Source organism: Arvicanthis niloticus, chromosome X (genome assembly GCF_011762505.2).
Source record: "Arvicanthis niloticus isolate mArvNil1 chromosome X, mArvNil1.pat.X, whole genome shotgun sequence".
NCBI lineage: Eukaryota > Metazoa > Chordata > Mammalia > Rodentia > Muridae > Arvicanthis > Arvicanthis niloticus.
The window spans coordinates 89,104,164-89,176,252 of record NC_047679.1 but is presented as its reverse complement, the minus strand read 5'-3'; the positions used below and the strand labels follow the sequence as shown (position 1 = coordinate 89,176,252).

General features: G+C 42.7%; 1 protein-coding gene across 1 annotated transcript; it reads right to left on the bottom strand.

Annotated features, from left to right (window-relative positions):
* Positions 1 to 21,257: 21,257 nt before the first annotated feature.
* Positions 21,258 to 33,437, bottom strand: Rtl9 (retrotransposon Gag like 9). Its single transcript, XM_034486320.2, has 3 exons — positions 33,159 to 33,437; positions 22,873 to 26,933; positions 21,258 to 22,352 (listed from the first exon to the last, which is right to left on the bottom strand). Exons 2-3 carry the CDS (start codon positions 26,857 to 26,859, stop codon positions 22,236 to 22,238), a joined length of 4,104 nt encoding a protein of 1,367 aa, XP_034342211.1. The 5' UTR covers positions 26,860 to 26,933; positions 33,159 to 33,437; the 3' UTR covers positions 21,258 to 22,235.
* Positions 33,438 to 72,089: the final 38,652 nt, after the last annotated feature.

Genomic DNA, 72,089 nt, shown 5'->3' with positions numbered 1-72,089 from the left:
ATTCCAATGTTACTGGTGCCTGAGACAGAAGAATATTAATAGAGGAATAGAATAGAGTAGCTAAACTCAAAAATGCATCTATGATCAGACACTTTAAAAATTAGAGACTGGTTAGAGAGATGGCTCAGCAGTTAAGAGCACTGGCTGCTCCCTCAGAGGTCCTGAGTTTAATTTCCAGCACCACATGGTTGCTCATAACCATCTCTAATGGTATCTGATACCCTATTCTGGTCTGCAAAAAGATAGTTTACTCAGATATGCTCATATATACATAAAACAAACTAACAAGCAAGCAGATAAATAAATAAATAAATAAATAAATAAATAAATAAATAAATAAATAAACCAAGAATAAATAAAAGGGTTAGAGACATTTAAAAGCATCAATGCCTATGCATGGGAATAATAGAAAGGACACACATAGGACTTTGGCAAGAAAAAAAATGTCAGAAATGAACAGAAAAATGCTTCATTTTTGCTGGGCTGGCATTAAGATTCATAACATTCTCTACTAATCAAAGACAGTTTAACTTGATGGAGAACAAGTCTACAATGATTGTTAAGATATATAGTTTCTCAGATGCACATTTTAAAAAATCAAATAGAAATAGAAAAATGTGACAAAACTAGAAGAAGAAAATACCATGGCAGAAACTAGCTTTAATCATCTATTTAGCATAGTCTAGGACCATCCAAGAAGAGAACTTCAATAGAGAAATTGCCTAGATCAGGTTGGACTGTGGACACATTTCTAAACATTCTCCTGTATAAGAGTGAGTGGCACCATTTCCTAAGTAGGAAAACTTGCTAAGCATGAAATGGAGTGGGCCAGCAAGCAGTTTTCCCTCATGGTTTCAGTTTCAATTTCCTTCTTGAATCTTGTCAGCCTTTGTGGGCCCAGACTTTATGCTGATTCCCTTTAAAAGCAGGATCTATGCACAGCCTGTATGTTCTCAAACTACAGGTCAACCACTCTGGAGGAAATCAACAGGTATAAATCAGTAGACACATGTGCTTAATTTCCAACCTTATGGACCTAAGTACCAGCTCAGTGTTCCCAAATACTATGGCCACTACCTATGTACCAAGTTAGACAGCAATCCAGAATCTCTGGACAAGCTGACTGGTAAATGTATCTTCACAAATAGAAAGATAGGCTATAGAAAAAAAAAGAATAGATTCTTATGTCTTCAAATGTGCATATGCAAACGCATGGCCCAAAGGACCAAGAACAACAGGCAAATATGACATTGTCAAAGAAAGCACCAGTATGTGATCTTGAATCAAGTAGATTCAAGTAAATGATACAGTAAATGATACAGCATAAAGGAATAGATTTTTCAGGACTCAAATACACACTTAACACAAAGACTCACTTAACGTTGAATGAGGTACATAAATTGAAAGTTAAAAAGACACTGCAAGCAAAGGGAAGCCATAAAAGCAAGAATAGTTATATTTATATAAAGTATACTTTAATAAAGTATTTTAATGAAATGAGTGGGTTGGCATAAAAACCAAAAACTGAAGGAGGGGCAGTCTGGAGACCATTTCACCTGGGTATCCATCCCATGTGCAGTCACCAAAGGTAGACACTGATGTGGATGTCAGGAAGTGCATGCTGACAGGAGCCTGATATAGTTGTCTCCTTAGAGGTCTGCCAGAGTCTAACATACACAGAGGCAGATGCTCACAGCTAACCATTGATCTGATCAAGGGGTTCCCAATGGAGGAGTTAGAGAGAAGACTGAAGGAGCTGAAAGGGTTTGTGGCCCCATGAGGAGAGCAAAAATACCAACCAACCAGAGCTCCCAGGGTCTAAACCACCAGCCTGGGAGCACATAGGGAGGGACCCATGACTCCATCAGTATATGTAGGGGAGGATGGCCTTGTTGGGCACAGGTGGGAGAGGAGATCCTTGGTCCCATGAAGGCTGGACACGGAGTGGGGGGGGGGGAATTCGAGAGTGGGTAGGTGGGAGTGGGGAGGTAGGTAGGGGCACATCCTCATAGAAGCAGGAGGAGAGGAGATGAGATAGGGGGTTCCTGGGTGGTGGAGGGAATGGGGTAAAGGGATAAAATCTGAAATATAAATATAATATCCAATAAAAAAATTTAAAAACCTAATTCAAACCTCCATAAGGCAGAAACGGGAAAATTTCAAGTTTGAGGCAGCTTGAGATTACATAGAAATTTCCAGTCCTACCCAAAAATGCAAACAAACAAACAAAAAATAGAACTCATAATAAAAGGTGAAGAAAGTCATTGTATAAGATAAAAGTATCATGTTTCTAAGAAGATTATATATATATGTATATATATATATATATATATATATATATATATATATATATATATTGCATAGAAGCACCAAACTATATACAAAAAGCATTATGTCTGAAATAGAAGTAGACTGTTACAAAGTAATAGTAGGGGCAAAAGTGATATTTGACAATAATCATCATTGAACTGAAAATCATTAAGGAAAATTTATACTTGAACTACATTTTGGAACAAGTGGAATATATATAAATATATATATACATATATATATATATTATACATTTTTATATATGGAGAGAGACAGAGACAGAGAAAGACAGAGAGACAGAGACAGAGAGAACATTCCATCCAATATTAGCAGAATACACATTTCTCTCAAGTGCAATGAAACCATCTCCAGGAGAGATCACATGCTAAGCCACAAAACAAGACTTAAAAAATGTAATAAGATTAACATCAGATGAATGACCACAATGGTATGAAACTAGAAATCAATAACAGGGAATTTCAGAAAATTCAAAAATTCATGGAAATTAAGTAAAAATTTCCCAAATTCCCAATGCGTCAAAGAAGAACTTTAAAGGAGAAATTTAAAATATCCTGTGAAAATGGAAATGGATACACAAAATACCAGCACATAGAAGATACAACAATAGCCTTCCTAGGAAGAAAAGTGTCAGCAAGAAATGTTTACTTCAAAAAGAAGAAAGGTCACCTCAAGGAACTACAAAAAGAGCAAACAACTAAATCCAAAAATAATAAGGGGAAGGAACTAATGAAGATCAGATCAGAATAATTGAAATAGAAACTAAAAAACAACAGGAAAGATCAACAAAACCAAAAATTTACTTTTGAAAAGATAAACAAAATTAACAGAACTTTAGCCAAACTACAAAAGAAACAAAAAAAGCTCAAATTAAATCAGAAATGATTTAATGGCAAAGGAAACATTAAAACTGATACAATGGAAGCAGGAGGGGTCCTGGGAGACTGTTGTAAAAAACTATGTTTAAACAAATTGGATAGCCTAAATAACCGATACATTCCTAGACACGTACAACTTACTCTTGTTAATCATGAACATGTGGGAAACCTAAACAAACCAATGACAAGGACATTAAATCCATCATAATAAATCTCCCATCAAGAAAAGCCCAAGACTATATGGTATTAATGTTGAATTATATCAAATATTAAAAAGAATCAATTCTTCTCATACTACCCACAAAAAATCCAAAGGGCAAAACTTCCAAATTCATTAGCAACATGATCATGAGATCAAAATCAGACAAAGTCACTACAAAATTAAAATGAAATTTAAAACCAGTGTGCCTGATGAACATAGACAACATTCTAATCACTATACTAGGCAATCAATTCATCAGCCCATAAAAGCACAATCTACTGTAGTTACATGGGATTGAGTCCTAAAATATAAAATCTTGCTAATTTAAGAAACAAAAATTATAAACACATGGAACAGCATCTTGTATTTGTTTTAGATGAATTAATATCACAAAATGACTTTATCTTTAAATCTTAGGGAAAGATTGTTAAACACACAAGTCTATAAATACAATAAAATGTGAATAGAACAATGGACAAAAGTCACAGCAATAATATTAGTTATTGATAAAAGTTTATGTACTTTCATGATTTTTAAAAAACAGCCCCACAAATTACATACAGAAGAAATTGCCTCAACATAAAATGCCACTTAGAATAAACTCAACAGCTATGGTCATGTTCAAACTTAAAACTTGAAATCTTGGATGAGAAGAGTCAGGGCAACAAAGGCCAACTTGTACTGTAAACAGAGAGGGGAAAAGCATAGAGAAACAAAATACAATAAAATAAAATAAAAACAGTTGACTGACAGATAAGACAACTGAAAGGCATGGGAAACAGGAAAGACTATGTAGAGCAAGGCAGGAAACAGCACTCAGCCCCAACCCCAGCATCATGAGAGGAAGGGGAGATAGAACCATATCCAAAACCCAAAGTAGGAACTCCCAGTAGTAGCAGATTGGCAGTCCTGGCGCCAAGATAGTTCTTAACAGCCTTAAATGCCATCTGCAATTGTATAGAACAATGACTCCACTCTCGTAAAAAGGTAAGCATTGTTGCTCTTTGTATTCCAGGATACTGTCACTAGGTAGTGCCTTAACAGGGGGCTTACTATTTGACATTGAACTATTCTGGGGACCTGGGAAACAGAAACCAAGAAATGTCCAGAAATCCATCAATCTCCTTGCCAGAGTAGAAATCTGAGTTAATTGGGAATCAATATTACCTTCCTCATCAGATGGACAATCTAATGTCCTGTTTTCTACATGCTGGAGGGAACTAGTGTTACTTTCTCAATTCATTATACACACACATATCATGGCCAATTTACAGTACATTCCACCAGAGTCAATAGGAGGAATTAGATTCAGAGTATAATTTATTTCTTCTTAAGACACAATGTCACAAACATTCTGTCTTTCAGGAAGCAACCTTCTGATTTACTTTTTTTTTCCCTGAGAACTCTGAACTCCATCTGGTGAGATGCCAGAAACACAGGTATAACCCACATTGCTAGTCATTGGTGACAGGTTTATTTGATAGATCATTTCCACTGACTCTCTTATATGGTAGTCTTGATAGGGCACTTTTTTTTTTATTATATATATTTTTTTATTAGATCTTTCATTTACACTTCAGATGCCATCCCCTTTCCCCATTCCCCCCCTTAGAAAACCCCTATCCCATGCCCCCTTTTCCTTTTTGCATTTATACATTTTTTTTAAAAAATGTTAATCATAGGCTTTATAAGTTTGGTATTGTTCAATCAGAGGTGTAACCCACTACCCAACCTAGATATATCTACTATCTTTGACTGGATAGGACACTTTTAAAGATTCACTTTGTCACATTTGCTCATGTTCCACTAGCTTTTAAGTGCCCTACTGAAATCAAACAAATTGCTTTTTATATTGAAATAAGTACTCAGTCATTCAGAAGAACCAATGTCAGCCAAAACAGAGGCTAGGTGTAATGCGGTGACCATGCTTCACCTTTCATTTGGATTCTTTAAGGGACTGTGTTAAGCTCTTCTCTCCTGACCTCATGTCACAGAAGCTCTTGAGAGTGCATCTCTTTTGAACTTTCATAATGCTTATGCAAGGCAAGCTGACAAATAGATAAAAAGTAAAGAGGATTTTAACAGTTAAGATGAAGAGAAGTGAAATACAATCGTAAATACAATTATAAAGACCAACTACTTCCACTCTTTTACATGGGAATTACACACACACACACACAAACATGCACACATGCGCACCACACACACACATACACACACAAACATGCACACACACGCATGTTTGTGTGTGTGTGTGTGTGTATTCCAAGGGATATTCAGTACAGTACTCCTTCACTCCTTTTCAAGACTCCTTACCTTTTTCTTGCTTCTTAAATTCACTTACAGACCTTGCCCCATGGCCTTCTCCTTCACATGTAATGATATTATAATATCAGGCCAAGTCCTTCTTATGCTACATCACTCTTGTTCTCCACCTTTTGTTTCTCCTTTCTCATAAAGACACTACACTTATACTGGGCCCATCCACATAATCCATCCTAACTTCCATCTCAGGACCAGTTGATTAACAACCTTAATTTCATCTGTAACATGACTTCACTCTTCTAGTTAACCTAACACACCTCCAGATCCAGGAGTAGGACCAAAACATCATACAGCAGCCATGTATCTGCTGAGCATGCTTCAGTCCCTCTAAGTCATCCAGACTGACTCTGCATGCCAGAGAGAATACAAAGGAAAAGGAATCTAGAACATAAGGAAAACCACGCATCTTACTCCATTTCCATTACTGTGACAATACTACAGAGTGAGTAATTTATGAAAAAGTGTTACTCCAAAGTATGGAGTACAGTTGGGAGATGGAAGCAGAGGGAAATTGGAGGCAGCCTTCTAAGGTTACATGAGATCTTATCAACAGAAAAGGAAAGAAACCAACAAAGATAATTGGAAAGATAAATGGAAGGAAGAAAAGAAAGATGAAGGAAAGAAAGAATAGAAAAGAGAGCTATAAAAGAAAGTATGTTTATGTTTATTTCATACTTCTGGAAGTCCGTGTGTATAATGTTAGCATGTAGCGAAATCCTTCTTGCTGTATCATAGCATAGTAGAGAAGATCTGGTAGTAAACGCAGAGCAAACCTGCTACCTCCACTCCTGTCCTTTACTTATAAAGCTGCTAATGCCATCCTGGGATCCTCAGCCTCATGACTTTCAAACTACTTCCCAAATACTACAAATACATTTAGCATGTGCACTCAAACATTAAATGTCCAACACAAACTTTTCAGGATACATCAAAACCATAGTAACACACTTAAATCAACTTTGTTTATTTTCAGAGCTCAAGAAAATAAATGCCACAAACTCATGTTTAAGTGGTCATTTAGAATCTGGTATACTCAGAATCTGGTATACTCTAGTCATTTGATAAGTGTTGAATGAGTGAATGAATGAATGGCTAATATAATATGTTTCTTCTTCAATTTGTTTTGATTTGATACATAAGACATTAAAATATACACATTAGTGAGTGGCCTGTAATAGCTTATACCTTTAGACAACATGTAATATTTAAAACAGGTTAAATAAATCTTTCCCTTGAGAGTATAAGTGTCTTTTTCTTTTTAACTGAATCTTCTTTATTTTGCATATTTTAAGTTCAAAACAAAATAAAACAAACAAAAATCCCACAATATACAACACTCAACCCTGCTATTCTGTGGGAGGGGATCTTCCTGCCTTAAGGCAGAAGGACAGGATAGAAGAGATTCTTGTAGACATGAGCAGAGAGCCAGGTGGGTCAGGGCCAGTCGAGGCTTCTGGGGGAGCCACAGGGATACTATACAGAGGGCAGGGCTTCTAGAGTCTTAAATCTGCTTCTTCCATGAGAGAGGCATCCTCATCACCCTCCAGTGGGAGGGGTGGGAATTTCATCCGGAACTGCAGCACTGGGCTCTTCCACAGTGACCTCATCTTCATCAATGTCTAGGCCTAGTTTAATCATTCAGTAGATGCAGTTGGAGTGGGTTCAGAATCCTCAAGTGAGAAACCAAAAGAGAGCAGAGCAGTTTCAAACAGCAGCACCACCAGGTCCTTGACAGCTTTGTCGTTTTTGTCTGTCTCGGCCTTCTGCAGCAGTGTCTCCACAATGGGGTGGTCAGGGTTATCTCTAAGTGGGTTTTGTGTATCATGTAGCCCATTGTAGAGTTGTCTCACAGTGCCTGGGCATTTATGATCCGTTCCATGTTGGCTGTCCAGCCATAGGTGCTTGTCAAAATGCAGCAGGGGGAAGACACAAGCCTATTGGAGATTGTCACTTCTTCAACCTTCTTGTCCAAGATCTTCTTCGTGGGCTGAGGGTTTTAGTTTCTAAGTTTGATTTTTCTCAAATTTTTTTTCAATGCATTTTGACTTCCCATACTCTAAAAAAAAATAATCACTCTTATCAATGAAGACCTTCACTATGAAGCCATGTGAGTAAAGGAAAAAAAAAGAGACTGGAATGCCCAGAAGAGAAGATCCCTCAGTAGAAGGAGGCTAAAGGAAAGTATCAACAACCCCAAGAATAGTGCCTTCAGGGCCTCATCAGAGACTTGCTTTCATGCATGCATGATCTTCTCTTGTCAGATGTTAAGACATTGCTTAGTATCCTATGTTGTCTTAAAGCTTTTTTAATATATCAGTCAGCCAAATAGTCTATAGAAAAATCCTCCTACATTGATAGCACTTATATATGAAGATTAAACTAAGCCCATCTAAATGCTTATACCTGAGAACTATAGCTCCAAACCCATGCAATTCCAATTTCACCTGGACTGATTTTCCCTACACCTTGGCATCAAACCCATGGCCTAGTGCATGCTAGACAAGACATCTATTTGATCCATCTCCATAGCCCATAAGCTCATATCTGTCTTTCCAGCTTAAACAATTTAGCTCTTCTACATGATTCATGTGTTCATAAGCACTATCTCATGATACGTTAGTCATTTTAACCACGGTCTAGAAAACTTCATGCAAATTCAAAAAATTTGTGTGCATGCATGTGTGTGTGTGTGTGTGTGTGTGTGTGTGTGTGTGTGTGTGTGTGTGTGTGTGTGTTTGGTGTTTGGGGGGAGGCATGTGTACAGGTGTCCATGGGGGTCACAGGGGGCAAGGAGTCTCATAGAACTGCAGGTATGGGAGGTTGTGAGCTATCCAACATGAGTACTGAGAACCAAACGTGGGTTCTCTAGAAGAGCAGTGCATACTATTAATCATTAGACCACCTCTCCAGCAGTGTTCCACCATTTCATGCTAACTCACTCGCCAATGATAGGGGTTTCAGCTCCTGTCTCCATTCTTTACCGTGTGAGCATTTCAGAAGCTGAAGTTTAGATCAGTGTCTCCAAAATCTTACTGGAATTCTGAAGAAAATGGTTGATGTAAGATGACGTCTGACTCTATTGTTTTATGGACATTTGTAGGACATCCTCCCACTATTATTGAGGAGAGGAAACACCTTTACTGGGGTTTAGGGTCATAGCTAGTAAAACATGGGTTACTACTTGTTGTGCTGAAATTTCACAATGAAATCCATGCCCAGTGCCTCACAAAAACAAGCTTTCATTGTGTACCACTGTAATGTCTGGCCACTGTCATATCTGCCGGGCACATCTGTTTCCACTGGGTTGTGCTTGGAGCCTTCAATATGCCAAAGCTATACCTGGGGATCTCCAGTGAAGAGATTCTGAACTAGTCATGTTTCACATTGGTGTAACCGAATTCTTCAATGGGCAACTTAAAGAAGGAAAGGCTTATTTGGGCTCCCATTGGGCTCCCAACAAGAGGATACAGTCCATCATGGTGGAGAAGGCTTAATAGAAGAGGTGGCTCCCAACTATTGCAGGAGGAGCATGAAACTGCTTCCTCATATCTCCACAAAGCAAGTAGCAAAGATTAAATAGGATGTCAGGGCTTGCTAGCAAACCTCCAGGCCCACTCTCCAACTTACCCACTTGCTCCAGCTAGGTTCTTCCCACTTACAATGTTCTGTAAACTCCCCTAACAACACCACCAGGTGGGGCACACATGTTCACATACATGAGCTTGGGCAAGGGCTATTTCACACTCAAATCATAACAGAAGGAAATGAAGTTCTCATTTTTTTCACTCAGTCAAATGGGGTGCCAACTTAAGGACACAGCCAAATGACATACTGCAGTGTTTTCCAAACTGGTCCTCTTTTTCTACTCTGAGACTGTGTAATTGAATCTCCTCAGTCCCCTCTAGGCAGAATTCATTTCCAAGTATGTCTTTTAGTCCATCATGTAAGCGGATGTTCATGCCAGGATATAGCTAAATTCTAGTTATGGACACATTTACACTCAGAATGAAACCTCTTCACTCTAAGTTGACTATTAGGTCTTTTTCACATACTAAGAATGAACAATCCTTTTTTTTCTGTAGCAAAAATAACAACATTCTTCAGTAATACAAATACAATTGAGATCCCAGCCCTGCTAACACATAGAGCTCCACTCTTGATAAAGCCCATATCTATTTCTTACTGCCATCAACAGGAATTTCTCAGAGACTCAAAAGGGCCTAGCAAGAGCATGTCACCTGGAGAAAATGTAATGGCACATGCCTGTAATTCTAGCACTTGGGCAACTGAGGCAGTAAGATCCTCATTTTAAGGGTAGCCTGAGGTAGACAGCTCAAAGACAGCTTTGTCTGTCCTAACACTGTTTCAAAACAAAACAGAAGATCTATCTCAATCATTTTAAGGTAGACAGGGAGTTTTCCAAATAGAGATTCTGGGAAGAAGGGATTTACTTATTGAAAAAGAAGAATAATTTTGTCAAAAAACATGGATTTATAACACGTGTGTGGGTGTGTAAATATACATATAATTTAAATTTTGCAAACTTTTGCTGTGTTGTGGACTTTAGAACAAAGTATTCAAGATTATCATATTATAGGAATTAACAACAGTATTGACTTAGAAATATTAAAGTTCCTTTCCCATTTGACCAAGGGGGCTAATGGACTGTGTTAAATATGTAAGATTATATCTACATAGGTATGATAAATAACAAAGTAATCTATAAATAAGAAACCCCTCTTTTCACTCTAAAGAACATTGGTTCTAGAACTCCAAAGCATTTCTAAGGAAAGAAGTTGGTAGTAACCAAGCTACTGGCTTTAGTGTTTAAAACAGTTGGTTAGTAATTTTGCAATTGGAGCCAGTGAGATGACAGAGTAAAGAAGCAACTCTTTTGGGTTGTCCCATGACTACATAAGCACAATGATACAGGGCCCATCACAGACATAGAAACAGGTGAATGTTTCTGTTTTATTTTTAAAAGAAAATTGAACCGTTATCTAGTTGTTTCCACAAGTGGGGCATCATCTATGTGTTTGATGAAGCTTTATTTGTCTCTTTATCTCCACGGCTGTTTGAATATAGGTGAAAATCAAGTACAAATGTATTTCTTAAAGAACAGGAGCAATTAGTGGATTCTAAGTGAGGAGTAGAAAATATCAGAAAAAGAACAATTGGGCAGAAAAGATAACGATCAAAACTGCAAAAGACAACTATGGATATTGTTAATATCCTTCTGAATGCCTGAATCTGAACCACTTTTGTGAAAACTATTATCTGGGTTAAGAGGACATGGCTTTCTTGGTTCTTTTACAGTGCAACACCTAGCTAGAGTTAATTACATTGATAAATTAAGTTTGTGGAGTCTGCTTTTTATTTGTCTGTCTTCTAAGAGAATGATTTTCATGTAAAAAGGAAGATGGTATAATAATTAAAAGTAAAAACTGTAGATTTAAACTGTTCACCTGATTTGAAGCACCTTCTCCACTACACAGAGACACAGAGTGTACTACATTTTGTGTGTGACCTCACAAAATTTCTGAGCTCATAGAAGAGAGAAGAAATTTCCACTTTTCCTTTCTTTTAAAAGCACATTTAATGTGTTTTATCATATCCACCACAACTCTGTTCGTTCTACTCATTCCAAACCCTCAACTTCATAATCTTCATGTAAATGTCATGTTCTTTTCTAATAACACACATTGTCCAGTTAGTTCTGTTGATCTGCACATGTGTTTATTAAGGCCATCCACTGAACCATAGACAACCTTGTGAGCCCCTGCACCATCCATTATGAAAAAGTGACAGGCTTGATCTTGTGCAGGTCTTCTGTAAACAATCACTGCTGCTGTGGGTTCATAAGTCTCATGGTTCTGTCATACCCAAAGACTATTTCAAAACAGTTCACCTAACCTCTAGCTCTGATGGGTTTTTTGCCCTGTCTGTCTTCCACAATGTAACCCGAGCAGTGGTTTAAAGTCAAGTATTCCAATATCATTCATTCTCTTCATTTTGACCATGTATGTGTCTCTGTGTGTGTGTTTTCTATGTGTATGTGTGCGTGAGTGTGTGAATGTGTTTGTTAATTGCCATCCACTGGGGCAAAAAATAAGAGCTTCTCTGATGAGGTCTAAGAGCTACCCTGGTTCATGTTTATGATAGTAAATATTTAGTAAATATTTAGTAGATATATCCATTTAAGCAAATTAATAGTAGTAGATTCTCCCCCTAGGGACTATTAATTAGCTCCTCAACCATGACTTCTTGCCAGGTTTACAGTATGAGACATGAGTTCATGTGGGGTGGGCTTTAAATCCAACCAGAAAGCGGTTGCTTACCCTCAGAACACCCGTTCCTCTATTGCATCAATGAACCTTACTCAGCTATGAATACTGTGAGCTACAATAACTAACAGCTTGGAAAAATACACTCTCTGGTGCAATTGTGGCATAATCATTAAGAGACAACTTCCTCTTTTCTTAAAATATAATAGTTATAAAGAAGCAGTTGCCCAGTCAGGGACTACAACTTACTGGCTCCTTTGGTTTCTACCGATAAAATGGAATCGTTGGCCGTATAATATAGCCATGGTACAAAATGGAATCAGCCAGAATTTATGAAATACCTCCATAGAGGAAAGTTACCTGCTAATCAAGAACACCACACTTGACCACCATAGGAATGAGGGAAAAGAAAACCTATTTTATTAAGTCACTGACTTTCACAGACTTGGTCAATGCAGTGCCTATAGTATCCTCAATGCATTTTCAGACTCCTCATCTTCCTTCTTAAGATGAAACTTATGTGCATTTGTGTATGTGTGTGTGTCACTGGATCTATTATCTAAGACAGTTGTGTCAGGACCACTTCTCCTCTCTGCCTGCCCCCTCTTCCTTCTGTCCTATTTCTCCTATCTTCTTCTCTTTCCTCTCCTCTCTCTTCTCCCTTCTTCTCCTCCTTCTCTTCTTCCTCTCTCTCCCTCTCGTCTTCTCTTCCTACCCTCTCCCCTTCCCCACCTCTCTCTGCTTGTCATTACCCAGCTTAAGCATAGAGCTCACTCTCTAAACTTGACTCAATTCATTTAAAGGAAATGGCCATTTTTAAGCACTCTTCAGTCTCTACAATAATATTTTACGTGTTAAAGAATCTATACAACAGACTCTTTTTTAACATTAATATCACCATGACTCTGATAAATAGTGTTTGTTCCCAGAAAAGCAATGGGATTTAGCATTGATCAGATGCATGAATTTTGGCATGACTGGGGTGTTATTCTGACCTTTTTACAAATGGCTTTTTTAAAGAGGCGAACTAGTCACTAGGCTGTATTTTATACTTATTTAAAATTTTTTTTTACCAGTGGCAGTCTCCACCCTAGCTGAGATGACAGCCACTGAATTTACAGAATAATAGATACATTAAGGATGAAGAGAAGTGGAACTTGCTGAATAATTGACTGTGGGAGCCTAGGGGTGAAAAGAAGACATTTAGAATAATTACAGATCGAAGGATGTCTACTGCCTTATTCATCCAGCAGCTCCCTCCATTCTTCTGGGAATTTTCTCTCTGCCCACCTCAATATTCTGTCCCAGCAGGAGATACTATGTGCTCATACTCCCCTCCCCCTCAAACTATCTAGGAATGTTCTGTAAATGGGCATTTCACTAAGCTTTACTGATAAGGTCCCTTTCTCTCCCTTTATGTGCTTTGTCGTGAGAGAAACTAATCAATCTTTCCCAAGCATCTATGAGTTATAAAGCTGTTGACCAGCACAGTCAACAGAAGCACACTGAGCCAAGTATGTAATTTCAAAGTTTCTAAAGGCCACATTCAGAAAGAAACATGTGAAATCAATTTTAACAATATACTTTGCTTAGCACAATGCACCTCATAATTTATTTTTTCACCGTGTAATCAATATTTTCTTAATTAATGAAATGGCTTACATCTCATTGTTCTTCCACTTAGCCTTCAAAGTCCACTGCCTGTTTTGTTTTTCTACTTCACAACAAGTATATCACAATTTGTACTGGCCACATTTAAAGTGTTCAATGCCTACGTGTAACTGGTGATTACCATACTGGACATTGCAGGTCCCGGAACCAGATTGCCTATCAACTATGCAGAAAGATAGAGAGAGGAGGAGTGGGAGGACAAAAATTCCTAGTGGTATTCAAGTTCCTTGTTCTAGGATATTTTGATAAAGAGATGCATGCCACCTTTGTGTCAGCAATAACCTAGATATTCTATGAGATGTCCCACTTTTCTTTCAATGGTAACCCACTTTTCTACAGTATCTTTCCCAATAATTATCAGTAGCAAGTCAAATCATTCAATTAATAGTAAATGATTGCAGTAAAGTCATTTATATAGTTCTACTTGAAGGATGGCAATTTTGTCAACTTCTATAACAATTCCTCTGTTCTTAGCAGGTGTTAATAATTCCAGAGGTGAATAACATTGCAGGTGGGAAATACATGGCTAGAACAAACCTATCAAGCTTTAGAACTGAATAACACAGTCCACCACAGAGTTGTTTGCTCATGACTGTGTATATGGGTGCCACTATTGTACACCCTGTTAGCCTGGAAAGACATCGAATTTTAAAATTTAAAGTACAGCTTCTACTGAACACATATCACACCATTGTAAATTTGAAAAATCATGAACCAAGCCATCCTGAGCCTGAAAACTTATAAATCTTTTTGACGAACCCTACCTGTCAGAATCATTTTCTGAAGAATCATTTTCAATAACACTCTAATCAGCCACTACCAGTGATTAAAGTATGTGTTTAAATGGTAGTGTGTGTCTCCATTTGCCAACAGTTGCAATCATTCTTTTCTTTGACCTACACTGAAACCTGTCTTTATGAACACATCCCTTGTGAGGCAGCCCTGCCTTGCTTTGTCATAGCTTGTATGCATATTCAAGCTTAAAGAGGAGCATGTTTTCAGTGCGACTGGAGAACCTGTAATAGCTGAAGAACATCAAACCAGAGCTACATGGGTTGTACCAACTTCATAGCCATATATATTTTGTCTCAGGCCAAGGTGGTGCATGCCACAATGACATACAGAATTTTAGTCACTTTGAAATGTGGTAAACAATCACAAGATTTAACAGAGACCTTCTGAATTATTCTTTCTTGTCTTCTTTATTTCTTTCTTCCTTTCTTTTTCTTTCTTTTCTTTCTTCCTTTCCCTGTTTCTTTCTTTCTACTCTTTAATTAATTGATTAATAATTTATTTACTCTACACCCTGACTGAAGCTTTCCACTCTCTCTTCCCAGTCCTTTTCTCCCACATTATCCCCCCTGCCCCAATCTGCCCCACCTTCTTTTTGTCTTCAAAAAATGGGAGGCCTCCCTTGGATGTCAACTAGTCCTGGTGTATCATGTTGCAGTAAGACTAGGCATATCTTCTCTTAATGAGGCTAGAGGAGGCAGCCCAGTAAGGGGTGGGGGGCTCCCAAAGGCAGGCAACAGAGTCAGGGACAGCCTCTGCACCTACCGTTATTCTTTATAACAGACCCATTTCTTAAATACTTGCTTTTTTAGTTGCCATAAACGTAAGTCACTAAAGAAAGTGTCTAGAAATAATAAGAGTCCTGGTTGTCTGTCTGTAGACAGAAATAAAACTTCTGGCTATTTTCCTGGTGGTGTTGGTGGGATTTTCAAAGAGGAAAAGATAGTTGTGCGACTGTATCTGAGGGAGAGTAGATGCAAAGATGCAGTTTTTCTTTATTCCTTCTCAAATTGTTAATCAACAATGAAATGTCCAGGGATCCAGAAACCCTTTCTCTTCCTGGCTGCTCTGCAGTTCTTCAGAAATTACTTTCCCTTTGCAAGAATGTCATTTGTGGAAGAGGAAGAAACTACAGTTTTCAATTAAAGCATTCTGAGCTGACCGCACCCCAGGCAGCTTTATTAGAATAATGGCTGATACAATGCTGCCCTCTAGCAATGACTCTGACTGAACCAGGGCCCCAGTAGTACTCTTTCTAGGCCGCTTGGACCCCTCCAGATACCCAAAGCAAGTTCAAACAGAAAAAGGTGTGTCACCTGGATTGACTCCCTAATGAGAATCTAATAATGATAAATATAAGTTAACTGAGGCTCAGAATGGCCAAGTAATTTTCTCCAAGTCACACAGCTTGACACTGGTATACTAAGAAATAGAACCCAGACTCTCGTTCTGTTTTATTCACATCCCACTTATTCTATGTCCCCTGCTCCCATGTTCTCTCTCTCTCTCTCTCTCTCTCTCATCAACTTTCTGTGACCAGGATATGGAAAGTCTGAGTAATGTCAGGAAAGGGAGGAGTCAATGAATTATTACCACAGCAATAAATCAATTGTTTAGCTTATTTTAGGTTTTAACGAGAGAAAGAAGAATACACAAGAGAATGACCACAAATTTTAACGAGAGAAAGAACAATACACAAGAGAATGACCCTGGAAATTTTCATGTGGAACAGGATTTCTGGGTGTATAGCAAACCCCTCCATACAAGCTTGCACTCACCTTTGTAAGCAACCATGACTGCTATATGAATAAGAAATGTTAGAAAGTTGTGGCCTGTCTGAGCCAGTGGGGAGAATCGCCTTCCTTAAACTTTTCTCTTGACTCTGAAAGGACAATAGAACAGTTGAGGCTAGGGTGAAGAGCGAGATTGTATTAACTGATAGATTCATAAAAATATATAGTATATGCATACAGTATGCGATTATTCCACTAAGAAAAGGAAGGGAGTACTGATAGCCACTGCAACACAGATGAAACCAGAAAACATTACACTCAATGAAAGAAGCCAGTCACAAACTGTGTAATTTTTGAATTTTACTAATGTACAATATCCAGAATAGGTAAACATGTCGAGACAGAAAATGGGTGAGTGGTTTCCAGAAAAGAAAGAGACTAGCACATGAGGGAGCATCTACCAAACGGGTGGTGTATGGTATCTTAATTACATCCCAATGAAGCTGTTGTTGAAAAAGTTTATTCTGGTAAACAATTGGAGAGTGAGTCTTTCCATTCTACATTAACTTGCCTGTCAGTGACGAGAAAATGAGATTTTTCACAAAAGTTGTCACAAACTAGTATTTTTTTTCTCAACTATTCCTAGCTCCTCCAGGTCCAGCCTAGTTGTACAAACAGCATCTTCAATATGAATAGTGAATAGTCTATAGTATTTGTTAGAGAATTTCTGTTTTCCGAATTTTGATGGCAAGGCATTAAACCTGAAACTATACAAAGAAGATTAACATGTGTGATTGAAGACTATACAGCAATGCACACAGCAGTCTGTGTTTTCAAAGTTTTGTTGTATTTGGTGTATGTGGGTGTATGCTAGCACACATGCACAGACCATGGTACATATGTGGGGGTCAGGGAACAATTTATGAGAGTTTATTCATTCTTTCTACCATGGTTTCTAGGACTCAAACTTGGGTCACCAAGCTTACACAGTGAGTAAGCACTTTACTTCCTTTACATGTTTCCTTAAAGGGTAAAACACTTTTGTCTCATTCTGACTCTTGATGGCTAGTAGAGCCATGTGTGTAGAAATAGAAGGTCACAGTTTTCTCCTTGTTGTTTTGTAATAAGTGTCTCTTGGTGAGTCGGTCAAACTCTCACCTCACTGTACCATACTGGCTCCAGAAGGAATTGAGAACTTATTGAAATAGGGTTAAGGCACTGCTTCTGTGAGTTGCCCCTACAGATTTTCTTTTCTTAATTCAGGCTCCACTGTGTTTTCCCTCAGTTAGTTCAGCATTACTTCGAATTTTTATCAGAAAAAAAATCCTAGGTGCCGGGCAGTGGTGGCGCACGCCTTTAATCCCAGCACTTGGGAGGCAGAGGCAGGCGGATTTCTGAGTTCGAGGCCAGCCTGGTCTACAGAGTGAGTTCCAGGACAGCCAGGGCTATACAGAGAAACCCTGTCTCGAAAAACAAATAATAATAATAATAATAATAATAATAATAATAATAATAATATAAAAATAAATAAATAAATCCTAGGTTATAGACTATCTCTATCTCCTTGATGAAATGGAATCTGGGGATGTTTCGGTGTGTATTCTCCTCTAATGTGAGAACCAGAATAACTATCTATAGTTGGAGGATGGTATTGGAAGGCAGATATGCAGGGTGTCTAAATAATAATTCATAGCATTTTTTCCTTATTTGTGTACCCCCTTTTCTGAGGGAAAGGTGAAAATGCTAAGAAAAGTCAGCTCTTGGCATAACAATCAAAATCTCTTCTACCTGCAAAGTTCTGGGCCCAAGACTTACTTCTGGTCAATGAGAAGGTGCCTGGAGGAATATTTTACCTTCCTTCATAGCTCATAGCTCAGACCTGTAGCTCCTTATTCTGAGGCTACACCAGATTGCACACAAACTCTTGGGGCTAATGGCATTCCATAATGATTGATTCTGTTCCCTTGAATGTTGAAGACTTTCCCCAAATAGAGAGAACAAATTCATATCTAGATCCATGTTAGGGGAAAAGGGGACACAGGCATACTTTTATTCAGATTTCTATTATTATAATCTTCCAATATTGGCTGATGTTCAACACCACACTTGTTCAGTGAGTCCTCAGAGGGACCATCAAGCTAAAAATAACAAAGCTGTATGTATAGTAGTTCATTTGCAAAGGGATCTGGGGACAGATTTCACAAATTCAAATCCAGCCCCTTTGGGGCTTTCTTTGCTCAGTAGCTTTGGACCAAGGAGGTTTGGCCTTGCTGCAGGAAGTATGTCATGGGAGGGATCAGCTTTAAAGTTTCAAAAGTCCCAGTGTCTCTGCCTGCTACCTGAAGATCAAGATGGAGAACTCTCAGCTTCTTCTCCAGCACCATATCTACCTGTGTGCTGTGGGTTAAACATCTGAAACTATAAGCCAGCTCCAACTAAATGTTTTTTATAAGGATTGCTGAGGTCATGATGTCTCTTCACAGCAATAGAAAGTGACTAAGACAGGCCAGTTAAGTATAATTTTTCTGTGCCTCATGTTCCTAACCTATAAAATAGGATCAGTGTAGCCGCCTGATTCTCAAAGTTGATAGTGGTTTCTTCACAAACACAAAGGCAAAACTGTCTAAAAAGGTTGTGTTTGTGTTTGACTTTTCTTTGTCATCTGAAAGCACTTGGCATAAATAACTCAAAAGGAACAAAGATTTATTTTGGCTCATGGTTTCAGAGGATTCAGTCCATTGATCCTATGGTGGTTTGAATGTGCTTGGTTTAGGGAGTAGTAATATTTAGGTGCTGTGGCCTTGTTAGAGGAACTGTGTCACTGTGGGGGTGGGCTTTGAGACCTTCCTCCTAGCTTCCTGGAAGTCAGTCTTCTCCTAGCTGCCTTCAGAACAAGATGTAGGACTCTCAGCTCCTTCATCACCATGCTTGCCTGGACAGTGCCATGCTACCCACCATAATGATAATGGACTAAACCTCTGATTTAGCCCTAGTTAAATGTTGTCCTTTATAAGAGTTGCCATGGCCATGGTGTCTCTTCACAGCAATAAAACCCAAACTAAGACAGATCACTAGATAGAAAATAACATAAACATTATGACAGAAGGGTGTGGTAGAGCCAATTTGTTCAACTCATGATACCCAAGAAGCAGAGACAGACCAGAAGCATCCAAAGCAAGATAGAATTTCTACTGGCCTACTTCCTCCTATATAGCCCTACCTCTAAAGTTTCCAGTCCCTCCTGAAATGGTGCTACCAGCTGCTGACCAAGTTTTCAACATAGCTCATTTTTAAGGGTCATTTCAGATCCAAATGATAACTGGAGGCCAACACTGTTTAATCTTCTCATTGTTGTGTCCCAGAATCCAGGTCCCCAGCTCCAGGCCTTTGTGTTCCCTTCTGCAGGTGAAGTGGGGTCAAGTGGCTACTCTACATGCTCATATAGCCAGCTGATCTCCACAAGGCAGTCAACTTATCAGTCAAAGAACAACAAGCAATATAATTCTACTGGTATCTTCCCCCAAAGACCTTCAGAAATTTCTCAAGGAACAGAAGTTCTGTGACACACAGGTGAGGGCAGGGGTTGATAAGGTCTGAGTTCTCCTTCATTATGGGACCTTAGTTTTACCCATGAATTAGTGAGGAGTGGAAAAACATGAACCACCTTTTTTTCAGCTGACAAAATGGTTCCAAGTACTTGGGTATATGATAGCCTAGCTCTCACGAAACATTTCTAAATATAGCTGTTAGGGTGGGTGGACAAGGGACTAAGCTCTGACGGAGTGTGATTGGCCTTCATCAGTTCCATTTATCTCTAGAGAGAAGAAAAAAGCAAAAGGAAGATGAGTGGCTGGGGAAAGAACTGAAGAATTGCCTTTGCTGTCCATTATCGTGGCCATAAGAAAATGAGTTTCATTTTGAAGACATTTTTCCATCCTGTATGCATTTTACAGGCATGGGCTGTGACTTCTATATCATACATTTCTTTTCAGTAGATTTTTGCTTGCTTTTCTGAGATAAAAGCAACCCTGGGATGAACATGAATAGCTGCACCCACTTGGGTCTGGCCTGAGCCAGATGTGAGCCAGATGTGGGCAAAGAAAGGAGGGTGAAAGCTGTGTCCCCTGTGGCTGGTTGTTTCCCTGCCTGGAGTTTGAATTGCCCAACTTACTATGCCCTTTTTGGCCTTGAGGCAACAGCAATAGTAATTGAGACAGCCCTAGAGCCAGATTGTCACGTACAGTATTGGGGGCGGGGGAGGGGGGGTCTGCCAAAATGTATGACAGTTTTTGCTTTTCCTGAGAGTAAGTTCCCCTCTTCCTGGAATTAGATCCATTGTTTAGGGTAATGGAGCAGCAGATTTAACGAGTCTTTGTTTTCTGTCCTTGGTGTTTCCTCCACCACAATAGATCATTCAGGCAACCAGTCTCCTAGATTGGGGGACGCAGCTGCCTCTGACCCCTTCTTCAATTTTGCCTCCAAACTGCAACCAATCTAGCATTATAAAATGTTTCAAGTTTTATCATTCTTTCTATTTCTAAAATATCTTTGGAATAATGCACTGATTGCCATTGAACAAATAAATTGATACTATTTATATCAATTTTCCCATTTCCCTGTTTCTTGTCTTCAAGCTATTATATCTGTCTCTTTTAAAATGTGGTCTTGCTTGTTGTTTCTCTCCTACCTTAATTTGGGTGGAATTTTAATATGAGAAAAGGTCTTACCTGCCATCCAAACAGTGGTCAACACTGGGAAGAACTCAAGAGTTTAAAAGACAGCAAGAAGGCAAGAACATGTATCCCAAGCCTGAGTCTGATACCCAGCATCTACATGGTAGAAAAGGAGAACTAGCTTCCAAAGATTATCTTCTTGCCTCTACATACACACTGTGCATGCCAATTTCCCTTCCACACACAAACACACAAAATAAATAAAGGTTAAAATATTAAAGAACTCAATAAATTGAATTCTAATGGCTACACTCAATTCATTTTTCACAAATAACCTTTATTTTTAAGATTACAAATGTAATACATGCTTACTGTGGTGAACCTGGAAAGTACAGAGAACAATAAAAATAAAATAAAAAAAAAATACCCACAACCCACCACCTGAAGGCAAACACTGTTCATATTATGTTCTAACTACCTACACCTGTTTATACACCAAGACCCTTATGAGAGTGTTGGCCATGAAGCACAACAGCCAAGGGGAGCAAAGGGTAACAACTGAGGGGATCACCCAGAGGTCATAGCTAGAGATTCCACACTGAAGAACAAGGGCCATAAGCAACAGATCAAGAGATCAGAAGCTAACAACACAAGAACAAGTTAGGTTACTGTAACACTGTAGTGAGATGGTGTTTGTCAAAGGTTTAACCCAGTAACTGTCACATGGCACATTACCAACAATCACATGGCAAGTACCAACACCACATGGTTAGCCATTACTATCACTACTATTAATATCATGGGTCAAAAAGAATGGTTTAGGGTGGAGACTATAAAGAGGGCACAGGCCCTGGAGACCCATTTAGATACTATGAATTGGGGGCATACAAGGGCAAGTCTACTGGTTTGAAAGGATGGTATAGGAGTGGGTATCTCTCTCTCTTTATAGGCTCCCCTGCCAGGTGGAATAGTACCAGGGTTTCCTCAAGTTTGCCTGATGACACATGGCAAGACACTCTAAGGCGTTGTGAGGTAGGACATGATTTCTCCTGCCTAGACTTCTCCCTGGAACAAGAATCGGAACTGGCCTTAATGATCATGATGGGAGTTCAGAATCTCATACACCATACATTCATATAGTCCACACTGATTGTCAGGGCAGGTCACAGGCATGTAGGTGAAAGAAAATGTCAAGGCAACCAAAAGGGAGGTAAAGTGGGATGTGCCTGGAGGGGAAGGCTGGAGGGTGAAGGCAACAAGTTTTGATGATGTAGTTGAATGGAATGGGTCCAGGAACCAGTCCTCAAGTTAGCAGCCAAGTCAGAAATCACATAAGACTCCAAGGAGTACTACTTGTTAGTAGGGGCCTTCGGAAGGCCTGCACTCTGTCGAAGGTGGTCATGAAGACTTTCCTGTGGGTCTCCATGTTCTTTCAAGTAGTAACAGCGTTTGGGAACATGCTGGTGCTGTAAGAAATGGGGGAAAGGCATAAATAAGAAGTACACTTCCTATGACCAAAGGCATGTATCTGATTAAGTTCAGTAAGCAACGAAGTCAAAGAACTGGGTAATTTATCAACTGTGTAAAGAGTGTAGCCAAGTGCTAATTAATGAAGCCTCCTAGTGCCTCACGTCTACAACACATGTGGCTATAAGTAGAACTCAGTCTATAAAAGAAGACTCTCTCTTAGAACTGGATTTACAATAAACAGAGAGTTGGGATTGGGTCTACTGTTTCTGTATGACCTGAAGCTCCTTCAGTGCCCTGAACCAGACATTGTTTCTAAAAATGGCTAATAAAAGCAAAATAACTTCATACCCATACTTACTGGTAGAATCCTACATTGGACACTTATGGTCTAGGAACTCAGTACCTTCTTCTTGCCTCTTCCTTAACTCTACTTGAAAAACTATGGGTGTTAATCCCTCATCACTACTTCCTCACTTTTCTACTCAGAAACCATGAGCATATGTCCCCCCTGGTTACCTCCTCAGTCTGCTGCTGAGAGCCCAGTTCATTCTCCATGGCCTCTTCATTGTTCCGCTTACAGGCTGTTGGCACAACTTGGCTTGAGTTGCCTGAGGAATCCCTCTCTTCAGCCAGCTGGCACTCAGTGTACAGAGACCTATCTATCAGCTCCTTTAGGCTGCCGGCCACCTTCAGGAAGATACGGCCCATTTTGGTGGTAACAGCTTCTGAGAGTCCTTCCAGAAACCTGGTCCGTAGAATGGCATCAGACCAAGACAAATGTCGGGCCAGCAGCAGGAAGTCAGTGGCATACTGCCTTACTGACTTTTTGCCCTGCTTGGGATGGCAAAGAACAGCACTTAGGATGTCTATCTCAGACAGGGAGTCATATAAGCCCTGTGATCTTCTCAAGAAAGCTTTATTTTCACTGGAGATGGGATTTCCTACCTCCATCTGCAAGATGGACCACCTCTCTGCTGCCCCTAGATGAAGAGACACCAGAAATGCCATTTTCTCAGAATCATCTAAAAACTCCTTCATTTGTTTCTCCTCATCAATCTCCTCTGCATCTTCCTCCACCGAGGATGAGCCCCGGGCTGCTTCTTGCTCTTCTAAGAGGTAACAGAGTGCTGGGGTCAACATACCAAAGGACGGCACTTCCTTTGGTGGTGGGGTCTTCATTTCAGGGGCTGTGCTGGTCATGTGTGGTATGCTCTTTGATCCAGGGCCTGTGACTCTGGTGTGAGAGGTAGATGCCTCTCCCGAGTCTGTGGCTTTGACATTCAGAGTGGGTGTCATTCCAAAGGCTGTTTGTGGTGGGGACATTATTCCAGGTGCCGGGGCCCTCATTAATGGTGAGGACATATCTCCAGAGGTTGGAGCTGCCATCTGTGGCACAGACATTCCTCCTGAGGCTGTAGCCCTCAATAGTGGCGTGGACACCATTCCTGAACCCGAGACTCTCATAAGTGGTGTAGACACTGCTCCAGAGGCTGGGGCTCTCAGTGGGGGATTAGCTATTCCCCCAGAAGCTGTATTTATTGGCTGTGGTAAGGATGTAGCTCTAGAGCTCATGACTTTGGTTTGTAGAGTTGACATTGTCCCAGAAGGCATGGTTTTCATTAGTGGCATAGACATCTCTCCAGAAGTCATGGGGGACATCAAAGGCATGGGCATGGTTCCAGAGGCTGAAGCCCTCGTCAGTGGCTTGGACATCTCTCCCGAGGTCATAGCTGCCAATTGTGCAGGGCCTAGAACTCCCTCTAACTCTGCAGTCACAGCTCCATCAGAGGGTCTCCTAAGTGGTGTAGACACAGTCGAAGAGGCTGGTGATCTGACTGGTGATGGAGAGATCCCTGCAGTGGCTGAACCTCGCACTGGGAGTGGGCACATGTCTCCACAAGCTGTGGCCATCATTTGTGGTCTGGACTTTGCTCTAGAGGCTGGTGTTCTCGTCAGTGGTATAGACATCACTCCTGGATCTGTAGGTCTCAGGAGAGTTGTTGACTCTGATGCAGGGACAGAAGCCTTCAAAGGTGACATGGTCATTATTCCTGAGGCTGTGGTCGTCATGTGTGACGCAGATATTGTCCCATAAACTGGGGTTCTCGGAGGTGGATCTATCTCTCCAGAAGCTGTAGGTCTTATTAGTAGCAGAGGCCGCTCTCCAGAGGATGGGGCTTTTGTGAGCAACATAGACATCTCTGATGTGTCCGAGGCTCTCAATAGGGGTGTGGACATTGTTCCAGCACCCTGGGATCTCATTTGCATCCCTCCCAAGGTAACAGGTCTCATGAGTGGTGTGGACACCCCTCCAGAGTCTTGAATGTTCCTTGGCTGACTAGGCATCTTCTCAGAGACTGTGGCTCTCATTAGGGATATGGATGTTGCTCCAGGACCTGAGAGTCTTGTTTGAGGCATGAACATGCCTCCAGACGTGGTGGCTGTCATCTGTGATGTAGACGTTGCTCCAGAAGCTGTGGCTCTTGTCAGCAGTGTAGACATGCCTCCTGAGGCTGGATCTGTCATCTGTGGCACGGAGAGACCCCCAGAAGCTGTGTCTCTCATTAGTGATGTAGGCGTTCCTCCAAAAGCTGCAGTTGTCATTTGCTGCATGAACATTCCAGAAGCTTTGGATGTCATTAGTGGCTTGGACAATGCTCCAGAGCCTGGAGCTCTCATCTGTGGCACGGATATCACTCCTGAGGCTGTGTCTCTCATTAACGGTGTGGATGTTGATCCAGAGGTTTTGGCTGTCATTAGTGGGATAGACATTGTTCCAGAGGCTGTGGCTCTCATTTGTGGTGTAGATGTCAACCCTGAGGCTGTGGTTCTTATTTGGGTTGTAGACATTGGTCCAGAGATAGGAGCTCGAGTTTTCTGTGTGGATACTGACCCAGAGGTTGGGACTGTTGATTGTGACACAGGCATTATTTCAGAGGCTGTAGCTATAACTGGCTGCGTAGATAGCATCCCAGAAGCTGAACATCTCATTTGCTGTGCAGAAACGGCTCCGTTTGATGTGGCCTTCATAAAACCTATGGGCATTGTTCCAGGTGTTTGGGGCATTATTAAATGTGTAGACATCATACCAGAGGCTGTGCTTGACACTTGTTCTGTGAACATTGCTCCAGGGCTTGTGGCAGCCATCAGTGGAGTGGACATTGATCCAGAGACCGGAACTGTCTTTTGTGATGTAGACATATTTCCAGAGGCAGGGACTCTCATTAGCTGTATTGGTGTTGCTGCTGTATCAGAAGCTCTCACGGGTAGTGTGGACATCAATCCAGTGGCTGCAACTCTTATTGGTGGAGGAGACATGACCTCAGAGTTGATATTTTGTGTTGTATCTGGGGACATCACTCCGGAACCAGATGCTGACATCAGTTGACTGGGCATCATTGTAGAGGTGAGGGCTGTCATTAACAGTGGGGACATTGACTCAGCATCTGGGACTGGCTTTGGTAATGTGGCTGTTTCTTCAGCATCTGGGATTGACAGGAGTGGTGTAGGCATTGCTCCAGAGCCAGAAACTGGCATTGGCAGTGAAGACATGACTTCAGAGTCAGAGCCTGACATGAGCACAGTGGGTATCCCTTCAGAGTCTTGAGAATTTGTTGGCTGGGTTGATGTTTCTCCAGAAGCTAGGGCTGACATTATCAGAGAAGATAGCACTTCAGAGTCTGTGCCTGACATTAGCAGTGATGATATCTCTCCAGAAGCTAGAGCAGTCATCAGCACTTTGGACATTGCTTCTGTATCCTCATCTGTAATTTGCAATGGGGACATTGCTTCTGAGGCTGGAGCTGTCATTGGTGGTGTGGATGTCACTCCAGGATTCATATCTGGAATCAGGAGTGGGGATATCTCACCAGGATCTGATCCTAGCATTAATGATGCCTCAGAGGATGAAGTGCTCATTATAGGTGCAGATATCACTCCAGAGGATGGAATTGGCATCGCCAATGGTGATATCTCTGCAGAATCTGGGGCTGCCATTAGTGATGTTGACATTGTCCCAAAGTCAGGAATTGACATCATCCCTGGGGACATTAACCCATAGTCTGAAGTAGACAACAGTGGGGACAGTGTTCCCGAATCTGAGGCTGGCATTAGCAGTGGAGACAGTGTCCCAGAGTCTGAGACTGGCATTAGAAGTGGGGACAGTGTTCCCGAATCTGAGGCTGGCATTAGCAGTGGGGAAAGTGTCCCAGAGTCTGAGGCTGACATCAGTGGTGGGGACAATGTCCCAGAGTGTGATGCTCCCATGAGAGGTGTGGACAGACTGTCAAAGGCTGGCGATGTCATCATCTGTGTTGATGTCCCTTCAGGATCTGAGGCTGAAGTTGAGACAATAGGCAACTGCAACTGTGAATGCAGGATTTGAACATCCTCCCTGGTCTCTGTCACTGGTCTAGAGAAAGTTGCCCCCCTATTTTGAGGGTCACCATTTTCCTCCTTCATCATATTGTTGAATCGTAATGAATGTATTGACATATCTGCCATGGCTACAGGGCAGGGTTGAAGACTCTAATACGTTGACATCAGAGGCACTGATGAAATCCACAAATCAATGAAATCTGTAAACAAGAGAAAAGTTTAAAGGTCGAAAGCCAATTTCAGAAATATATTCCAATGATTCACAGAGTTCTGTTTTTATGAGTTGTCAAGTTGTTTTATATATATATATATATATATATATATATATATATATATATATATATATATCTTTGAATGTGGGTGTAGCAGGTTGAAGAAACTTTATTGCAACAAATATCCCCAAAACTGAAGCAACTATCTCTCCAACCTCTGTCCTTTTTTAAATCAACCTGTACCCAGTTACACAGCACAGCTTCCATGTTTATAAATGCCAATAGCGAGGTCCAGAGCCAGGGAAGGCCTGTATCACATGAGTCAGCAGCACCACCTTCTGGCCAACTACAAGAAGTTCAGGTTCTTTGCCTACGTTCTTCTAAATCAAGTCAACCTAGGTACTGGTAGGCAGGGATCATGATAATTATTAGTTCCTAATGGTTATTGAATCCTATCAATGGTTTAACCCAGATTTTACTAGTGCTCGTTAATGTCAAAAAGTAGCACATTTATCTGATCAATGACTAAGAATAGCATTCCACAACACAAAGCCTTGCTTAATAGTATCATCATTATCATTGTTAATAATAACAGCCACCACTATAATCCTATTTATTGCATACATAGTAGGTGTGTGGATGGCAGATAACTTTAACTGTACAGAATTTAAACAGCTTGTGATGTGCATGATACTGCAAGCCTGGCTCTATTTGGACCTTAAGTAGTAATAGTGTGCCCATTGTTCCGCTTTTCTAAGATTAACAAGAGCTACAGCTAAAAGAAAAACACTGTGGTGGTAGTACTGTATCTTTAGCCTCATCTCCTTTTCCTTGAGGTTGCTTGGTCTTTTCATATCCCTGATGTTGCATGGAGTTGTTTGTCTGACATCCTAGCCTAGTGATCACCGGCAGCTTATTCTACAGTATGCAGAAATTTCAAGTTCCCCTGTTGACCTGAGATGGGGTTGGTCACTTCCATAGCCTCATCTCTCTGACCTGTTACCATGAGCAGCCACTAAAGGGATGCTCTGGCACACACGTTGGAGACCCATGTAGACACATCACGTAAGATGAACGCGTCCCTGTAGCCTGATCGTGGCCCTAAAAAAGAAGACTGGCTACTTTGGGGCAATGTCAAAGAAAGCATCAACTTTGTGGATTTGTGCTCCATAACAGTTGGAACACTAAGAGCAGAAATACCGACAGCAAGCATTACTTGAGCATGCACTCGCTGGTGGTTCTGCTAGGCACTTTACCTGCCTTGTAACATCTCATCTGCACAGAGATTCTTGGCAATCCACTAGGAGAGTGAAGACTCACAGAAACTTGATCATTTGTGTGTGGTTTGAGAGATTCTCAGAACGGAACCACCCAATCCTTCAGCCCACTACTCCTCACTAATAGGCTGTAATGATTCGCTTCTTCCCATGCTCAATCCCACTGACTAGGAAACTCTAAGGTAAGGCATCATAAAAGAAATAACAGAGTCCTGCTAACACTTCAGTTACCCTAATCATAATTTATGCCATGAGAAAGATGAGCTGCCCCCCCCCGAAAAAAAAATCAATCCTGCAATTCCACCTTTCACCATCAATTAATCCCTGTGTGTAACACAATTTTCCATGAGTCACAAGTCAGAAAGATCTTACCTTACCAGTGACAGAAAAGAGTCATAGTGTCCTTTCCACTGTAGCTCTTTTGGTCTGACCAATTGACTTATACCCTGTGCCAGTTCATTACAGCAGGGCCCAATACTAGCAGCTGTTCTCTGCAATCTCCCTTAGCTATCCCCTGCCACACACACACACCCTCTTGCCCGCCAGCCAGCCTGCTGGCCCGCCCACCCGCCCCAATGCTCTTGACTTGCTAGTGCATGCTCTGGTTCTCAGGTCCCAGATTCCTGCCTCTATATAGGCTCTGACATTTGCCTCTGGCCGCCTTTCCCTTGTCAGCCCTCCAGAAGCTCTACTTTAGCTCTTGGTCTCTGCAGTCCCACCCTTTTGCCCCTTGCCTCCAATAATACCACCAGCTTCACACCACCATGCCCACCTCTGGCTACCCCAAGGAGATGAGACTGTCACAACTAAAGAGATGAACCAGACAGTGTCCTCGCTCTGGAAATGAAACATGCGTGCTCTCTGCAACCAGCCAGGCACAGCTACCCTGGATCCTAGACAAGGCAGCTGGCCAGACCAAGAAGTACTGGCTCAGTGTTAGAGGTAAGGACTGGGACTGAGGATCCAGAGAAGTAACACCCGTGAAACTCAAGGAGGTTCCTGGGTAAAGCAGGGTGGGAAGAGACTGGGTGGTGGGGGCTGGGAAGTAAATACCATAATGGCTACCCATAGTCATGAGCACTTTCAAAATCCGCTATGCCCCAGTGACAAAGACAGAGAGAAATCAGGTGGCCAGTGTCCATTCTGCAAAGCTAGGGTTCGACATGAAGCTAAATAGGTTTCAAACAGATGGTAAGAATGTCAGACTGGAGCGTACCCAGTAAGAATCCCTCTCTTGTAAACAAAGATGAAGCCTGTATTCTAGAAGGAGGGCATGAGGTCATAGTAGAAGTTCTCTCTTTTCCTCTTCTTCTCTCCCTCTCTCCCCCTCTCTTCCTCTTTCTCTCTCCCTCTCACACTCTCCCTCTGTCTCTGTCTCTGTCTCTGCTTCTCACCCCCTCTTTTATTTTTTCAATACTGAGGATGCAACCCAGGGCCATGTACATGTTACCCAAGCCCTATACTACTGGGGCACAGATCCAGGCCCACTCCAGACTTTTAGATTGGTACCACTTAAGTGTCCATTGACTCTGGGGTCAGAATTGGTCATTACACTCTAGATACTCAAAGCCTTCAGATAAAGTTCAAGGAGCTTGAGGTTTATGGACTAAGAATTCGTTGTCAGAGTCATTTAAAAAGTATCAACCAACAGCAACCCATAGTAAGCAGCAGAGAGTAAATGAGGCTGCGGACTAAGTACTGGATACACACCACGTTATTCAGGCTTCCCAGCAACATGTGGAAGGCGGACACTGATGCCATTCTCGTTTTACAAATAAGGAAACAAGCTTGAAAAAGTTCCTGTGACCAAGGTCACCGAACTAGTTTTAACAGGAAAACATGAGTTTGAGCCCTGATCAATTTGCTTCTGAAATCATTTTCTGTTCACAAGCCATGATTGGAAATCCTGAAAATGCTCTCCTGGCTGATGGATCGCCACCTCACCAAGCAAGGCGCTTTCTTGCCTCAAGTGGTTAAATTTTAGTAGCAGCCATGGTGACAGTAGTGGCAGTCATAGTAATACCTTGCCTTGAATACTCTTCTCATATGTCAAAAACTGTGCTAAGGGCTGCAGAAGTCTTATGTCATTTGCTCTATAGAATTACACTTGGCACTCGATCTAGGCTTGTATCTCTCAGTTTGCTGATAACAAGTTGAGTTTCCACGGGTGTTATGGTTTAATTGTGAAATGTTCCTCCACATGTTTGTGTGTTTGAATACCTGGTCACTGGCTAGTGAGACTTAGAAGATTATGAACATTTAGGACATGGGCCCTAGCTGGCGGATAGAGGACACTGGTGGTGGGCTTTGGGGTTAAGCTCTGCTCTCTTTCTAGCCTTGCTCTTTATTTCCTGATTCATCCAGAGGGACTGCCCACTCTGCATGTTGTGGACTAGTGATGCCCAGCCACCATGCTTTCCACATGCTGATATCTGGAACTGTGAGAACTCCTCTTAAGTTGCTTCTATCAGAAATTTTGTCAGGAACCAAACGAGTAAGCAGACCAAAAAGAAAAAATGTGCACAGTTCTGCCAGACTAGGTTTCACTGCTCAAAAACAAAGTTTCTAATCAGTCTTCCCTGGATGAGAAAAAACAGAAAAACAGTCATAGAAAACCCATTCTGGGGTTCACAAGAAGGCTCAGTAGCTTAGACAAACACATATGACACAAGGCTAATGGCTTGAGCTTAATCCCCAGAACCCAAGGTAGAGCAAGAGAATCAACTTCAAAATTTGTCCTCAGACCTCCATATGTGCTCCATGGAAATATACATTCCTGTATTTACACTACACATAATAATAATAATAATAATAATAATAATAATAACAGATTTGAAAGGAAAACCCATTATTTTAATAATGATTTCATTAAAACCACTGTTAATATTACTACTGTGCCTAATGATTAAAGTTAACAATTACTGAGTCAGGTACTGTACTAAACATTTTACTTATATGATTTTATCTAATAAAGCATCTTTATGAGGCAGGTGTTATTATCAGCTTCATTATCCAGATGAGAGCCTAAAAGCACAGAGATGCTAACTGGCATTCCAAATGTCACCCAGCTACACAGTGCAGCTGTCTTTGAGAACAAAAAGTTGGAAATAACTCAATACCTGATGTTAGAACACAATTGCTTAATGACTAAATGAGCCAGGGTAAAATTTAGCAGCGCCTAACATATCTATTAAGAATTAAAATCTAATGTGAGCTTAATTACAAGATCCTTTTACAATAAAATAAATGTGCCTGTTTCTGCACTGTTTGTGGTTGTACACATTTGCAATCCCAGAACTCAGAAGGCTGGGAGGGGGTGGTTGAAAATTGGAGGCTACCTCTAAAAATGAGGGTGTCTCAAAAGAAGAAAACCACAATTGTTTTAAATGTACATACTTTAATAATAATTTATAAAATTATAATTATATTTCCCCCTCCCAAAAGTTATTCTAGAAGAGCATATCTAAATATAAACAGTGACCAGACTCGAATGGCAGAATTACAGTCTTTTTATTTTCATTTATTTTCATACCTACAGTTTCTCATTTGTCTAAAACTGTTCCAGTATATTTATTTGCAAAGCAAAGAAATAAAAGTTAGTTTCCATTTTTAAACATAACTGATTCCCTATGGCTCTATGTCTAGCCCTTCCCAGTCCTCTGCATGTACCCCCTAGGGATCCCCCCAAATTCCCTCACAAGCAACCTTTCTCCCCCAACAAGCTTAACAGTTGCACCACTTGGGCCTTCCCCTTCCAAAGTGAACTCTAAAATCGTATCTTGGGTGGCTTGCTATTATTCAGTTTTTCGTGGTTTATATTTTTTTTTAATTACTTCTTTTATCTGTGTTTAATATGCAAGTAATCTAGGAATTTTTTCCTAAGATTAAAAATTTGAAATCTCAGTCCAGATAAAAGTCCTGAGACTACTCCACCCAAGCTTCCCCACAAGTCCCACAGCTCTGTCTGCTCAGAGTTGGGTGTGTCTCTTTCCAAACTTACTCTACTTGCAATGGCATTCAGAGTTTATATCATGCAATTGCTAGCAAAAAAAAAAAAAAAAAAAAAAAAAAAAAAAGCCCAGAGTATGAAAAAAGTTACAGCTAAAAAACCATTCTGGCCACTCCAGGGTTTCATGTTCTGCTCCACTGTGACAATTTTCATCAGTTCGCCTCCAAGAATCCTAATGAGAGAAGGCTCTTGCAGGCTCAGCCCACTGGGGCATAGACTTCTGCTTTATTAAAAAAAAGTTTCTAGGAGCACAGAAAAGGAGGTCCTCCTAAGGCAGGAAAAGTCCAGAAATTGCTGCTTAACATCTCTCAGATCCCTCACGTCCCACCCAGTCTGCACTGATCAATACAGCTAGATGTCAAGGTCTTGCCGCCTTGCAAGAGGTAATTAAGTTTGGGGGAATGCATGGCTAGCTGCTTGGGAAAATAAGAATAAACAAGAGACTGTTCAATATGTCAACAAATAGCTTCCCAGCTGTTGAAAATAAGCCTGCCTGTAGATTCCCAACAATATCTCCCCCAGCTCTAGTGAACTCATACCCAGTTACCTGAAAACAGAGAAGCTTAAAGATTAACCTCTAGTTTGGGGTACTCTCCCTTCCCCCATCATTCAGGTGAGAAGCGCGCGCGCACGCACGCACGCACGCACTCGCACAGACACACACACACACACACACACACACACACACACAATTTCATTCTCCATCAGCTTTGACACTTGAAATGCCCACCCGGTTCTTTGTAAATGAAGTGGTAGAGAATATCTAGCATCTACTAAGTTCTTGCTATAGCAGGCACCGTGCTAAACATTTTACATACATTACACTGTTTGATTGCATAAAATATGAATAAAGTGGAGGAGTTTGCTCCCATTTTAGAAATCAGCTACAGAACAGAAGTCGAGAGAAATTAAAATGCAGTAACTTACCTTGCCTTTTACTGCTGAGAGGGAGAGAAGCTGGGCTTGTCACTCGAGTCTGTCTGAGTCAGCCAGTGCTCTTAGCTCACAGGAGAGTCACACACTGTCTTCGAGTCTCTGAAGGGCTGTCATATGGAAGAGAGGGTAGGTGTGTTCTGGGTAGCTCCAAAGAAAAGGATTTGACTGTTAGTTGGGAATTATGCTTTCATCGGATGTGCTGCAAATTCCCCCAAACAACATGTACACGCATGTCCAACTCTATAGGGAAAAGAACATTATAAGAAGAGAAAAAAAACAAAACGGAACTGCCTTACATTAGGTGCCGTCCTGAAGGATCTGTGGAATCAGAGAGAACGGGGGGGGCGGGGGGGGATACGAGAGGACTGCAAATGGGCAGTGTCCCAATTTTCTTAAATAAGGAAACTACATACCGGTGTTCTGTAAACTCCAGAGCTGTAAGCTTGATGTCAATCCTTAGAGAGATTCTGCTGCAGATTATGAAGCAGGTAATTTATAAGCACTTACAATGTAAGTGGCATCAGGAGGTACCTAGAGGTACTCACAGGACTCTACAAATGAGACCAGGCTCCCAGACTATAGTGATTGCAAAGCCCCAAAATTGGGGGACTGACATTGGGTTACTCTATTTTCTTTTCTCCAAGGAAAGGCATTAAGAAACAAAACAACCCCAAATTATCATTTTCCTAAAGAGAAAGGGCTTTCTTTAAGACACCAGAAGAAAAGGAAATAATCTCAGAATAAAAGACAGTCCTTTCAACGCAATACATTTGTCTCCTTTTTACAAATCATTTACTACAGAGTCCTCAGGCTTTCTCCTAGCAGGGGGATGGGGGGGGGGAGAGACAGGACACACTGCTGTAATATTCCTGGGGGATGGGAACTTGTCCAAGGACCTGCTTTAGGGATTCAGTCAGTTAAAACATCGACATATATAAGATCCAATACCTGTAAGACAGGAAGTCTTTCTGGCCAGGAGAGAAGAATTATGACCTTAGCCTATGTAAGAACATAAGCATAGATAAAGAACATATCCACAGGAACAAGTCACAAAAGGAAAAGTTGCCAAGTAGGAAGGAAAGCCCTGCTGAGGCCGAACTTGGCCAAGACATTTGACCTATGCTACCCCTTGGACCACACTTGTACCAGTAAGTGCCTGATGCCATTAAGCATTTACACCACAAATTAGTTTCTGACCTGATGATCTCCAAGCAACCTTCAACCTATTACTTGTCTTCCTGGGGTCGACTTTCTAAAAGCAGAAAAATACAAAACAGGCAAAACACCAGTTTCCAGAGCCAGGGGCTAGTTCTAGAAGGGTTTCTCGAGCTGGACTCTTCTGTTTCACGCTTTTACATATGCTGTAAATAAAGGCACTGATGGGAATTCTTACACAGCTTTTCTAGAGTTGAGAAGCCGAGCAGAAAGGTTTACATTTGAAGTCCCATGGTTTACAATATGTCTGTCTGCATTTGGTCATTTTCTCTCATGTCCTTTGCTGCCAGTTTACTAAGTTCCAGCAGTTTGTGCTTCTCACGTAAAAATCCTTACAGACCATATGCTCACTATGAGCCCCCCTCTCTGAAGAGCAGATCTCTTACTCTACACAATGGCTGAGCAACCAGCCCATACCTGCCCTCAGCTTTCAAATGATCCATGTCACTGGATGGTCCCCTTGATGAGCAGAGAGGAGAGACTGGTGTCTCCTATTTGCAGAACCAGCCTCTTTTCTAAAGGCTCTTAAATTGCAATTGGACTACGTCTATTGACATTGACCTTGTTTCTGAAGGTGACCACCACACAGTAAACACTTGCTTGCTACATCCTCTAAAACTGCATCTCTCAAGACAAATGAATAGTGGAGAGCCTGCGCATCAGTCTCCCCATAGGAGGACTAGAAAATGCACTTTCACTCAATGGGGAGAGGGGCTCCATTTTCAAAAGTCAGACTTAGGAAATAAGAAGTGAGAACAAGAAATGTGCAGTTTAAGCCATGATCCTCAAATCCCTTGAGCTAAAGGACCATTGCTCTGACTGGGGGCGGTGTGTGTGTGTGTGTGTGTGTGTGTGTGTGTGTGTATGTGTGTGTGTGTGTTTAAAACATGAAGTCTTTTTATGTAGCCCAGGCTGGCCTCAAACTCATGATGATCCTACTGCCTCTACATGCTGGGATTACAAGTGTGAGGCACCATGGCCAAATAGGCCATGTTTTCTGATTGTACCATCATACAAGCCTGAGCTGGAACCCCAGTACTTCTACTCACTTTTTAATTATTCCAAATAATCCCAGACCTATCTCATACCTCTTTAAGAGCTTTAAAGAAAACAACATGTATAGAGTATCTGGCACATGAGTTGAAGCTCAGTAACCTCCCTTCGTTGTGTCTTCACAAACTCTGCAGCCTGCCTTCTCTCAGCTCGGCTTCTGCTCTGTTGCCAAACTGCTCACTCTTTTTGAGGTCTGGTATTCAAACTCCCCAAGAGAGAGGCTCTCATTGGTCCAAGTTTGGTTACCACTGTGCTTGTTGGGTGAAGTTGTCATCGCGGGTTCCATCATAGGCTGCTTGCCAGCCTATAAAATGCGTGCTTATGGATCAGGTGCCCATTCCCCGCTCAATCAGCTCGAGGGTGGGGTTGGGAGGGAGCAGAATCACGTGGTACCAAACATAGCCACCTATTCATAAGAAACTCATGCTTTCCTCAGCTAGGGTCTGTGGATAGAAACTCCTTAGAAGGGGCCCGTGGGTGTGGCAGGAATTCTGAGGCTTAGCCCATCCAGTACACCTAGGCTTCTCATTTATCCAGCCTGCCAAAGTAATGAGGCATTCAAGTTAACTGAAGTCTCTTTTTAATTCCAACTTTTCATCTCCACCAGGCCAGAAACAGCAGTTAAAAAAAAAAAAAAAAAAAAACTAGAAAAAAAACTAGACCACAGCTAAGAAGGGGAAAAACTTAACCCTAAAAAGAGACCTGTTTCTAGAACACGTTTTTCAGTTTCCAAAGCACTTTCCCATCCGTTTCCTCTTTGCAGAGTTTACAGACTGGCAGCCACAGGCTAGATCCAGACTGCAGACAGATTTTATTTGACCCACACAATGTTTTTTAACATTTTTTTAATTAGTTGCCAACACTTAAAAGTCAGGAGATTTCCCATAAAACCCTGGATTTCTGGCTTCTCTGGGGAAAACAGAAACGATTTAGATCCTCATTCCATCCGGACAAGTGTCAGCTGGGACTGAGAAGGCTGTTGCTCCTGGATGGGGCATGAGCTCACTGTATCCTCCCAGCCACCTTCCCTTTCTCATGGTGACCTACTTGGCCCCTGGAAGGCTTTTTTTTTCCATGTTACATAACTTGGGAGAGTTTATTCTGTCATTCTAGCACATGGGTCCCAGAGACAGGACTGGAGCTGTCAGGCTTTGGAGCAGGCATCTTTATCCACTGAGCCACACCACTGCCCCCCCCCCCGTGGGTTTCTGAAGCCCCATTTGAATCCCTTGGATTAAGTGGATAAAATAATAAAGACCACACATTCTGAATCCTAACCCAGTTGAAATCTCCACTTTGTTTTTTATCTTGCTTTGGGACTCTGGGCAAATTTCCCAATTCCTCAGACTTTTTTTTCTCATCTGTAAAATGGGAGTGATAATAATATAATTCAACTCAAAGACACATTGGGCCAACTAAATGAGTAAATACATACTTAGAACACTGGTTGACTAGCTGGAACATTAGGAGCATTAACTACCTATCTAGTATGTATATATCATACATAGAAATCCCCAGCCCTTATTCAGAGTCCGGCTAAGTTGCCCAGGCTAACCTAGAACTTGAGATCCTCCTATCTTAGCCTCCAGAGTTCTTATAGGCAGGCCTGTTCCATCAGGTCCAGGTTTCTACTCATTTTTACCCTGGCCTACAATTTCCTTATGTGCCTCTCTGACACCTGAAAAGTTTCTAAAAGCTAACATTTTTGTGACAAGCTCATTTGGTAGCAAAATTGGTCCTGGACTGACTGATACTAAGCTATTTATCCCATTTTGAAATATTGATGTGTGTTCACAAGGTACTCTCCCACATTCCATTAGCGGGTGTGTTGGTTGGTATATATTTTATGCACCAAATTGCTTTACAAAAGCCCCCCAAACTTGGAACTACAAAATGTTTATTATGACTAGTTTGTATACCTACTCAGCAGATGGGAAAACCAAGCTAGCTCCAGAATAGCAAGAACCCTTCCCAAAGCCACGTGACTTAAAAGCAGAAGCAATTTGGAGCACTAAACATGAAGCCTGTCCTGTCTAGCTCTCTAGTATGTCCTGATGTTTCAATAGGCATATTGCTATAGGTAGTAACTATCACACAGGGATCTCCTGAAGAACTAAAAACTCTCATTTATTGAAAATGGCAAACTCTACCCTTAGTAACATTCCTTCACCTCTCTATGTTCATTTTTGCTATATACTATTGAGATAAAGTTAAAATGTGGATTATTGTCTTCTTTTTAACAGAAGAGAAAACTGAGGCCCAGAGAAGAGAAGCAATTTACTCAAATTCACACACTAAAAAAAAAAAAAAAAAAGAGGCATAACTGAAACACAAAATCCAATTCTGTGCTTTTCCTTCTTAAACCCCAGGGCCAGTCCAATAATGACATACAGTGACCTTTTAACACACTGACCCTCACACTCTGCAGACAGTCCTAAAGTTTGCAACATACCTGATGAAAGGAGAATTTCCCAAGATCTCAGCAAATATAAAAATGAGACAGCATGTCTGGGTGGACCTCATCCTTGCCTGTTCCATAAGCAGCAATGTGCAGACACCATCCAGTCAGAAGCCAGGGAGGGGAGATTTCTCAAATCCCAAGAAAAATCACAGAGACCCTACTGTTTGCTCTTCTCTGTTGATTTTTTAAGAAGCTGACATTTACTTATGCCAAAGGCCAAAAGAAATGAAAAATCTACTGGAAAGGGAATTTCATCAGTCATGAAGCAATATGTTAAAGAAACCTTTGCACATTATCAGTTCCCTTGTTTGAAATTCAGAAAGCAGAGCACAGCTATTTCATATTTTAGTGCATCAGAGACTGGGACATGAAAACAGCATGCCCAGGACCTCTTTGTAGCCCCCCTGCCATAGCACAGGGGAGGTTTGTGACTACAACTCCAACTTGACAAGTTGGAAACAAGAAGGCAGGCCATAACCTGGGTGACCTCGTGTCCCTCAAAAGCTCATGGCTGGAGTTCCTGCTACCAACAAATCCTTACTTTGATCACACACCCACAGCGACCCAGATCTTTGAATTCAGCAATTCTTTCTCAGGTTTCAGCGAGGCATTGGAAGCCTGAGCTATTTTGGGACACTTTCTCTGCTGTGGATGCCACTTTCGGAATACGCCAGGAACATGCTAAGGACCTAGAGCTCTCTATCCTGGACCTGTTTGGGGGTTTGCTCTCTCTCTCTCTCTCTCTCTCTCTCTCTCTCTCTCTCTCTCTCTCTCTCTCTCTCCTTTCCCCTCCCCCTGGGGGCTGATCATTTGGAGGACAATCACGACTGCCAACCTAATCCCAGAGGCCTGACTACTTTGCCCAGCCACAGGCTCCAAGAAGCAATGTGCCTGCCAGCACCCTCACGGTAAGGGATATGAAGGCACCAAGCAGCCCGACACGATGGTCTAAGTTTGGATGCAGGCTGAGAAGACAAGATGAGGAGGGGTGTGGGGGTAGGGGAGATGAGGGGTTTTATTCCCCCAAACATCTTATTCCTACGATCGATCGATCATCACTTCCCAATCTGATGCAACTGACTCGGCAGGCATTCAGGAGCCTGTGAGCTCCATTTTCTTCTTCTAAAATCTTCTGCACCTGTAAGTACCGGGGCTCACTGATGTTCACGTTGACTTCTGGGGAGGGGGAAAGGAGGAAAGAGTGTAGAGATGGTCATCATTATCTGATTCAGGTGTGGGAAAGTCCGAGGATTTGGAAGACTGTCTGCCAGGCACCCCCCCACACCCCTTCCCCTGCCCACGGAACTGCTTCTTAGCTTGAAAACTAAAAATGCCTCTGTTCTTTCTAAGCCTCTCTCTGGCATAACAGAAACCCCATCTATGCTTAGGGGTACTTTGTTCATCAGTACTGTTCACACCTGATTTTTTTTCTCATGTTGGATTTAATGGCAAGAGTGTACCCTTGGCATTTGAATTTCTTAAATGCATCCACATCTACTATTGTGGGCACAGCCCCTGCTGGCTTCTCCATCTTTTACGCAGTAATTTGCTGAAACTGTGAAAGATGTTGTAAGCGGGAGGGTATAAATGAGAATCTAGAAACTCCTCCATGGTAAAAGGGAAGAGCAATGTGGTTGATTCTCAACGCAGTTAGAAATGCTGCCACAATGGGGAGGCTTCCTGCTAGGCAGCGAGATGGTCCCTTTCAGTGCCTTCATATTTTAATGGAAAGAGAGGCCAAAATAGCTGCTAGCTCCCCAGGAAAGGAGCATTTCTGATGCTTTTACCACTTTACTGAGAGACTGGACATTGTTTCCAGGCAGCTTAACAGTCCCCAAAGCAGCTCCAATGGCTGCCCAAAGGGAAGAGAGAGGGGGTGGGAGGGAGAGACAGAGAGCGAGAAACAGAGAGATAGTCAGCCCTTCTATGTCTTCTTTGGGGGCCTGCAGGAGTTTCCAGAAAATAGCCCAAGATGCTAAAGCCAGGTCCTGCAGACACCCCTTCTCTCAACAGCAAGACCAAATCATCCACAAGGTACAGAATTTGTTGGGAAGTGAGCATGAAATCTTTCTTTGCTGGGAAGCTATTTGAAGTGCCTACCTATGTCCTAATGTCCATCTGAGCTTTTGTAATAATAAGAACAGGTGACTTCCATCTAGATGCAACCCTGTCCTTAAGCAAAGAAAAAGCATAAGACGTTGCTTGAATCAGGCTGGCTACTTCAGTGTCTGTGACCAGCAAAGTCAAAAGTTTCTTGAGTTCTACAGTCAATGCTGGGTATGAAGTGGAGTTAGCGATGTTGCCATCTGGACTGGAGAAATGCTGAAGAGACATGTACTTCATGTGTAGTAGAACAAAGTTTACTTTCAGTGTGCAGAAAGAAGCTAGTCTCCAAGGGAACTTGTTTTCACCTTGGAGGCTGCCTGTTGGTATGGTCTTTGGGATCTTGTGAAGTCTCTTTGTGAGGAGCTCTGAGACCTCTGGTGCTTGGGTCCTAGAAGTTCACTGTCAGGAAGGCTTTGTTGCAGAGCCTTGAGTGTTAGTGGTAGCCTGAATCTTATGTCTACCTTGTGGCATTCCAAGAGCATTAAGAATGTTCCCCCTGGCCTTCTAAATCCTCCCCATCCACTCCCAGGGACTTGGAAAGTCTTAAGTACATAATTCCTTTAACCCAGGGCTTTGGCATCAGTTAAAATGCCAACCTCCTGGGAGGGTCAGCCTGTTAAAGCTCATTTGGGTAAATCCCATTCTGACAGTAGATTTTGACAGAGGGTAGAAGAGCAAAACGGTGCAAAGCTAAGATCACTGTAGATGAAAATGACCCCCGGATCTGAAACCAGGGGGCAGAAGCCAGATTACAGTCAGAAGCACCAAGAAGCCCTCTTAGCACAAAGAGGGAGCTCTAGTCTTGCAAAAAAAAAGGGGGGGTATAAGACAGCCTATTGAAGCAGAGGCTCAAGTTTGGTGAATAGGAATCTATTTAATGAAATTGAGGTTCAGAAAGAATCTCATCTACAGGAATGGATTAATAGATGGGAGGATTTCTTGCAAGTTTATTTGCAGGGTGAATTACCCAAGCCACTGAACATGGGCCGCCAAACTTGTGAAGGTGCCTCGGGGTAAGAAATGAAACGGAACTAGTACTATGCCACCCCTACACTCAAGAGGTCAAAAGAGAGGCGCGCACACACACACACACACACACACACACACACACACACACTCACCATTTCTCTCCTCTGCAACCAGCATTAAGCATACTCTCAAGATGCTTCATGGTAGATGTGATGGCACATATGCTTGACAACAACCGTAAGTTACAAAGAGAGGTTACCTCAGCGCAGCCACAGGTCAAGGCTCCTTTCTAGGCCATGGCAAACCGAATAGGATCACCTGAGTCCAAACCTTAGCCCTTCCACTTCCTAGCTGGGTGGCCCTGGGCAAGTCATGGACCCAATTTTAGTCTCATCTGCAAAGTGGACACAGTAACCACAGGATATGTCAGAGTGTCATAAAAGCTAAATACAACAATGCCTGTGGAGCCCTGAACAGTTCCTAGTACGAAGGATGTGTTTAACAAAAGTCAGCAATGATGAACATTCCCTGCTTTAGGCTCTCTGCGTCATCATCTGAGAATGTCTCACAAGCGGCAGGCAAGGTGGTCCTCCTCAGTTCGCTTCTAACAGCACTACGGGTTGCTGGCTCATCGTTTTCCTTCATTTAAAATGGTTCTTTTCCTCCTTTCCTGCCAAGATCCCTAGAGTAAAGCAAGCCTTTCCTCCCACTGCTTCTGCATCCCTCCATCTCCCAGCTAACTAAACAGATGGAGTTGCTGAGAGAGGTTCCTGAAGTCTTTCTCTTGGCTAACCAAATGAGCTTTGTTGCCCATTCCCTAACATGAAATCAATTCTGGCCCACTGGGTCCAGTGGAGTGCAGCTCTCTATGGCCCAAGAAGGGGAAAGGAGCCCCACGTTAAAAATGGAGTCTGATTCTTTTCACTCACTGCACTGTCACATCAAGACAATACAACAGCTGCTTTCTCGCTAGGATTTCCCAAGCCTGTGGCTGCTAGACCACTGTTATTCCCTTCTCCCAACACCCTTCGCCCTCCCTCAGCTCAGAGGAGTCTCTTTTTCTGCACTCCAGGGTACAGCAGCTTCCATGGGCTTTCCTCAGCTTCCTCTCCCTGCCGCTCCCTAAGCCTTCCTGGGGATACAGAGCTCACTCTTGTAAGGGGTGTGGTGGTAAAAAGGAGCTCTGCTTTCTGTGCAGGCATGCCCTTGGTGTGCCCTCTGCTTTCTAGCCCCCCCCCCCCGTGTCTCTGCTCCACAAGGAAGGAGGAGGAACCCTCCCTAGGCCTGGTTAGATCGATACCCCCTCTCTCTTTGCAGTGCTAGGGGCTGAACCAAGAGTTATGAAGCAGGCAAGGCAAGTGCTGGAGCACCAAGCTATACTGTAGTCCCAGTCCATATCTCTCAAATCAGACGACAGACCTACATCTTCTCAAAATCTAAATGGGGGTGTTTCTTGAACTAATTCAGTCTGGGAGTTGGCTAAGATACATACTTTTTTAAAAAAAAACTATCTCCATAGAAATATAGTCTCTGGGTTTGGGCTTCAGCCCTGGAATCTGCACGTTTCAAAAGTTCTCCTTCAGATAATGAGAACAAAATCTCTGCCAAAAAAAAAGAAGAATTTTTAAAATTAAAAGCATAAATAGCAAAGAAAGAAAGAAAACCCTATAAAATTATGTACACACACATGCACACACTCCCTCACCCTTGCTGAAGCTGCCTCTCTGAGAGTAAAGTAATTCATTTTCTCCACCCTTGGCCCTCTACTTGTTTTTAAAATAAACTTTTCAAAAGGAAAAAGAAACACACACACACACACCCCTCTCCTTGGGCACCTTAAGAAGCCAGTGTGCTCTGTCTTGTGGAATAGGGGTGAGTGTAGAGGTGAGGAGGAGAGTCTCAGGTCTCTGGTTCCTATCAGGGACCCCAGCTTTGTACCCTGAGTCTCCAGAAGCATGTGTCAATGCTTCCCGAGTGCAGGCCTTGTCCAAGCAGCAGCTCCCAGGCTGCTTCCCCTAACCCTTAAGCAGTTTCAGATTTGGGGATTGAAGGCCTAAATCAGTGATGCCACCAGTCTGAGATGCAAAATGGATAGAGTCTTTATCAAGAGTTGTTTGGAGCTGGTTGGAGCTATAGAAGATGTTGGTGACTGATAATACGCTTAGCCAAAGTGGCAGGGTGGGATTGAGTTAGCCTGGGCTTCATAAGCTGTAAGACCCATGATTTGCTCATCACTCATTGAAATGAAAATGATAACACAGGGAATACCTGCCTCATTGTGTTGTTCATGTGGAATTATGAGTTACTTCATGTAATATGTTGAAAACTGTGCCTGGCCAACATTAAGCATTTAGCAAGCAAAAACTATGGTTCTTCTTATTATAAATATATGTAGGTGAATGCTTATTATACATAAATTAATATATAATTTAGATAGTATGATTAATATATCTTTTCTAGTTCTGATGATTCAACCTAGAGTTTTATGCCTGCTAGACAAGTACCCTGCCCCCAGCTACATTCTCAATCCTCTTTTTATGTATGTATGTATGTATGTATGTATGTATGTATGTATGTATTTTGGTACAGATTACCAAATACAAAGTTATTTGAGCTGTTTTTGAACAGTGTGAGTAACACACACAGACACACACACACACAAACTACCTAGCTAGTTACTATCTACAAGAAATAAATGAGATGATGTGTATGAAAAATAGTCAGAACTCTTACAATTATGGCTCTAGAATCTTTTAAAAGAGAATTCTGTATTTGTTCTAAGAATCCTATCAGAGAAAAATGTCATGTTGGATAAATACTTTAAGAGGAAGAGACATTGACCAAGGGTCATTCAAAGTCCCAGAATGAAGATGGTAGTTTTGAGTCTCTTACACTAAGACTCTCATCCCTAAATTGTTGCATTAGATTTATGGGATTATAGGATTTGGTTCTAGGACTTGCTGTGTCTAATTAAAGCTTTATGACTCCGAGGAGACCAGCTGAAGTTACATAGCCTGGATCTAAAAAATAAAAATAAAAATAAAAATAAAAATAAAAATAAAAATAAAAATAAAATAAAGCATCTATGATGTACTCCCAGGTTGAGCTTTCTAGCATAGAAGGTTTCAGCTACCATCATGTCATTGTGGCCTTTCTCCTTTAGGCTCCAAATGCATATGGGGCTATTGATTTGGTAAAAATCACTACAACATAGCACTGCAATCCCAGAAAAGATAAATAACTCCTTTCACTCCAGGCCAATGTTCCTACCACCCCACTCCTTAGAGCTGGAGGCTCACCTGACTGTGCTTCCAGGTCCAGGCCCCAGAAATGTAAAATAGGAGGAGAGAAAATAAAACCATGAGGTCCACCAGTACCATCTGGCCTCCAAGCCTTGCCTGGGCTCTAAGCCAAGATTCTCCTCTTACTGCTATACACAGCCACTTAGAAGCCCCAGTGGCACTCACAAGCTCAGCAAGCCCAAGCTGGCCTGTCATCTTTTACCATCACTCCTACCTACATGTGTTCCTTGACTCCACTGACAGTGTCACCACAGGCCCAAGCTGGAATGTCAGGATCATTGTCACATCCCCCCCACCACCATCTTGACCCCATCACACCCAGCCTGTAGTTTCCACAAATTGACACGTGTGGAAGCCATTGACATGTGACATTCTGAAGCCGTCCCCTCCTCTCAGAGCTCACTACCACAGTCTCTGGTCCAGAGAAATTTCCTCTCTTGCCTGGACCAATCATATGGTCAGCCTGCCTTCAGGCTCCCTCCTCTCCAGCCTTTCCTTCACCTTGGTGCTGTAGAACTGTCTTCCTCCTCAGAAGCCTTCATTAGTTCTTTATTGCTCACAGAACAAAAGTTCTCATCTTGGCCAAGGAAGCTCTGGATAACTGACCCCAGCCACCTCCCCCCACTTTCCTCCACCGCTACCAATTTCACTCCACTGAATGCCCCACACTTTCACATAAACATAGCCCCTCTGTCTGAGGTGCCCTTCCATTCCTGTTACTGTTTTCCGGCAAAAGTTCCATCCCTCAGGTTCCAGTTGAACCTCCTTCATTTTTACATCTTTGCTAACTTCCTCAAGTATGAGGTCAGTTACCATCAACCACTGCTCCATGGATAAGATATTTGTTTTTACTACAGCAGCCACTAGTCCATAAGGTTTTATGTGATGAGTAGGTCCCCAAAGTCTAGCTAGGAATAGGCTAGATGATCACGTGCATTTTCCGAGCCTTTGGATTATTTACAATAAAATACTGGCTTCCTTGTTTGCAATCTGGCAATGCAAATGATAGCTGCTACCTCCTGGAATTATAAAGAATGAGTAAAGTGATGCAGATAATATTCATGCAGATAAGATAAAGACAGAGTACTTATCATCCATTCAGTGCTTTTTAAGGGTCACAAAATGTTCTAAGCTCTTCATGTAGCTTTGAAAGTAGGTAAAATCAAAGGGTTACTCCGTGCTCTATAGGTATGTTTGTGCCTGCATACGTGTGTGTGTGTGTGTGTGTGTGTGTGTGTGCGCGCGCGCGCACGCGTGCGCGCGCGTATACTATGAATATAGTGTAGGTGACATACATTCAAAGTACCTACTCCACACTGTGCCTGATACTTAGTGGGAACTCTGTTTTATCTTTCTTTCATTCATTTCTCTACCGTTCATTACTCTGACCTAGCCATCCCCTCTCTGCTTCATTATCCATGAGAACGGACTGGTTAATGCAAAAGAGAATCCCTTGGGGGTTACCTTTGGAGTTGGCATCTAAAGAGTATCTCCTGATTTAAGTTACCATTTCTTCGAGGACACAGGCGATATTGTACTGCAGTTTGTGTCTGGCAGGAGTACCCTCGCTGTGATGAGCATGTGACATGCACTAAATAAATCGTTGGCCTTAGGATTCCTAGTTATCAGCACCGTCAGCATTTTCAGTTGATAGCTGAGGCAGATGATAGATCATAGCTAACAGGTTCTCAAGAACAGACAGACAGCAACAGCTAGAACCACCCAGGAAAAGCCCTTTTGGCTGCACTTTAATGGGGGTGTGCCGCCAGGCCAGGAACCCATGTACCCAAGAGATGTATCCTACCACCACCATCTGGGTAACCAGATGCAAATCTCTCCACTTCCTTGGGCCTCCGTGTCCTCACCTGTATAATGCTGCCCCTCCGGGCTGTCTGGGAATGCATGCATGGCAGGGCAGCTGCAAAAGTTCGTTGCCAAAAGGCTGTGCAGAAGCGAAGTGTTGCTAATTTCAAGTGCTGAGGCTTCACTCACCAGGAAACACTCAGGAAGAGGGTGTGGGGGGAAGAGAGCTGGGACTTGTGTATCCAGGACATATGGGGGCCTATATTTGTTGTCTTTCTGCTTAGCAGCACTAACGAATCAAGCTGGTGCAGCCTGTGGAACACTCCGTCCTTTGGGATCCTTGGGGACAGGAGGGGTTGCGGAGCAGCAGGGCTGCAGCCAGCGTGCAATCCAGTGAGAAATAGAGTGATAGCGATGAGGCGCCACGCACACAGGCTCATACGCATGCATTCACACTCCTCACAGCCCCCAACGCTGCTTCGGAACAGCAGCTGGAGCTAATTACAGACAGACAAACAGCGCCTTCTCTGGCTCTTCTCTCAAAACTGTCAACCCTCCCTACCACCAACACTACCACCCCGACCCCGCCTCTGGGAGTTGCTTGAGCTCTTGGGAGGGAGTGCTGGAGACACAACTAAGTGCCTAGAAAGAACATTGCGCGGGGAGTTGGAGGGTGGTGAGTGTTCAGGGAAGTAGGAAGCCCGCCATGTGGCTCCCTGTCTTAGGGTGGGTAAAAAGGAGGGGATGGAGCGAGGAAGAGAGCTGGCTCTGATACAGATGCAGCTTTGAGTTAACAGATGTGCTCTCCTGGCAGGCGGGAGTCCAGGCACTTAGCTCCTCCCTTCTCCTTCATCTGGATCCACCCAGGGATCCCCTCTCAACCCTTCTCCCTCTTAAATCCCCAACTTCCTCTCCAATTCTATATCTGGCATAAAGCTTAATAAATGTTGAATGAATGGACGGATGAATGAACACATGTACCCTCACCAAACCCTTACAACTTCCAAGCTTTATTTTCACCCCCGCAGACCATACTAGCTGCATACGCCCTTTCTTCTGCTTTTGTTCCTATGTACTCTCTATGGGCACTTTTGGACTCTCACCTACATGCTCCGAAGTCCAGAATCTCTGGTGCTCCTCAAACTCAAAACGGCCCTCATTTATGTCTCGAATAATAACCTTGTCCAGGATGGGTTTCTAATGGCGAGGCATGGTCTGCCAAAGCGGGTGCACATGCAAGCGAGACAGACCTGCTGTGTATCTCCTAGAAGGATAAGGCAAACTGATACCAGGACCTCTGTTCACTGGAGAGTGATATATTTCTCCCCTTCATCCACTCACTGCTGCACCACACACAAGAATGGTCAAGTTGGAAACCAACCACCAAACTGGACCTAACCGCCTAAACTGTGAATCTAAAACTAGAGCCAGGCAAATTGATTCTGGCGGCGGGGGTGGGGGGTTGGGGGGGGAGCTCTTGAAAAGGAACTGACCTAAAGCTAAAGCATATTGTTTCTTTTCCAAGCTTCCCTTTCCTAATCCACTGTCATTATTTTGCAGCTCTGATACTGGCACCCCCACCTTTCTGTGTCTACCATCCCTCAGCCAGCACCTCAGACTCTATTTCACTCCTGAACTCCATTCCTCTGCATTTTAAAGCCCTGTCTCCAAGCTCACTGTAGCTCCCAGGCAAGTAAGTCCTTAGTCAAGCCTGGTAGGATGTGGAGATTCATTCATGGGAGGAATGCTAGAGCTGATGACCCAGACTGTTTACTGAGACCCCACATTTAAATTCTTCCATGCCTTTGTCAAGGATGAGAGTAAAGAAAAGGCCCCCCTTTTTTTCCAGGCCCTCCTAAATAGTGAACACAGTGAGCCTTTGGTTTTCTGACAATCTGAGGCTGAAGAAGGCAGAAACCAAATGTCTTACTTAGGGTTTCTGGTACTCAGATAAAACACCATAACCAACAGCAGTGTGGGGAGAAAAGCATTATTCCACATTACAGCTCTCATGCCACAGTCTATCCCTGAAGGAACTCAGGGTAGGAGCTGAAACAGAAGCCACAGAGGAATACTGATTGCACCCCATGGTTTGTTCAGTCCACTTTCTTATAGAACACAGGACCAGCAACCCACGGATGGCACTCCCCACAGTGAACTGGGCCCTACCCCCATGAATTATCAGTCAATCAATAAGATGACCTGGAGGTTTACCTACAAGACAATCTGGTCAGAGAATTTTCTAAATTGATGCTCTGTCTTCCCAAATGACTCTAGTTTGATTCAAGTTGATATACAATGAGCCAGCACAACAAGTTTCTTCCTTCCTCTTCTGTGGGAACCCTCTGTGACACCACATGAAAAGTGTCAGTACACCATCCATGTAATAGTCACATCTAGACATTTTTAGGTTTTCAATGCAAAGGGAAAGATTCATCAGTAATTTCAGTTTGGCATAAATACAGGAGGTGATGTAACTTATTCAAAGCCCTCACATTTAACTTCAAAACATTCACTTAGCAAATCTATACTGACTCAAACAGAAACCAATATTCAGTGGTTCCTTCCTTCAACCTGTTCCTTTTCTTGCTGGCAGGCAGACAACATTCAGACATTATTATTGTTGTTGTTAATTATAAAAGACCATGCCAAGTTCCATCCTGTGCCTGATATGACTTATTCTGTAGCTCTGAAGTCCCCTTGACAGTACTAAAAGGTAATCCCATTGCCCTGACACTGCTAGTGCACTCTCTTCCAGGAGAATATGCTTTTAGAGTTCCTGAGATCTTACTAAAGTTCTTACACTCTCTGACTGTGCAACTTTGCCTAAGATGCTCAGTCTGTCTGCATTTGTCGCACCTCCTCAATAAATAGAAAATGATAATAGCACCCACCCCACAGAATAAGAACTATTAATAAACTAGATGGTTATGTGCTGGCATGATGGCTCAGAGGGTAAAAGCACCTGCTGCCCAGGCTGATGACCAGAATTCGATTGTCACAGCACAACAACCTCTATGGTGGAAGGCAAGAACTCCTCAAATTAACAAAACCCTCAGAATTACATCTGGCACATAACTCAAAAAAAAATGTTGACAATTGAAGCTGGAAGCCTGACTTAGCGGTTAAGAACATACGCTGCTCTTGCAAAGGATGCAGATTTGGTTCCCAGTGCCCACATAGCAGCTTACAACCATTCAGAACTCCAGTTTCTGAGCATGTCTGGCCTCCACAGGCACCAGGCACCATGCAATGCACTTAGGTATATGTAGGCAAACACTCATGCATGTAAAATAAAAATAATTTTTTTGTTAGCAGTTCTTATTTTTATGCTAGATCTACTGTCTTTTGCTAGCACTGCAGGTTATATTTCTTATTGGGCCTCCAAGAAAAACAGAGAGAGTGTCCTATTTACTCATCTGTTCAATCAACGAATACATGCCGAATGCCCAAAAGTTCCTGAGCTAAGCATTGGAGTTATATAAACAAAGAGCATATGAACCCTGCCTTTCGGACTAAAGAATTCCTCCAAAGCAGTCCTGGATTAATAGTGCCCTGAAGCACCTAGATGAAGCAAACACAAATCCTCCCTGGAGAAACACACCCTCAAACCAGTTTTCATAGGATTACCAAGGTAAAGTCTGGCTGAACATGAACTCATAATCAAAAATTACAAAATACACAATGAAGTCAGGGACAAGGAAAACAGAATTAGATCCTCAAAGACCTCAGGTATTGCAATTATGGAAAAATGAAGTATGTTTTATAGGTATTATAAAAACAAAACCCTTTGCAAACATTAGCATAGAAGAAGATACTAGCACAAAATATAATTTGTCTAAGTATCATACTTTTATAGAGAGTAAAGATGGAACTCAAGAGAACTAACTGCTTCCATGTTACAGTTAACAATAATGAACTCAAATCAGAACTGCAGTGGCTAGTGTATTTTTTGCCAGGCTCAGTGATTAGAACTAGGGCATTTCCTCATCAAGTCATGAGTACAAAGCACAGAGATGGACATAGTTTCAAGTCCCTGCCCTCAAGTAGCTGAAATTTGAGACGACATATAAGACACTATGTATTGGCATCTGACTGTGTGCTAAAAACTACAAAGGTCTTGTGTGGTTGGAAGTGAGAGCTGATTGGGTCTTTGAAGTATGGGGTGGATCTGTGGCCAAGAGTACCTTTGCATTCCCAGGTGAAAAGGAAGAAGCTAGAAAGAGCCCTAAGAGCTGTAGTGCAAACGACCTACAAATCGGTGCAGGGAAGAGTGGGTGCATCTGGAGAGCACAAAGGACACACAGACAGACCTGGGCCATCACATAAGACACTGCGATCAAAAGGCTCCCACCTTCACTTAATATTCTGTCATCATCTTGAAATCCTCAGCTCCTTTTGAACATGAAGCTCTCCAGCTCTCATTTTACACCAGGTATCTTCTAGTAGCTTCAACCTTTAATACCTTGAGACGGGGTTTCTCAGTGAACTAGAAGTGTGCTATTTTGACTAGGCTGCCTGACCAGTGGCCTCTGGAGGTCTGCCTGTCTCTATCCCCACAACGTTTTGGTTACATGCATGCATAGCCATGCCTGTATTTTTTTTTTTTTTTGTGGGTGCTTGGGATTTGAACTGAGGTCTTTTTGTTTGCAAAGCAAGTACTCCTACATACTGAGGCATGTTACCAATTGTCTTCTAGGCTGTAATAATAATAATTGAGACTACCATAGTTTGTTTATGTATCTGCTTCCCTCATTGAACTGTGCATGGCTTGAGGTGAGGGTTACATTCCTGAATCCAAGCTGCTAGCACAATGCCTAACACATATCAGTTGCTTAGTAAACATCTAAAGAATGAATAATGAAGTTCACAAGCACCCTTATCTTCTCCCTTGTCTTCTGCCAGTATGTCTGTCCAGGCTTCTATTGTTTTACCACAATAGCCTCCTGATTAATTTTCAACATGTCCTTCTCCAACCCATCTGAACACTTCCTTGTCCCAGTGATATGGCTTTCTAAACTGAAAGTCACTGTACCCTCTACTGCTAAAGCACTTTCTATGATGTGATGCCTCCCTGTCTGCAAAGCAAGTACCCCAGTAACATCCACAAGAATATGCCTTTTTCAGCTAACACTCTCCACTTTCTGCCATGTAAGACTAGCCACATTCAAGAGCCCCATGCATGCCTGTAATCCAAGCATCGGGGGAATGGAGACGCATAGACCACAAGAGGCCACTGGCCAAGCAGCCTAGCCAAAATAGTACACTTCTAGTTCACTGCAAAACCCTGTCTTAGGGCAATAAGATTGAGTTTGATAGAATAAGGCACCTAATGTCCTGCTCTTGCCTACAAACACACACACACACACACACACACAAACACACACACACACACACACACACACACACACACACACACATCAAGGACCTCAAGGAAGGGTATCTAACCCAGACAGGATATAAAATTCAGAGAAGCACTATCTAGGCTGCACCTTGAAGCTGGAATAGAACTTCACCTGATGAGCAAGGCAGAGAAGAACACCTCCCAAGGAGAGATAACTAAATAGCAAAACCTACTAAAAAACCAACTGTGAACCAGATAACCAGATACTGGATTGTAGGCTGAGGACCGTAGCCCTCAATCCCAGCTCAAGCCAGTAAAGAAAGACAATGAACCAGAGGATAACAAGATGACATACCAAAAATTATGTGAACACCGTAGGGATGTGGAGGAGAGAGATCTGACCCAGATTGGGGTGGTGGATCGGGGAGGTGACTTCCACAAAGGAAATATTTTCTGAGTGCTATGTGCTGTGGATGAGAAAGTGTCAGCTAGGTAAAAGGAGGCAGGGAAGTAAAGGCAGGGTGTTGCATTCAATGTGTGCCTATATGCATGACTCTAAGGCAATTTTTAATGGTGCTATATGATTAAGTTCCAGAATGACTGAGTAGAGCACAGGAAAATTTGACCAGGGAAAGAGACCTTAAGAGCCAAGTTAAGGAGTTTGGACTTCATACTTACAGTAGCTCCTGGCTTTCATTCCACATTAGAATCACCTGCAAAGCTTTAAAATATTGATGACTGGATCCTACACCAGGAACACTGATTTAATTTGTCCGTGGGGAAGGCATTGAAAAATTCTAAAAGCCTTTCCAGTTTGCCCCAGTGTGCCGCCACAACTTCAGGGAGCCAAGTTTTCAATTTGAGTACTTATCAAAATCACCTAGAGGGTTTGTTAAATTCAGGTTGGAGGTGGACACTCCCTATATCTGACTCAGACAAGTTGTCAGAATTGCCGGTGCTGTCGTTCCTAGGACCTCACTCTGAGAGCCTCTGGTTTCAGATATTGAAAATCCATTTACAAGGATTAAGTAGAAATGATCTTATTTGAGTATTTGGATGCTCACTCAGATTCCTTTGGAGTGAATGCATACATGGGGGGAAGGAAGTGAGGGGCTCATCAGATTCTGTGGTTGCCTTCATAAGACCTGCACAAGATCAAGCCAGTCAGTATTCCAACATAGATTGGGGAGGGGCCAAGAAGACCCCACTCCTAACAGTGGAGCTTTGGACAGGTTTATGGCTTCTAGAGGGCAGGGTCTTGACTAGCTTTCTTCAAGGATGTGGGCCCTGGTATGTTGTCTATGCTCCAGTGGATGGTCCTATAACCATGCATGTATAGGCATCACTAACTGAACTCAGTGGATTATAGGACAAGGGGCCAGAGTGGGAGAAGGAGAAAAGAGAAGGAGAGGGAATAGGAAGCAGAGGAGGAAGAGATGAAATGGGAAGGAAGTTGTGGTGGGAGTCTGGAAGAAGGTGAAGTGGAGAGTGAAAGGTTAATTTTCAAAAGTGAGAAGAAAGGAAGCTATTACAAGAATTGAAGCAAGAGATGCTTGGGAAAGGGCAAGCTCTGAACAAAAGAAGTGGAATGGAGAAGACAGGTCCCAGTCAGTGGATGTAGATATGACAGTGCACAGAGATTAGTTGAATATAGAGGTGAGATAAGGGCAACAGTGAAGGACAACCCTTAGTTTTCTTGCCTTAGATAACTGATGATCCTGGTTGTACTAGGCATGCTCATTACTGTAATCAAAAGTTAGATATGAGGGCTAGTGACATGGCTCAGTGAGTGAAGACATCTGATGTCAAGCCTGACAATCTGAGATTGACCCCCAGGACCCACATCATGAAAGGAGAAAATTAAGTTCCAAGTTATTCTCCGATTTTGACATGCATGCCATGTTATATGTGCATGCATGCATGCATAAATGCATATAAATAAATAAATAAATAATCTTTAAGAGTTTTTGTTGCTGTTGTTAAGTTAAATTTGTGCTGGGGCTATAGCTCTGTCCATAGGGTGCTTGCCCAGAATGCACAGGGCCCTGGATCCAATTCCCAGCACTGTATAAACTGGGCATGGTAATACACACCTACCATCCCAGCACTTAGGAAGTGGGATTAGATTAGAAGAATCAGAAGTTCAAAGTTATCTTCTACTGCCTAGCAAGTTTGAGGCCAGCATGAGTTACATGAAATCTTGTCAAGAACAAAAGAAAACTAAAGGGGTAAAAGAAAAGAAAGTAGGGAAGGGAAGGTATGATTGGGTGATCCAAGTACTGTCGAGTCTAAGGCAAGGGGATACTGAGATCCAGGCCCGCCTGGACCCTGTGCCTCAAATGAAAAGTGTAATATGTTAGCTAGCAGGTTTAAATAGGCATTTCTACACACGTGGAGAATTTCTACACACGTGGCTATAGCAAGAATCTCAGAGATTTCAACATGCAACATTCTCTACTGTTCATACCACAAGTAATTCAACCACATTCAACTTGGGAGTCCCATACAAATATATGCAAAGTAAAGGGAATGTCTCCCTGACAGGAAGATCAACCACCTGCGCCAGGGTACAAAATGTACTTTTCTGCTGTACCCCTAAGTATGCTCATCCAATTATCCATCCATCCATTCATCCCTTCTTATTTTAACAAAGTTGTAGAATGCTGTTGCCTAAAGAGGCGTTTTTATTTTTAAGTCAAGCAATCATTTTTTAGCTGGGTGTGGGTGGCTCATGCCTTTAATCCCAGCACCATGGAGACAGAAGTAGGTAGATCTTTATGAATTTCATGCCAGCCTAGTCTGCAGAGTTCTAGGGCTGTCCAGTTCTAGTGAGTTCTAGGCCATCCAAAGCTAAAGAGTGAGACACTGTCTATAAAAACAAGCCAACGGAAAGTTATGTTTCGCATCCAGGCGAAGAATTTGAAACATGCCCTTATATAACTAATGAAACAAACACAGCTTAAAGGACAGCTTGCAAAGGAATTCATTCTGCATGAATAAAAATGTACAAAAACTGAGCAATTTTCCAGTGTATCTTCTTTGCAACTACTCCTAAGTCTACTCCATGGACAAGTAGACTGCCAGGAATCAGCAAAACCAGCAGAAGTGATGAATGGGATAATTGTCCATTAGGGTAACAGATAACTTTCATACTGGGAAGAATTGAAAAAGGTAGTCACATGGTAAATGGAAGAAGAGCTAGCCAACATGATAGGAGTTGCAGGGCCATTTGTTAGAGGCTATGCTGTAGTCGAATTGATGATTTAGTCATTTGAGACCCTTTGCTAGTAGGAGCCCAATCCTGCACCACAGAGAGGAGAGAGGGGGCAGTGTCTGAGACGTAAGTTATATAGCATCATTAAAAACTGCTATTCAAGAAACACAAATCGCTTCTACCCACAAGTCATGCTACAGTAAAAAGTGATTTGTGAGCTCCTTTATTGTAGATGCCATGTAGTCTTTCTGTGTGTTTCTCTGTCTGTGTCTGTCTTTGTCTCTCTCTCTTCTCTCTCTCTCTCTCTCTCTCTCTCTCTCTCTCTCTCTCTCTCTCTCTCTCTCTCTCTCTCGTGTGTGTGTGTGTTTTGATGCCTGACATAGGGGCTGACACAGAGCAGTCAATAAATATTTATTAAAGTGAAGTTAATTAATACATATGTCCTTTCATCCATCTGCTTCTTTCTTCAACAGACATTCATTACAGGTAGGAATTAACAGCTCTAGCCCTGGAAATCCAGGCTTTGGGCTTCAAATTACAACCCTAACTAGGTGAACCCACCTGGAAAAAATAATGAATCTTTCTAAGCCCGATACCTACTGCATAAAGTGAGGGAAATTTGAGTATTGTTGAGTAAGGATTTGGTAAGTTAGTAGGTGCTCACTAAATGGCAACTTGTCCTTGTGTGCATGCAATGCTAGGCTTCTCTCGAGTAACTTGGTCATTATAGGAAGTACCAAATGTCTTGAGAATTAACAAGGCTTTTTGGCCAAAGCTGATTTTCATCAACATGGTTACTTATGTCCTCAGCTAGCGCTCTGCTGCCCTAGGTCTGCCATTCTTGGTGTCCCCCCACCCCCGTGTGGCAGCCCAAGCTGACTTTAGGTGGGCTTACTTTCTAGAAGCCTGAGAAATTGTGGAGCTAGGGGGCAGAAAAGGAAGGAAAAAGACAGAGAAAATGCAGGCAACCATTAATGGACAACCACCACACTTCATCATAGACAACTAACTTGGGCACTTGCATAGCCTTATTGCTGCCAGTGGGATTTTGTCGTGGTGGTTTGGTTGGCTAGTTGGGTGAGATTTCTGGGGGATTGTTGCTGTTGTGTTGTTGTTGCTGTTGCTGTGTTGTTGTTTTCTTTGATTTGTATAGAGTTTTGTTTTGTTTTGTCTTACTAAGATAGTCTCACTACATAGACCTAGCTGGGTCTGCAACACACTATGTAGAACACAGGGCCCTCAGACTTGAAGGAATTTTTTGGCCTCTGCCTCCTGAGCACCTCTTTCAAACCGTTCACAGTTCTCGTCTGCACATATCCTGATACACACTCAACACCAAGGTCATGCTTGGCTTTTAGATCAAACACATTGCAATAAGTTCAAATTTATGTTTCCCAATGTCTGTCTTCTTTCAGGCTCTTATGACCCACTTAAGAGCGAGAGCTACAGCATGGTCAGCTAATGGGTGCTCACCTCATGTCTGACGGAATGTTCAGCTATTTTGGCCAATAACCTGCCCAAGTTGCAGACGTCCCCCACCTTACATGGCTTATGACAAGCAGTATACACACAAAAAAGTAATAATAATTCTCACAGTGGTGATAGCACAGGTGGCCCTGACTTTGAGCTCTGTCATTAGAAGAAGGGTATGAGGTACCAGCCAGTCCCAGTAAACAAAATGATGGGTGAGATAAAGACAAAGAGAAAAAAAGAAATGAAGGAGAAGGAAAAGAAGAGGTGAAGGAGGAAGATGAGAGAATAGGAAGAGAGAAGGAGAACAAGAGAAAAAAGTAGAAGAGGAAGGGGATGGGAGGTGGAAGAAGGAGGCAGGAGAAGAAAAGGAAAGAAGCAGAAGGGAGTAGGGGGGAGGAGAGGGAGAAGAGAAGGGAGAGGAGAATTAGTGACAGCACCATAAGGAAATTCCCCCACAGATGAATGTTGTCCTCAAGGAATATTGGGTAGCTAAAATGCACTGTGTGGAGAAAATGTAGTGTAATTGAGGCAGAAAAACCCAGGTTTGAATCTCAGCTCTCCATTTGTGAACTGTGTGACTGCGTATTATGCTTTCTGGGCCTCAGTGTTTTCGTTGTAAAATTAAGATAATGATAGTGCCCATCTCACAACTCTGGTGAGGCTGGCTAGCATAAGATACGACGTAGAAAGTACACCATAGCACAGCACTTCATCTGTAATAAGGGACTCAGAAAATCTATTTGATGTGTTAATGCACAGGTATTTTCCGTAAAAAGGCATGAAAGAAACTAAAGACTACCTTTAGCATCTGCATTAAATCTGGAAGAGGAATATGTAATTCCCAATAAAATTTGGTTCCCTAAATCAGGCATGGTGGCACAGACCTGTAATCACCAACCTGAGGCTGAAGCTCAAGGTCATCCTCAGCTACATAGTGAATTCAAAGTCAGCATGGGCTACGTGGGACTCTGTATTAAAAAGGGAGCGAGAAAATATAGTAGTAAATACCTATAATCCCAGCACTTGGTGGAGGAGGCAGAAGAATTATGAGTTAAAGATTAGCCTGACCACATGCAAAAGATGCTATTAATATTAACAAAAACAAATATAAAGAGCTAGTTCCACAATTCAGCCCCTGCTTCTTAGCATACAACCATCTGACATTGAAAACAACAGAAAATCAGCTTGACAAGAGCCAACCATTCACAGTAAGTGCGTAGAAAGAGGCCTGCTTTGTCCATGACAGCCACACAGTTCATGGACCTGAGACTCTCCCAGATTGCAAAGGAGTTTTGCAAAGACAAACACAAGTGAGAGTACAGAGTAGCTTATTGTATCTCTTCCTTCCCTACCCTCCTCACTAACAAGGAGACTCAAGCAAACGGATCACCACCAAATCCAAAAGGGGAAAAAAAACAATGTGCTTGACAACTGACCCTGGTAGCAAACTAGAATGATCCTGTGTCCTTGGCCTTGTGGCCTTCCCAGGCCAACAAAGCTCTCAGATTGACCAATTGACCCTGGCAGGCAAGTCTGTTGTCACATGTCAGCCACACATCTTCTGTCCTCTTTGACCATATTGGTCAAACAGCATTATCTTAAAACCAAGGCCACAAAAATCTGTCTTGCCTTCTCTTCTGTGGTTTCCCCCCTACCCTGTTCTTGTCTGGGCACGCACTTCTAGCAGTCAAGATTCCTGCATTGCCTGTGTCAGTGTGTGTGTGTGTGTGTGTGTGTGTGTGTGTGTGTGTGGTCTGTGTCTGTGTCTGTGTTTGTGTGTGTCTGTGGCTTTATTTTTTGATTGGCCATCTGCCAAGGTGGTTAAGCAGCATTTTCAAAAGAGCAGGTGAGTTATCTTCTCTACTATCTGAACTCCCCCGAAATTTAAAGCACTCAGAAACTCCCTAGACTATCTAAGTGTTTCTGGATCTTCCCAACTAAAACTCGCTTTTGGTAGCACACAAGACTATCCTTTCCAAAGGAAAACTACCCACGTGTAGTAGCCACTTTTAGAAAAATTGAGAAGTGACCTGGAGGTTAAATTTCTGTTGACTAAACTACTCTGTGTTCTTTGTAATCGATTGTTTGCTAAGTTACGTTGTAGTCAAAGGTATGAAACATCTGTTTTGTTTTTGTTTTTGTTTTTTTTTTACCAGAATATGGGTGATTTGTTCACAACTGGGAAAGGGAAAGTAAATATAGCTTTGCCTCCTAGTCTTATATTTGGCCCCAACATGCAAATTCCTGTCTGCAAACTTATTATGTGCCAGGATTTGATAGGTTAATGTCAGCAGCTGGCAGATGTCCACATGTGGTTACAGCGAGTGCGTTACAGTGACAGGTAATGACAACAGAATGTTGCCAGAGAGGAACGCCCAACTTGTCTGAGGGGCAGATGACCTAGGTTGCCAATCAGCAATGTTAACAGGCCCTGATCCAGACCACTATTGGAAATACAGAGAACAGAGCCAGAAGCAGTCTGGACAGGGCAAAGGAGTTGACAGCTACCATTTATTGAGCACTTACTCGATGCCAGGCACTATGCCAGGTCTGGCTGTGTTTTCTTATTTGCTCCTAGCAGGAACCCCATTTTACAGAAAGGGAAACTACAGCCAGAAAGAAAGGACAGCTCCAAAGCAGAAACCAGGAACAAAACGAAGTCCAAAATACTCTGAAGGCAAAGTGGTCGGAGTCAATTGCCAACAAGCATTCAGGAATCAGAGCTCTTTAGAGCTATGGTGACTGGGACTTGGAGATTAGCATCTGAGCCACTCCATCCTTTTGGCAAACTTGCTTTATCAAGCCAGCTCTGGCTGTCACACCTCAAGGTGGCTGGCTAGGATACAGCACTGGTTTGGCAAACACTGAGGCCAGAAGGGGAATGGACAGGTGCCTACCATAGATTCCTTTAAAGAGTACCTTGATGGCCACAAGCCCTATAATTCCAGCTAGCGCAGCAGTAGGGGAGGGAAACTGATGCGTTGTAATAAGAACGACAGCATCCAAACCTGGGCTCTGTTTATGCTTCTATAATCCAAACTAAGAATGTCCCTATTTAGAAGGAGAATGTTGCGTGGTTACTTGCTGATGAGCACAAATATTCTTGACTGGCTCATATTTCACAACAACTACAAAGAAGGCCCAGGCCCTGCTGACACTCATGAGAAGGCACAACTGAACCCTGATTATGACCTATCTGCCGAATCTTGTCCCACAAACATCATCAACACTGTCTGTTCTTGAGCCAGCACTGTCCTTGGCCCCAGTCAGCAGTTACAGGACAAACAACACTGGCTTCCAGCCTTCTGCCACTTGAATGCATGGCTCCTTTGCACATCAAAAAGCAAAGCATCGCTTCCTTCCAGGCAGGAATTTGGGCTCAGGAGCATAAAAGTTAAGTCCAAGTGCAGTGCAGGAACAAGGTTCCATCCTGCTTGGGCTTTTGAAGCATGAGGAGGTGTTGCAAAGGTGCCATCCGTGCAAGCAAGTATCACGGAGATGCACTCCCAGTGGCTGGGCTATTTAGCGAAGTCTGAGGTGCTGATGGAAGACCTCAAATAATAACAGAGTTGCATTCCCAGCTGTGTTCAATGAACAGCATATCATGATTGCCTTTTCACAAAAATATCAGTGACATAATCCTAACGGGCTCGAAGCCCTCTCGCTAGTGTAATGAAACAATGACCCAATTATTTCTGAGAGCCGAAGCAGCAGATACGACGACTGGGTGTGTCCTTCGGAGCCCTGTGTGTGATGTATGGGGCACAGTAGGGCAGCTAACTGTGGGCTGGGATTGGAAACCTGCCTCCCCAGCCAAAACTCCTGCCATTCATCTGGCCAGGAGTGGGGGTGGGGGGTAAAACCATTCAGTATGAAAGTTCCCACTTGTTCTCATGATGGAGGCACTGCACTGATTGAAGCAAATTCTGTTAAAAAAGCCAGCCAGTTTGTGGGTATTTGTTTATTTATACCTCCTCCTCTCTCTGCCTCCCCACACCCTGCGTCGTTCTGCAAAGGATTTGAGATAGGATTTGAACACTGAAAGTTTGTTTAAGTCCTAAACAGGTCCGGCCACTTTTTAGACTGACGACAAAATGAAATCCTTTGGATCAAGCACTGTGCTCTTAAAACACAGGTTGGCCCAGTCAGAACTGGTGCTCGTTGTACCCTGTGGTCAGAGAGACTCCTTCCACCAGACCACTCTGGTCCCCAGTGCTACCCTGCACCAGCGAAATAAACATAAGCCTATAATGCTGAAGCCAGAAGAAAAGAAGGTTAACAGCGATACACTCACTCCCTTATGAGGTTTCATTCCATCCACAAATATTGACGGGACCTATTCTGGAACAAGTTCAGGGGAACTGGAAGAAATCTCAGTCGCTGTACTTGAAAAGCTCTAAGTCCATGGGAAGGACAGCCAGGTAAAAAAAACATTGCAGTCAAAGACAAGGGAGCTTAGTGGTACACTGCATGTCCAATGTGCACAAGGCCCTGGCTGCCACCCCCGCCACAGAAAGAAACATAGACTCCTGCTCACACTCTGGAAGACACACTTGCTGGGGTGGTATGGGGGCTTCAGGTGGTGTGGCTAATTTAATTCACACACTGTTCTGACTGCCTCAAGCTCAACTTTTGGGTTTGCCTCTTCATAGCTACGTGGCCTTAGGCACTTTGCTTCTCCCCTTAAAGCCTCAATTCCCTCATCTGTTAAATGGGGCTAATAATAGGACCTGACATGGCTGAGTTATTACGAGGATTAAATGAGATAATCGGTACAGAAACTGAGAACAGTTCCTGGCACACATTAAGCACCCAATAAAAAACAAGTTAGCTTTTTATGCTTTTTATTCCTTTTGTTTAAATTCATAAGACTGCGTCCAGGGATGAGACTCTAAGGGCTGGTTTCTAAAACAGAATTGTTTCAACAAACTCCTCCCTTTCGGCCCTACTTCTTTTTTTCTTTCATATGGAATGACACAGATCTGCCATGATCTTTCCCTCAGCAACCATATGTCTGGCAAGAGTCTCAGGGAGAAAATATTTCCCAGATGGTTTTGTTTATGTCAGCCTACTATGTGCCAAACATCACTCTAGATGAGAGGGGGCACATTGCTAAGCCATGGAGACAAAGCCCCTGGCCTCTTAGAGGTTTCATTCCAAATGGGTGAAGCATACCATAAGCAGAAAATATAAACAGGCAAAATACCCAGAGAGATAACGATTAAGGAATATTATTAAGAAGGGACTTCGATAACTAGCTATTGTTAGCAAGAAAAAAAAGCCTCATCTTCAGAGTAACATTAAAAAGTTGAGAACCAAAGGTTAAAATGAAGCCTCCCATGCCAGAAGCAAAAGCAAAAGCAATCCAGGCAGAAGCAGTATGCACAAAGGCCCTGGGGCAGGAAAAGACTTTGGGAGTGTTTCAGAAACTAAGTGAAAGACCAGGGTCAGTGAGATATAGGTCCCTGGCAGGGAGGTAAAGCAAGCAAGAAGATTGCATGCATATTGAAGCAGAGAAAGCCGGGAAAGATTAATGGACTTACCCACAATGCCTCGCACACAGTAGGCGCTCCATATGCAGCAGACTGCTCAGCCAGTAGGGCGGGGCTCAGGCCCTTTGCTTTCCAAATTCGGACTGAAATTTCCCACCAGAACTAGGAATCAGCTACCCAGGGAGACTGAAACATACAGTCTTTTTTTGTTGTTGGTGGTGGTGGTGAGTCATAGGCAGTGCGCATTAGAGTGTGGGGTCGAGTGGCCCCAGCTGCTGCCTGTGTGTAAGGGGCGGGGGTGGGCTCAGGCCGTGGCTGAAGCTTTTTAGCATGTTTATGATGAGCTGAAAGCACTCACTGCTTAATTTAAAATACCGCTCACACATACACATACAATTCAGCAGCTGGGGGAGCTGCCAGGAATTGAGGCTAAGTGTAGAAAATTGGAGGGATCAGAAATATCAGGTACCCAGCCCTATTGCCCAGATCCCAAGGGCTCTCTGTGATCCTATATAGTCCCATCTTCTGGAACAAACTCCTGAAAGTCAAGACATAGATGGGAACAGCAGCAGTTTGGGAAAACAGAGACCTCTGCAGAACCCTTCAGGCTAGCCACACTGGTAGCCCCACCCGGTCTTCAGCTTGCCTGCCTTCTTCTGCATCCACGCCTTGTAGCCCAAACCCACCCCCTTAGAGAAGCCTCCTCCTCTAGGCACCTCCCAGCTCTCCTTGAAATCTGACAGTTGGGAAAACTCATTTGGTCCAGATTGCTGACTGCCTAGGTTGGCTGCTGCTCTTTCCGGGGTGTGTGTCTTGTCTCCCCAACCACACGGGGGCCCCCATCACATGCTCAAGGACTGAGTATTCTTTTGTGTTTCTAGCTGCTCTCGGCAGAAACATGTGTACACAGAGAGAGGCTCATCAGTTGCATGACAGTGTGTCCTCTGGAAAGCCTTTCTGGATCGGGTACCCACCCGTAAAAGAAGAGCATGATCTGCATCCTGACAAAGAGATGGAGAATACCTGGGAGCACCTTCTGCACAGAAGGTAGCCCAGGGACAAAGTAGCCTGTCAATCGCCATGCTATGTGCTCATCACATTGAGCCGCTTGCTTATAACATTTCTTCTGACCAGAAAACATTCTGTGCCAACACTACCTATACAAATAGCTATTCACCCATAAAAGCCAAGCCAAATGCTTTGTTCTATGAAGCGCTCCCAGCTGGGTCCTAAGCACCCTTCCTCCCTTCTATGGCTTTTGTGATGAACTAGAATAGCCCAGCTTCAGATCTCAACTTCATCCCTTCCCAAAATAACATCCATTTTTTAGAAAACAGAATGCCAATATCAGCCTCAATGGGCCAGGTGACCCAAGAAATAACATCTACAATCTTCTCAGCTGTCTCAAGACAGGACCTCCAGAGTACATAAAATACTTATTGCTGTCTTCATTGTTTCTGGGAAGGCGGAGAACGGAACAGTTAAGAACGTGAACTTGAGAAGCAGTCTCGCCTAGGTTCCAGGGCTAGTGTGGTCACTTCCTAACTATGTGACCTTGGGCCAGTCACTTCCTCTCAGAGGCCGGAGTTCCTCACATGTAAAGTTGAAGTAACCATAGCCCTCCTCCATCACAGAACATGTTGGGAAGGTTCAAAGACAAAACGGGCACAAGACACGTTTGTCACATCAATGTTGTTCACGGGTCCACATAGCTGTAGAACCCAGCAAACTCCTTTAAGGGCTACAGACAAGATTTTACTTTATCTTTGGATCTCTGCTGCCTAACTGAGCCCAGAACCTCTGCAGCTGGCAGGCCTACAATAAATCATTGTTGAATTGAATTGAAAACCCAAACCAGATGTGCCTCCTCCCCTGTCAAATGAAGCTTTCAAGCTGGTGGGCTGAGTCTGCTACCCCTCCACTCCCCCTCCTTCCAGCTGAGCTGCCACCATTGTCTAGGCTCTGAACAGGGCTGTGACATGGCCAGTTGGGAGAGGTAGGAGTGAGAGGTGTGAGTGGTGGGGTAGGGAAGGATACTCTCCCTATGCACCTTATGCAAATTACCTTGGAAGGGCACTATCTTGGTGTCTCTGTTGAACAAAAACAGGTGACACACCAAAAGCCCTTCAGGAACCCAGCAAGCAGCAAATGAAGCCCACTTCCCCTTTAAAATGCTGAAAATCACACCAGTTCAATCCATGAAGGTGTCTGGTGAAAGACCTCTTACTTTGTCCGTGCAGCCAAGAGCCTGAGGTTTGGAGAGGCTCAGCTCTGAAACCTTAACACTACGGTTGAAATCGAGCCCAGCACCTATTCACAGAAGCCTCCTCTAAGGCCACTCTTGCCTCAGGACAAAAGATGGCATTTACCATCTCCCACCCCCACTCTGCAAGATCCATGGTTGCAGGATACAGACTAGGGAGAACCTATGTTATTTGACAGAAGATCAAGGTTAAGAACCAGATCCTAGAACACAGCAAACTAGACAGCGACTCTGGCTTTGTCACATCTCTAGTAAGTGACTTACCCTCTCTCTCCCCCTCTGTGATCCTACCTCTCACATGGAGTTAATAATAGTACTTCTCACAGGCTTTAAGGACTAAATAAACTGGTGTTTATCAAGCCCTGGCCATAGGCACAGCACATGGGAAACGCTAAACTGTTTGTTAACTAAAAAGATAAATACATACCCCAGTTCCTCTACGGGTACATTCATGAAGTGACAAGGTTGCCAAATGGTTAGAGATGGCCAGCTGAGCCTGCCTTTGAACCCTGGTCTCAGAATTTCCAAGTAAAATATGAAGCTCAGTTTTACAGTCTCTAACATGGGGCTAAGGAGAATCTCTTGGAAAACATCATTCAGGGGGGTTAAATGAGATATCTCCACATTCTTGAACGAAGTGCCAGAAGCACCATGTGGGGTGAGAACGTGCCCAATAAAAGCAGAGCATTCATTGTCTGAATCTTTGGAACAGTACCCTCCCACCCCTATTTTTTTCCCTATTCTTCTGGGTTAACTCACGGCATGTAGCTTTGGAAATCCTGCCACAGTAAATGAACAATTTCACCATTTTGCCAATGAAATTCCTGAACATGTTATTCAACAGCCAGAAGGGGGGAACATTTCAGTCACCTCTGTACCAACCAAGTATGAGCAGTTCATTTTCCTGTTTAGCAGACCTCACCACCACCACCACCACCATGACTACCATCACCCCCAGCAGCAGAAGTCACTCCGCAATATAAAATTGAAGGAATGAGTGTTTTACTGCAAACAAAAGTCATCTTTGTTTGCTGCTCAACTTTAGGAGAGGGAAAAAAAATACTTCAACCCAGGAGCTTGGAAAATTCTTGAAAGTTCTCATTTTATTCCAGCAAATCCAACAAAATTGGCAAGGTTTCTGGACATATGAACCAGAACCCAGGAGGAGTTGCCTCTACCCACTTGTCTCCCCACAGCACCCAGAACCCAGGAAGAGGGTCTAGTGGGCATCAATTCATATTGACTGTTGATCCCTCCATGACAGCCCCAGTCTCCTGCTTCTATGATGTCGGCAACCTTGCAAAAGCAGTCACAAAGTTGTGCTAAAGAACATTTTGCAAACAGGGAGGGAGGAAAAAAAAAGAGCATCCATCAACTCACCAAGCTAACACAACTCTTAATTTGTGTGGAAACTTCTCCTCCAGTCTTTATCCACGTGCAGACATATTTTTACAGCACTGTAGTCATAAGAAAAAACTGCAGCAGCTCCAGCCAAGAGCCAGATACCATACAGCTCATGTCACTAAACTTTCCAAGTGAGGCCTTTCTCCTCCCTTGTTCACTCCATTCATTCATTCATTCAGTCAGTCAGTCAGTCAACAAACATGGGTTTTAAGCAGACCCTTGTGTTATGCCCTGGAGAGTACTGAGTTAACAAATGCATAGTACCCACCTTTAAGTGGCCCCCTGTTTATTGAAAGAAACAAGAAAGGTCAGCAGGAAATAATAGGATGCTGGAATCAATGTGTAAATACTGCATAAAAGTACAGAAGAGGTGCATTTAAGGGAGACAGGAAAGGAGTGCTGAAGACTGGAAAGGGTGGGGGACAGAGGAGAATAGGGTGTTGTTGGGGAGCCCAAAGTAATCCTGTTCTAGGCAGGTGGCAATGGGTGTAGTAAGAAAGGAAAGTAGCAAAGAAACCATTAAGATCAAAGATTTCTTGGACATTGGGAAGTCTGGGAAATGCTTTGGAAGGGCAGGAAGCAAGGTAGGAGAACAGGTAGATGCTTCTTTTAGGAAGGTAGTCCCGGCAGTAGACTCAAAGCCAGACTGGAGGGTGTGGGATAGTTAACAGTTAACAGGGAACTCATCACAGTAATCTTTCAAGATGAGGGCATTCTAAACTGATGATGTGGACTCTCCACTTACAAACCAAGTCCCCAGAGCAAGCGCTTCACCTCTCTGTGCCTCCATCTCCTCCTCTGTACAGTAAGAATCACAACAGCATCACTCTCTGTGGAGCTGCTGGGAGGATTCTGTGAGATGCTGCAGGCAAAGCACCTGGTCCAGAGGCTTGTCATAAAAGACGCTCAATCCATGGTACTACCACTTCCCTTCATCCTCTGTCCTTCTCCTTCTCCTTCCTTAAAGCCTGGTACAATATTAAGCATGGAAGTGGCAGAGACAAGACCACCTCACTCCAGAGGGAAGTGGAAAAAGTTTGAAAATGCCATTGTCAGGACAGCTACTGAAGATTCTTTAGATGAGCCAAGAGCCCCACAGAGGTTGGAAACAGTGACTTCCTAAATGAGACTAATTAACAAAGTGATCCAGTTTCCTCTGTAGAGGAAAAGACTGTCAGTTAAATTTATCCAGACTTTAGATTTTGCCTCATGGATGTGACAAGGGAGTTGTCAATATAGGCAAAATCTTGAAGTCCATGTTCCTTGAGTTATGCTAATACACACAGCCTCCAATCTCATTTTTGCCACAACCTGACTGTTGGACTTTAGGTAAGTCACTCAACCTCTCTGATCCACAGCAATCTCATTTTATAAAGGACAACAGAAGCTGCCTCATATAATTATTGTGAGGATGGCATTAAAATATAGAAATGATAACATCATAGGCTTATTATGTGTCTGGCACATACATATTCATTGCTATTCTTATCTTTGGTGGGTTTTGAGAATGAAAGGTGAAGCAGGTAAGGTAAGAGGGTTTGATGGAATGAGAACACGGATGGAGGAGCTTCAAAAGCCTGCCAAACCTCCTGAGGTAATGAGAGGAGCTTTGAGGTCAGCAGGCAGGATGTGGATGGAGGAGGTTCTGGCTGATGATAAAGCATGGTAAGGTTACGAGGGAGGTGTGTCCCGCACATGGACCATGGATGTTCAACTCACCAATATTGATGTCAGGACTTGGGGTGGAGAAGAAGACAGTGAGCCAGATGTTGAACTCTTCCTTGAATGTGGGAGTGGGGGTTGACCAAAAAGAAGAGCCGACGAGGAGAGAAGAGGGTGCTGTAGCCAGATGGCATTGGAAGGAGGAGTTCTTGGCGGAGGATGGAGAACTAAACGGTCTGGAAGCAGACAGGGGAAGCTGGAGCACAGACCCCACCTCCCAGCCCCAGGGTGCCTGTAGTGGAGGAGTGCGGGAAGTGGTCACTAGAGGGCGCTGCCGGCAAAGCCGTGAACTCCGCGGCGCGACTCAGGTTTCAGCACTTCCAGAGAGGGAGGCAGACCTAAGACTGTTGTGTGGAAAAGTTTATCATGAGTAAACAGGGAATTGTTGGTTGTGGGGTGACACTTTTAGCGGGCACTGAGAGAAGTGGAAAGGGGAAGTAGCGGGGAATTCGATGAGTCGGGGGTGCAGTGAGAGGATGGAGGGAAGAGAACGAGAACGCGCCAAGGACAGGAAGGCTTAGCACTTGGGCTGTAGCCAAGGACAGGGGGATATGAAGCCTGGTGGGATTAACTGTCCTTGCAGTTATAAATGGAGATTTTGTCCCCCTCTTTACATCTTTTGTTTATTATAAAACTAACACATGCTTGTCTCAAAGGATGGAGGGAAGAGAATGATTGTCTCTAATCATTACTAAGGTGAAAATCTATCCCCTGCAGCCTGTTTGCCAAAACCAAGTGCTGTGGTGCAATACCCTTAACAGAAATCATAGCCTACAATGTGATTTTGCCACAATGCTATATTGAGCATCTCAGCGTATCCATGTACAAAGATCAAACTTGTCCTTATTTGGGGAGATGCTGTCATTGTCACCAATCATAGTCTAGAATAGAAATGGTTAGCAACTGTTAGCTGCTCTGTGCCAGTTGTCACCAGAGCATTTCCTATATGCATTGTCTCATCTGCTTTTTGTAACTTCGTGGTGGAGATTTTGCCAATGTCCCTGTTTTGGTGGTGAGAAAAATCAAGATGTGTTTAGAAACTTCTTTGATACCACAGAGCTCATAAAGGCAGTGTGATGATATATATATATATATTATAATATATATGTGTGTGTGTGTGTGTGTGTGTGTTCATGTATGTGTGGGTACATGTGTACCACAGCACATGTATGGCAGTCACAGAACAGCCTAGAGTGTCTATGCTTACCTACCATCTTGTGATAGGGTCTTTTGGATTTTTGTTTGTTTGTTTGCTTGTTTTCTGCTGCCAGGTAAGCTGCTCCATGAGCTTCCAAGGAGTCTCTTGTTCCTTCTTCCCAACTCTTCTCCCCATCAGAGAGCTAAGAATACAGGCACATACAGGCCACATCTGGCTTTACATGGGTTCTGGAGATTCAGTCTTAGGACCTTGTACTTGAGTGGCAAGCACTTTTCCCACCAAGCCATCTCCCTAGCCCAAGCCCAGGTTCTTACTTGGGATCACAGAAAAGTTTATTACTGTGCTATTTAGATGCGCTATGATAATTTAACCAAATCGTTACCGAGGTCATTTTGGTTATTTCTATTTTATGGCTGTTTACAAGTAATATTTAAGTGAGCAATACTTAACATTGAGAATTTTGACTGTATGTCATTACCATCTGGAAGTCATTCTTATTCAGATGTGCAGCACGCATGCGTGGGTGTGCTTGCTGTTACCACAGCCTCACAAAACCTAGGCTTTTGCACTTTTTTAAAAAATTTGGCTTATTTGAAAGATGAAAATGGCATGACAATCACCTCGACACTGTCTTAATTTGCATCTCTTAATTATAGGTGCTTTAATGTACCTTTTCAAATGGTATAATTTTTTTTGTTTTTGTTTTTGCTGTTAATCATTCTTTGAGTATACTGCTATTAGATTGCCTGTCAGTAATGCACTAATCTATATCAGAGCTCTCCCATCCATTCCTCAACACTCTTTTATCAAACATGAGGCACTGTCCTAGCAGAAGGACTATGGTAGTGGATAAGTGAAATCTCGCCCTTCAAGTCGATTTGAATGTATGGGAAATAGAGAATAAGCAAGCAAATAATCACCTCATGCAATTTCACACCACTGCAGATGCACTTAAAGAAAAAGAGGGCGCGTCTTGTAATAGAGCTGTCGCGAATAATATAGACAGTGCTGATTCACCATACTTTAACTGTGGTTTTCAACACGACTCGTGTACAAGTAATACACATTTTGCAGAAACCTAGAAACCATACTTCCAGCTTTGAATGTGAATCTTTTCTTGAGCTAGTGATACACTGCTTCGTGTCCTGTCATCATGCTGGACAGCAGCAGCAGGTTCCCAGCAGGTATATGAGGGGGAGTGGCACAACTGGTACTCTCCAGTGTTCTGTGTTCAATTTATAAAGTGTTTAAGAGACTATAATGCCATCATAACTTGATATCACAATGACTAGCCTGCCTCTTATATACTGCTTGATCCTTTGGTTTCTGACTTGGTCATACCAAAGTTGTAAGATATTTTCTTAAGTTCAGAGCAATTGAGGGACAGTTTATTTGGTTTATACATCCAGATCATAGTCATCATTGGAGGAGCTCAGGACAGAAACTCAGACAGAGCAGGAACCTGAAGACAGGAGCTGATGCAGAAGCCATGGAAGGGTGCACTTACTGGCTTGCTCCTCATGGCTTGCTCAGCCTGAGAACCCAAGACCATCAGCCTAGGGATGGCACCACCAACACCAAGGGCTCTGTCCTCTACCATTGATTACTAATGAGAAATGCCTTACAGCTGGATCTCATGGAAGCATTTTCCCAGCTGAAGCTCCTCCCTCACGGATGACTCTAGCTTATGCTGACCCCGTGTCAACTTGACACATAAACACATCATTATTAAGCCACAACCTTTCCTTTTTTATTCATCCCGGAGATCTCACACTAAAAACAAAAATAATGTAAAAGTCCCACGATTTTTCCAAATTCAAACACATTAAAATTTTAGTCCCTTTAGAATAGCCAATTTCTTTTAAAAATCCAAAGACTTTTAAAACTCATAGTCTCTCAATTGTGACCTCCAGTAAAATAAAAAATAAATCAAGTACTTCCTTAATTCAAGAGGGAAAAATCAGGGCACAGTCACAATCAAATCAAAGCAAAACCAAATTCCAACTGTCCCATGTCTGGGACCCACACATGACCTTCTGGGATTGTCCAAAGGGCTGGTGTCACTTCTCCAGCTCTGCCCTCTGTAGCACTCTAAGGTCAGGTGGATCCACTCCACTGCTGCTGCTGTACTCGGTAGCCATCCGATGGTAGTGGCATCTCCAATATACTGGGGTCTTCTGCTGCAACTAGGCTTCACCAATAGCCTCTCATAGGTTCTCTTCATGGTGCTAAGCCTCAACTTCTTTACATGACTCCTTCGGTCCTGGGCCTTCAACTACAACTGAGGCTGCACCTTCAGCAAGGGCCTTCCCTGGCCTCTCACAGTGCTGAGTCTCAGCTGTTTTTCATGACCCCTTCATGCCTTCAAAACCAGTACCATCTAGGCGACTCTTACACATTGCCAAGTCCAGCTGCAGCATAAGGTACAACCTTGGCTGTCTCTGGAACATAGCTTCTCAGTGCTCTCAGAAAACACTTCCCAGAAGATATCACCTCAATGTTGCTTCTCTCCTCTTAATCACTACCAATTTCTTAGCTCTAGCCAACCAGCATCAAGTATCAGTGCAATTTTATAACTACTAAAATCTCCCATTTCTCATATCTTTATCCTCATTTTAAAAATTATCATCTTTTCCTATATTGTTTACTACTGGTGTCATCATTTTGTGGTTATTGGTTATTGGTTTTATGACATATATTTTTAAGTTACCAAATTTCTACATAATTAATCTCTATCATTCTCTTTTCTTTGCAACTCCTGGAGTTTCTTTGCTGAATTTGCTGGAACTGTGTACTTCAAAATTTTTAAATATTCTCCTATGCTTTTGCCTTTTAGCTTCTAAAATTTTGATATTTTATAATCTAATTTGATATTTTGGTCTTTTAAAGGCCCTTTTTGAAACTGGTCTTACGTATCACAGACTGTCCTCAATCTCAGCCCTCCTCTGAAGTTTTTTGGTGGGGTGATGCTATGGATTTAACCCAAGGCCCCTCACCTGATAAGCAGGAAAGAGTAAAATATAGAGGCCAGGCAGTAGTCATGTGCACCTTTAATCCAAGCACTTGGGAGTCAGAGGTAGGTGTATCTCTGTGAGTTTGAGGCCAGCCTGGTCTACAGAGTGAGTTCTAAGACAGCTAAGGCTACACAGAGAAACCCTGAATCAAAACAAAAAAGAAGGAGGAGGAGGAGGAGGAGGAGGAGGAGGAGGAGGAGGAGGAGGAGGAGGAAAAGGAGGAAATACAGACTCAGTTCTAGGTTTTGAATGGTGGCATGGTTGATACAGCATATGATACCAAGGACAAAATGACAGATCCTTTCCCACAGACATGGTATGTGTGAGACCCCAGAACATTGAATGGGGGCATCAAATCAGTGGTGTCTGAACTGTTCATAGATGCCAACATTGTTCACTCAATGGCATTGCCACACAAGTGTATATAATTGTTATGGTTCTATCCCTTGATGCATTTGAACTTTGACATTCCCTGCTCACCCCTGTCTGACACACACCGTGATTCATTAGCAGCCATTACACCTTCCTTTTGCATTGAGACCCTGGCACCTCTCCTGAAGAGCAAGTAGTAGTTCAGTGACTCAAAAGAAATGTCACCTGTCTAAAACAAAAACAAAACAACAAAAAAGGAGAGACCCATGGATCCCTGTTGAAATGTGTCACATTGAGGCAACTTAGGTCACAGAAGTATGGGGTTAGAGAGCAGCTAGAGTTGCTATTTGGGTACCACAATAGACATGTAGAGTCTAAATAAAGACACTTGGCACTGTTTTACTTCACTTGCTGATAGGGCAGCTGCCATGCCAAGGACCTTTCACAGGGCTGCCTGGAATGATGTCAAAGTGATAAGTTGGTGGCTTGGAGGCTTTAGAGGCTCCAAGGACTCTAAGGTCCCAGTTAGAAGAGGTCTAGGATCCAAAAGATTTTC

Excerpts from the sequence above, each read along its gene's own strand:
- Rtl9 (XM_034486320.2), bottom strand. The coding sequence starts at position 26,859 with ATGGCAGATATGTCAATACATTCATTACGATTCAACAATATGATGAAG. Across the intron at positions 22,353-22,872 it reads CTCAGCAGCAGACTGAGGAG|CACCAGCATGTTCCCAAACG; the intron begins GTAACCAGGGGG and ends CATTTCTTACAG.